Source organism: Lycium ferocissimum, unplaced genomic scaffold (genome assembly GCF_029784015.1).
Source record: "Lycium ferocissimum isolate CSIRO_LF1 unplaced genomic scaffold, AGI_CSIRO_Lferr_CH_V1 ctg285, whole genome shotgun sequence".
Taxonomy (NCBI): Eukaryota; Viridiplantae; Streptophyta; class Magnoliopsida; order Solanales; family Solanaceae; genus Lycium; species Lycium ferocissimum.
In genome coordinates, this window is record NW_026724299.1 from 395,568 (window position 1) to 447,613 (window position 52,046).

The 52,046-nt window shown below is 33.4% G+C and overlaps 3 protein-coding genes and 1 pseudogene across 4 annotated transcripts; 2 read left to right on the forward strand and 2 right to left on the reverse strand.

Moving 5' to 3' along the window:
• The first annotated feature begins 14,914 nt into the window (after positions 1 to 14,914).
• LOC132043767 (AT-hook motif nuclear-localized protein 22-like) lies at positions 14,915 to 16,552 on the forward strand. Its single transcript, XM_059434240.1, has 2 exons — positions 14,915 to 15,317; positions 15,482 to 16,552. Exons 1-2 carry the CDS (start codon positions 15,113 to 15,115, stop codon positions 16,162 to 16,164), a joined length of 888 nt encoding a protein of 295 aa, XP_059290223.1. The 5' UTR covers positions 14,915 to 15,112; the 3' UTR covers positions 16,165 to 16,552.
• On the forward strand, positions 16,172 to 16,267 carry LOC132043817 (U6 spliceosomal RNA; annotated as a pseudogene).
• A 6,640-nt stretch (positions 16,553 to 23,192) lies between the features above and the next one.
• On the reverse strand, positions 23,193 to 37,566 carry LOC132043763 (kinesin-like protein KIN-UB). 2 transcript variants are annotated; one of them, XM_059434233.1, is made up of 19 exons: positions 37,332 to 37,566; positions 35,039 to 35,139; positions 34,834 to 34,956; positions 33,917 to 34,102; positions 33,563 to 33,784; positions 33,240 to 33,396; positions 32,412 to 32,561; positions 30,410 to 30,498; positions 29,955 to 30,158; positions 29,608 to 29,709; positions 27,557 to 27,691; positions 27,338 to 27,469; positions 26,109 to 26,247; positions 25,934 to 26,026; positions 24,993 to 25,118; positions 24,742 to 24,867; positions 24,131 to 24,274; positions 23,769 to 23,897; positions 23,193 to 23,683 (listed from the first exon to the last, which is right to left on the reverse strand). In XM_059434233.1, the coding sequence occupies exons 1-19, from the start codon at positions 37,513 to 37,515 to the stop codon at positions 23,520 to 23,522; spliced, it is 2,706 nt and encodes a 901-aa protein (XP_059290216.1). In that variant the 5' UTR covers positions 37,516 to 37,566; the 3' UTR covers positions 23,193 to 23,519. The 2 variants fall into 2 exon arrangements, with proteins under 2 accessions (XP_059290216.1, XP_059290217.1); XM_059434234.1 differs by having other exon boundaries at positions 37,465 to 37,487.
• A 12,721-nt stretch (positions 37,567 to 50,287) lies between these two features.
• LOC132043779 (zinc finger A20 and AN1 domain-containing stress-associated protein 1) lies at positions 50,288 to 51,043 on the reverse strand. The gene has a single exon (XM_059434250.1). It carries the CDS (start codon positions 50,971 to 50,973, stop codon positions 50,488 to 50,490), a length of 486 nt encoding a protein of 161 aa, XP_059290233.1. The 5' UTR covers positions 50,974 to 51,043; the 3' UTR covers positions 50,288 to 50,487.
• Between the last annotated feature and the right edge of the window lie 1,003 nt (positions 51,044 to 52,046).

Sequence of the window (52,046 nt, forward strand, 5' to 3'; positions counted from 1 at the left end):
TCATGACTTGACACTTCTTGTAGCAGTATTAACCTTTTAGCCACAAAAAATTATTAAAAACAAAAATTGTAGCTAAATAAATATTTTTACTTCGAGTACTAAAAAGTTGTGGCAGTAGTTTCCTCAACAGCTACAACTATTTGGCATGACAAAATGGTATAATCACAAATTTATTATTATGATAAAATTTCATAGATAATCATTGTTCTTAACGAGTAGTTGAAATTTATTGCGGCAATAGTAATATTTTAACCACATTAAACAAATTTTTTTGTGCAGTTGAAGTTACCATAAAATAGTACAACATAATCACAATAATTAGTTGTAATAAATTTTTATAGTGAGATAAAAGAGTTATAGTATGTATCTAGATGTGTTTTGTAAGAGATTTCTACATTCTGATAATATAAATGCTTACATAAACACATTCTTATATGATACCATAAAATCAAATGTTCATCGATACTTGATGAATATTTTACAGACATATCTGTAAGTTTCAAGTATAATTTGAATAAATAGTAATTCTATCTAATAAACTTTGATTAAGTAATTATATCGAATTTATAATACAAACTTCACTAAACCTCATTCAAGTTCATCTCGACTTAGTGCTTCGAGAATTATTATTTGACTCGAACCTATTCAATCGGGATAATTCATTTATCGATCTAGTGTAATTAGCAGGGGCGGAGCTAGCTTATCTATTGCGGGTCCAAACCCAGTAGCTTTGTCCAAATTCTGTATTCGTATTAAAAAATTTATTAAATATGTACAAATTATTAATTTAGAACCCAATAACTTTAAAGACAAGAATTCTGAACGTATAAATTTAAATCCTAGCTCCACCTCTGGTAATTAGGTGTTGATCGTTTTATTTGATTTAATTTCACATGGTCTTATTGTAAGTTTCAAATATAATTTAAATAAATAGTTAGATTATATCTAATTAAATTTAATTGAGTACTTATATTGGATTAAAATAAAACTTCACTAAGGCTCGCTCAAACTTCATTATGAACTAGTGCTTCAAGAATTTTTAGTTAAACTTAGGCCTCTATTATTGAAACAATACCTTTTGCTACGATTTAATGTAATTAGACATTTATGTATAGTTCGATTTAATTTAATTTTACGGAATCTTACTTGTATTTGTAAGTTTTAAATATAATTTATTGTCTAAATATCTTAGCCGAACTCAAGCTTCTTCTTGATCTAGTGCTTCGAGAGTCATGCGTATGCAAACCCGTGCAATTTAATAACAAATCTATCGGGACAATAACTTTATTATTTGCTACTAATTCAATTACTTAATAACTATTGAAAATTTAGTGATAATTAGCTATATTAAGGATTAATAATTAATATAGCTAATATAGAAGTGAATATATATAATAATTTATACCAAATAAGTTAGATGTGGTCATGGTTTGGTTAAAAATTGATCCAAATTAAAAATCGTACCAAATTAATTTTATTTTGGTTTGGTTTTTAATTAAATTATAAAACACGATAATAATTGGTTTGATTTGGTTTTATCAAACAAAATAAATTATATATATATATATACACACACACACACAATATATTAATTTTTATAAATAATTTTGAATACTATGTATACTTTTTCATGAAAATTTTATCTAACTCTAATAGATTAATTGACATTACACAATCGTAATTTCAAACTCAATTATTCAAAGAAACAACTATGACACCTATATCTTTTTGTATTTCTTATAAATCTTATATATGGATTTAAGACATTTTTCTCCATAATCCAAGAAAATTTGTAGCCACCAAAATAAAAGGTTAATAAAGGATTATAAGTTGGAAAAGAATGAATTCTTTTTTAAAGGTAGGAAAAAAAATTCTTTTTTAAAGGTAGGAAAAAAAATGAAAGAGAGAAATACTACTAGGTTTCTTAAAACAGAAAAAATCTAAACAACCGATGGATGTGAATTATATTTGGTTTGGTGGGGTTTGATTTTAATAATTAAAAAAAGACTAAATTAATTTGATTTTGATTTGAACCAAAAACCTACCCAAAACCGAACCATGAACACCTCATGAAATAACTATTAACCTCAAACAATGTTCAATCATTAACAAGTTATGAACTAAAACGGATAAATTTAATTACAATACATCTAATTACAATGTAATTAATAAAAACTCTACCTAACCTTTTTTTATTGGTTTGGATTATTATAACTTAGGAGGGAAGCATGATGACTTCATAGTTTCCCTCTAATGACGAAATTAATATGAAAAACAAAGTTGTCCTTGAATTTGAGAAGAAGACGTGATTGTCAACACAGAGAATAAAAACCAAAAATTCCCTCCAATTTATTCCCCCCCTAAATCACATCTTTCTTTTCCTATTAAAGATATTAGAGAGCCAAACCCTAAAACAATAAGCACTCAAAAGGAAGCAAGAGAAAGAAAAAAAAAAAGAAAAAGGGTGCCGTCATGTTCCCCATCTCAATACCTTGTTTCAACCTTTTTTTCGCAAGCCATAGCTAAGGTAAACTTTATATCCTTTTTTTGTCGCTTGCTTTTCCCCTTATTATTTAAACAAGGTTTCTTTTTGTCTTGTGAGATGCATGAAACATTACGTTCTTATAAATCTTTTTTTACTTCTTCTCTCATTCACAATTTTGATTTAATTTTTTTTACTCTATTATAAAAATGTCATTTACAACAACAAAACTTTGTTCTTGAACTGTATGTCTTTTATTTATTTAATTATAATTCTTATGTATTTTTCAGAAATATTTTTCTTTATGAATAATAATGGCTTGATAAATTACAATACCAAAAGATTGTGATATTTTTATGAGTACTTATCTCAGAGAAAATAGTGATAGGAATAATCCATCAGAAGAGGTGAACGAAATAGTTATGGAAGTACACAAATTTGCGAATACAACAGGTATTCTATATCTTTTATTGATCTTTTTTACTTCTATCGGTATTCTTACTTGACATTATCTATTTGATCTTAGGTTTCAACACCGAGAAAAGAAAAATTAAAAACCATACACGGTGCATCTAATAATTAACTTACAGAAGGAACAAAAGGAAAGAAGTTAAAAGGAAGCTAAGGAATAAATTGAAGAAATGAGGTATGAAACTGATAAAGTTTAATTTTCTATACGAATATTTTATTACATCATTTTCTTATTTATTTTTATTTGTTATTGCAGCTTGTGGAGGAGACAAGGAGTGACGAAAGCATCAAAATCGAAGGGGGCATGAATAATTATTTTTTCTCTTGTAAAAATATCTTGATATGTTTGAATTTCATTAATATTGTTGAATCTTTGTTAAGTTTTTTTTCTTCTAAAATATTATATTTATTACACAATTGAAGATAGTCTGTTACAATTGTCTATTAAATTCAAGTCAAAGATAAATTCTCAGCTACATTTATGGATTGCCGTGGCTAACAATATTTGTACCAAACATTTTCATTAGTAGCTATGAAAATATTGAATTGGTAGCTAAACATACATATATTAGCTACACAAATGAGAACATGATTTCATTTCCATAGAAACTGGAAAAAAATCTTTTGCTACAATTAATTTATCTCTTGTGACAAAAAAGTTATGAAATCTTAGCTATGGGATTTGAATTTGTAGCTAGATATATACTCCTACAATTGCCACGTATGAAGAACATGACGATAATTTTTATTTCCGTAGCAAATGAAGATTTTTTTAGCTAATTCCTATACATTTCATGGTTAAAGGTATGAACGTTTAGCTACAGAATAAAAGTATTTGTGACAAATACGTTAATTCATAGCTATGATTTTTTTAATTCGTAGCTAAATATGAGTACTATTGCCACGAGATTAAGCTATAGAAATAGCCATAAAATTTGAGTTTGGGTGGCAAACAAATTAAATCTTTTGCTACAATAAAACACTTTGTGGCTACAATATGAAGATAACTATAAATTCTATTCGTCGTAGAAAAAGGATAAAATCACTTGCTCTAAGTATGTTTTTTGTGGCAGGAATTTTTACCATCGCAGCTACAACAAAAAAATATTTCGTAGCAATAAGTATAAGTCCTTGGCCACGGACCATGTAAAGTTTGTAGCTAACTTTTAGCTATGCTACATTTTGCTACGAATCTTTACGGAAAGAAATATTGTGTCTAAAGTGTTTAGCCGCGAAAATTTTTATATTTAGCTACGGCGTATCTTCTAGCAATATATGCCTTGTGTTGTAGTGTACGCAGACCTTACCCCTACCTTAGGTAGGGAGGCTGTTTCCGGAAGACCCTCGGCTCAAGAAAAGGCATAGGAAAGGTTAGATACGGGCAAACAATTCAAAACAATTTCAATACATCGTTAATATAAAAAAAAAAAATTACAAAATGATATCTACTGATAAGTCTCCCTAAAATATAGATTTTTAGTCTTGAAAATAAGACATTATCTGTTATAACAGATTAACATGACCTGATAATATTTTTCCTAGCAAATAGATTCTCCCAATTTTTTGAATTGGGGTACATTTGGAGAAAGAGTCCGTGAAACCATTAAAGTGGTTCACTATATTAAATTGAGCGTACAACACATGGATCTTCTTCTTACTAAATAGTTATTTGCTTAGATGTGAGGATTTAATGATACCAAACATATGTCTTGAAACTATAGATCAGTAGACAAGTATTTAGAGTGGATACTTTTTGAGTATAAATCCATAGAGAAGAGCAAATATTCCTGATCTTAATTTAAAGTATGTCATCAACTCAACCACTATTATGGTGTATAAATGGCTTGCTTGGATATTTTTTATCTATGAATTTTATCTTGTTAGGCACGTAAAATGTACATGAGATCTGGAGTTAATACTTCTAGTGGAAACAGGAATCCAACATAATATAATTATAATGACACTTGAAGAAATTAAAAAAAGAAAGATAGTGAAAATCTCGTGAACAAACAAAAATCAACTTTTAGTTGAATATAGTATCTAATTAAGTAATATTAAGACTTGGTTGTGTTAGTTAAACTATTTAGGTCGTTGGGAAATTCATGATCTTATATGTGTTATTAATATAAGCATTTTTCCATTATTTAAGAATCCGTGCACCAATTAGGAATTAATCAAATTGGATATGTGTTTCACATAAAACAAAACTCTGTCTCTATGTCCCTAAAACAGTTTGATATTTATTGTAAGGTAGTAATCAAATTTATGAAAAATTCGGAAACGTACTGTTGCTTTGACTTTTGCGAATTTAATTAAACGAAAAATCATAATATAATTAAAAGATAAAATTTAGACCCTTTGAATTGTTTAAAGGAATGATAAACACTATTGTAAGTATAAAGCAATTAGATAGACAAGGGATAAATTTGGATCTGTCCAGATTCATCCATCGTAATAAATGCATGAGTTTAACTAGACAACTATTAGTCGCGGGGGGGGGGGGGGGAGGGGGGGGGAGAGGAATGTATATTCAAGACAAAAGCAATCGATGGGCTTTTCATAGATTGATAGGTAAACAAAGAACAAATTTAATCAATGTAATCCCTAATAAATACTCCCTCCCATCTTTTTAATATGTTACTTTAGCAAAACAATTTGGTCCAAAATATTTGTCGAAGAGAGTTGCTAAATTGTCACACAAATTTGATCCAAATTTGGCCACACTTATGTAAAAATCACCATAACCTCTATTGTACAATTTTAAATTAAGATAAACTTTGAGAAGAAAAAATAGAAATGACATTAAGTAAATATAAATTATTAAATTTGACCTAAATAGTCATATGAATTTACTCCAGTTGAGCCATTGTGGCTATTGTTCTAGAATATTAGACAAGATTATCTTTTTTCAACTATAACTATTAGATGCGGAGCCAGGATTCGAAGCTTGTGGGTTCGGGATTCTAATTCTTTAAAGTTACTGGATTTTTAATTAATTATTTGTATATATTTGATAAAAATTTTAATACAAATATATGATTTAGACAAAAGCTACTGGGTTCGGCCGAACCCACACCCAAAGGGCTGGCTCCGCCCTTGATATGGCTCCTCCCTTGATAACTATACTCCAAAAAGACACTCATACTCATTAGGAAGGGATAATGACAAATTAATCTAATACTCCTAATTATAATTAATATTATTAAATGATTTTTTGAAGAGTGTATAAGTCAAAATATTGGAGGGTGTAACAACATTTAAATTTAATTTAGGGATCCAACCATATATTTATCAATCTATATATTGCAGGCTATCTCAGAGCTGTTGTGAAATTTGATGGAATTGCCATAACCCGTTTATCGAGATTAATGAAGCATTAATCACTCATTAATTGCCAAAGTGGCATATTCTTGGAGTTCAAGTGTGACAGCGCTGACAATAATTTTATAATTTGTAGATAAGATTGAACCTTGTGGCCTTAACCAAACTAATAAACTATTTTGGCCAAGCTTTTATTTCCTCGCATAAAAATTTATTTTTCAATAAGACTTATTTGAAAAAAAGTGAAATGTTTGGCCAAGCTTTTGAAAGAAAATAAGTATTTTTACAGAGTATAAGAATTTTTCGTAAGTAAAAAAAAATCGTTTTTTTCGAAAGCACTTTTTTTTAAAAGTATTTTGAGAAAAATACAAATAAGACTTTTTAAAGGCTTGGTCAAACACTAATTGCTCAAAAGTGCTTTTATAATTAATCGCCAAACACAAACTCGATTTTTTCATTAAAGCGCTTTTTTAAAAGTACTTTTTAAAAACGTACTTTTTAAAATGTTCGATTTTTGTTTCTACTAAAATGCGCTATAATACTACTAATAATTTATTAAGCTAAGTGATAATTGCATTGATTCCAAACTGATGGCCACCAGTCACATGCATTCAGTTTTGTCGCTTTCTTAATTTTAAAGAATTAACATTTCATTAAACAATTATTATTATCTGTTAATCTCAAAAACCCATAACTAAGTTTTCAGGAAAGATAAGTACACCACAAAGCAGAATTTTAGGTGCCTTTCACATGGACAAGGCTCCATCACTTTTGTTGTTCCTCCTTTACCAACTGGTCCAGCCATCCCACTTGTGAACCTCCAAAGAATGAAGTGTTTAAATATTATGCTGTCATTGTGTAAAAAAATTTATATAATCAGATCAATTATGAGATAATATTATAAGTAGATTTTTATAAGGAAAATATCCAAATTTATCTCTGAATCTTATAAAATGGACCAAATATGCTCTCATTTAACAATTGAGGTCAAATGTTATAAGATTAGTCTAAATATATATGTCCTTGTATACTAACGGTAGGAGCTTTTCAACATATGAAACTTTTTTACAAGTAACAACAACGACAAACAAGTGTGATTTTACAAGTGGGGCCTGAAGAGGATAAAGTGTACGCATACCTTAACCCTACCTAGTAGAGATAGAAAGGTTGTTTCTGGAAGACCCTCGGCTCGAGTGCAGCAAAACATTGTAGTTATGAAAGAGGAAATACGTACGACAAGAATAAAACATAGCAACTAATGAGGAAAACATTACAGAGCATTCAAAAAAATAATAGTAACAACAACGAGATAGTTCGATAACTGAAAAACAATAAAAAAACATACAGTGAAAGATATCAAAAAGCAAGAAACTACATGAAAAAGGTTGTTTTACAAGTGAAAACAATAAGTTGTCCTTGAATTATGTTAAATAGTCCGATTTGCCCTTACTGATTGTCAGTAATTGATAATTACCTGATAAAAATGATAACCAACATACTATAATAGGTTATATTGTCAGCAATGGCGGAGCTAGCCTTGTTCAATGTAGTCAATAGACACCTTTTTGTCAGAAAATTTAGAAACATAAATATGACAATCTTTTTTTACGTATACTATATGTTGAATCACTCTTACTTCTTTGTGCGTTTACTTCTTTATCTTTTGTATCCACTCATTAAAAATTTTAACTCCTGATGTCAGTTAGACATAACTTCAATGAAAAAGAAGAAAAAGGAGAAGTTATGTGGTGCTATTCAAAGTTTCTAAAGTCACTTCTCTACCTTCTTGAAGACCTCAAATGTGCATGTGCATGAGCTTCCTTGTCGTCTTATGGATACAACTTGCCTTTAGGAAGTTTATGCCATAGTATATACTTTCACCTGGTGCTAATACTTTCACCATCTTAAAGAAAAACTGTGTCAATTTAATTTGCAGCTTGCGCTAATACTGAACTGTCAACTATGGTGTGTGCAATGAATGAGTCCACATGACAACAAATTGGAGTCCCGTTGTTCGAGCTATATACGTTGAGCACTGTATATGTTTATGCGAAAATTAAATATAAATAAAATTATATATATATATATATATATATATATATATATATATATATATATATATATATATATATATATATCATATTCACTCTGTCACTCAAAATTTATAGCGTCCAAATTCTAAATCTATGTGTGCATGAGCAAAGGCTTAGTTAACTATATCTCTGGTAAAGTGTTCAATTGAATCTTATTTGCTGAAAAGGTTCACTCTGCAAAAAAGATGAAAACAATATATATGTATATATACCATTGAATTTTCTTAGCATAAATATCTTAGGTGGAAATTAACTATCAAATAGTCAAGTTCAGGGGCTAATTAAGACAACTGAGTTTAGTATGGTCTGAATAAATCATGCCAAGTTTAGGGAGATCTTTAGGTATTCTGCCTATTCTTTTTTGGGCAAAGGTGCAAATATATCCCTCAACTTTGCGATTTGTGGTAGCAGATATACCCATTGTTATAAAAGTGATGTATATATACCCTGTCGTGATAAAATGGTGCAAATATACCCCTACCGTTACAAAATGGTGCAAATATCTGTAACTTCAAATTCCGCCAGTGAGGCATTGGATGAAAGGGACGTTGGGGGTATGGTATCTGTAATCAATTACTAATCCAATTGAGAAGCCACTGGATCTCTTAGAAATGAAGCATTGGATGATGGAATTGGATTATGACTCTGTAAGTTGACATGAGAATCATTCATCAATATAAGCAACAAGATATATGGGGACCAAAAATTACCCAGCGAAGGGTGTGAGCCGACAAAGAGCATCTTTACTTACATAGGTTATCTCCCAAAAGAGGTCATGCGAGGAAAAAACATGGAAAAAAAAAAAAAAAAAATTATATTACCTACTGATTCACTACTAATACACCAAGATTGGGGACCAGCAAGAAGAAAGAATCGAAGCTAAAATAAAATAGGGAATGTGCAAAAAAATCGTTAGTCATGTTGTCTTTAAGCCCAATCAAACAATTGGAGTGAAGGAGGAATGCTCGTGGCCTGGCAGCACCTAATTGTGTCAGCGCTACCTTCGCGTCTTTTCTTTCGACGCTCTGCATGAATGCACGCTCTCTCATATTTAACCACTCAAGCCTCGATACGAAGTAGTTCGGTTGCTAATTATCTAAACTTTTCACCTCGTTGGTAATAGTCGAATCACACGTCGTAATCCCTCTCCATTTTTCCTTCCCCTACCCCCTATGTAATAAAAAATAATTTAAAAAAAAAAAAAAAAAACTCAAGCCTTGTCCATTATGCCTTTGTAGCCTACATATATAGCTCACCCACCTTTGGAGTAAATGAGGCAGGTTCAGAATTTAAATTATCCTGTATATATAGGGTATATTTTCTGTGTTTATGTACATATATAAGTTTTGAATATTGTAAATAAATGCAAAAGGTTAGCTCAAGTGGTTCAGCGTGTTCAAAATTCTCTCTAGCGTCTAAGGATCGATTCCTAGGGACAACATTATTTTTATGTTTATCTTTTATTGTTTTTTCCGAACCCCTTGAGTGAAAATCCTGAATCCGCCAACATTAGTCATTTAACTTACCCCAGTGTTGAAAATGTGAAATTATAATGATGGGATTATAATAATTTAACATTAAATAATGATGAGATTATTTGGTAAATTAGTTTTACCGGTAGATGTTTGGTTCATTGAATTAAAAATGGGATATATAGGGTATATATAATACTATGAATCATATTTTTGGTTTAAACTTGAGTAACTGGGATGAACTTTTATTTTCAGGTTTAACTTTGTCTTTCTTAAAAGGTATTAGAAGAAAACTTTAGGAGAAGGACAAATGTATCGACAAATGTATCATTTTGTTATTTATCCCGAAATTAGTAACGTGATATTGTAACCCACATATAGAAGGTGCTGTAAAAATACTAACACAAGAGTGGTATAAATAATCCCGGAATTATTAATTTCGGAATAAAAAATTGTACATAACATAGGATAAAATAATTAATGTGCAGTTTATCTCGAAAATATAAGCCCTTGTCCACTAACCAAACGACGCATAAGGAGTCGTTTTTTTTTACACTGTAGTTGTGTTAGAATATATTGTAGAGATTGTTAATGCGGTGAACAATAATGCATGAATTGTCAATAAAACTACTCTTAGTTTGATACTTATGTTTGTTCAATTTAAAAAAAAAAAAAAAAGGACAAGCAGATGATCCAATAAATCTAGTTAATGTTTTTGCGACAACTTTTTAGAAGTAAAGAAATCGTACATAATTGACAGTGTTTGAATATGGTGGTTATCTGATTATCTTGTTTTGATAGATGAATTCTTTACCTTAGGTATTGGTGATTATCTAGAATATTAAGAGTTTCTGTCTCTTGTATGGAACCAGTTCCTTTTAAGTTCGCCAATTGACCTCAGTAGTTTATGTTGAATTTATTTATTTGATATATAAAACAATCGAACATTACTTCGTTTCGATTACAATATCAACCTAGAAGCTTCTTTATTATGCATGGTCAAAGTATAATCATAACTCGCTGGTGAAGAGATGAGTGGACTTATCATGTAAGGTAATAGATTTATAGTAACTAATTAAGTGATCGAAACATTATTAGCCAGCTAGCATAATGTCTTTGAATTTTTTTTTGTTCTTTCTATATATAGCAACTGAAGCGTGTTGGAAAAAGAAATTTGTGGACTCTTTCTGGTTTTATAGTATATAACATATGCAACTTGATAGTGATCATAGGCTCTGTTGATGCTTTTAAGCATAAAAGAACATTGATCAATGAAACTAGATCTATTGCCCTCTTAAAGTTTATGTGACAAATAAAGAAAGTATAAACCATGGGTTTTAGAATGGGTTCATGTTATATTCTGGTTGTGTAAAAAAATTTTACATCATCAATGAATTATAACTCGTGACAGCGGGTTATTAATTTTTATCAAAAGATTTACCTTTAATTATCTAATATTCCATAAGTGACTTGATTATACAAAAAGTTTTTACACCGTCAATACACAAAGTCGAATTACAATTTTTCCTCTGTGAGTGGGATGAATGCTACAAGACTAGATGATATGACTAGATATGATTGGGAAAGTAACCAAATGAGTTCAAAACCGGACCATCGATCTGGCCCAATTTTTTTTTTTCTTTTTCTTTTTTGATCTTATACCATCAATATTCGATTATTAAGCTCGACTTATATACCTGGATTCGTTACGTAGGGTTCATTAAATCAAAAGCGTTCCCTATCATGCATTTTCTCTATTGCAGGGTTTGAACTAGGAATATGATTTCAGGACACTATCTTTTTTGTGTCTCTTGAGTCTTGTCATCCTAGCTGGATGTAGGCTTGGAAAATATGATTCGGCAAAATCAAGTAGTTTTGGTGTCGTAGATGTAGATACTCTCTCGGTTTCATGATAAGTGTCACCTTAGCAAAAAAAACATGCATATTAAGAAATCAATAATCCAATGTGAAGTTTACTAAATTACCCCTATATAATAAAAATAAATTATTTTTTCCTTTTGATTAGAGTATGCACAAGTAGTAATACTTTGACATCGTAATCCAACAATACCAAGTTACTATGCGGCTTTTTTCAATCATCATTTAGATGTTACTAACTTGTCATTGTCTAAGGGCAGAGTTGAAAAAAACCAATTACCATTTCGATTTCCCAAGGACACTTATTATGAGATAATTTTTTTTAGCTAAGATGACATATATTATAAAATGGAGGAAGTATATATATTAAAAGTTTACCAGTTATATATTAAAGTGAAACTCCGAACACAATTACTAATTCATGAGGTTGCTTTTTAGAATATAAATTTTAAATTCATATGCATATCATCATGGTCTAGTAACAGAATGATCCTCCATCCCTGCTAAGATCTTTGACTAACTTTGGTGTCCAAATTGAGAAGCAATACGAGGGGGAAAAGGCAAGAGTTCAAGTTCAAAGAATAGACTCATGGGATGCGTTTTTTTTTTTTTTTTTTTGTGTTTTGGGGGGGGGTTGACACGTGTCAGCCTTATAGGAATCTATGTGGACCCCATTATGGACACAAAACTGAGAAAAATTAAAAGAGGTGAAGATAAGAGGGTTGCAGAAGATATGGTGCATGTGGCTCTTGGAAAAATTGAAAACTTGACCAGCTAGCCCATCCAAAAACCAAATATATATTTGCACACGTTCTTCAATCTTACAACAGTCCCCAATTTAATTTCGCCAGCTATTAACATTATTAACTTTGTTCATCTTGTTACTCTCAGTCAATCACTCTCAGTCATCTTCATCTCCATCAGTTATTTACTCCTCCAATTTTATAAGTGTTTGATTGAACACGAAGTTCATTTAAAAAAAGTGAAATTTCTAATCTAACATGTCATAAACATATACTTATTTCATTAAGAATAAAATGAAAATTTTATAATAAAATGTTATCTAAATAAGAAAATAGGGGTGCATCTTGAGGGTTAGGTATGGATTCACCTGAATCCAGTAGATTTGCCCAAATCATGTTTATATATTTACAAAATCTACTAAATTTCTATAAATATTTGACTATGAATCAATTATTATTATAACATTAACTTGAGGATTGTTGTAACTTGTAAGAACTCATGGATCCATCTGTATAACGAAATATGACATTCTTTTTTTAAACAAAGTTAAAAAAACGAAAATATGCCAAACAAATTAAGACAAAAGGAGTAATTTCATTCTCTCCAACGCCTTGCTACAAGGAGAACCAGAGAAAGAAAAAGAATCACTTCCACAATCTCTGTTCTTATGCTTTGTGATTTTACTAAATATTGGAAGAGAAAAAAAAGTGAAATTACAGTAAAAAAAAAAAATACGGAACAAATGGAAAACCAGTTAGCAACAAATATGAAGAGTACATTTCATGAAAAAAGGGGTTTAGGACGATTGTGATTTCAATTGAATTCATTGGCCTCTGCAAGACCCTATTGATTATAATTGTGAATTCGCCAATGATTTGATACTACTGTGTAAGAAGTTGTGAAACAAGTAATATAATATGCTAACGAAAAGGAAAATGAGAAAACCTTAACCAATCAAATATGAGTATATTGAGTATGTGAAGAGAAGAAAATACTTTTTTCCCCCTTTCATGGTCAAAGGAAAAGAAAGAAATTGCATTGATTGAGACAGCCCAAACAAATGATAAAAAAGATTAAATATATGCATGATGGGTGGATGGGTTCTTCCTATGTTAAATATAAAAATAAAAATTCTCATTGATTCCCTTATAAGAGAATACAGAGGACCCATCCACCGCCCAAAGTCACAAAAAAAAAAAAAAAAAAAAAATAACCATATGTTGCCCCAGATGAATCTCTCATTTCTCTAGCTAGGGGTGTACATGGCCGGGTTGGTTCGGATTTTTCAAATACCAAATCAAACCAAATGCGTCGGATTTTAAATTTACAAACCGAATCAATAAAATTGCGTTTTTCAACTTTAGTTATTCAATTTTTTCGGGTTTTTTGGATTTTTCCGAAAAAGTCTTCATACAAAACATATGACTTTTACTTCAAACATTTCTTTAGTCCTAGTATGATATAACTATATAACTAAGGTGTTTCTTAAGAAAATAATACAAAATGTGAGATGGGTGATGACATCATATTAAAATATTCAACAAAAAAGATAATAAAATCTGTTAAAATAAGTATTGCTAATTAATAAGCCATAAAGAAAATGACTTTAATCTACATACTAAGTTATGCTAAAATAAGTACGGCTAATAAGTATTAATTCAATGACAAAGAAAAAAATTAAGCTATGTATTTTTATGTTGTAAACTAATTATGCAAAACTAAAGAATAGATATCTAACATTACTGTCATTCCTAGTGTTAGAATTGAATTTCCTTCGTTAGCATTAGTGTTGAGTTGATTTTGATTTGAACTTTATTTGAGTTACTAACATCCATGTGATAGAAAACTTATTAGCATTCAAAATTCTAAGTTCAAGCTTAAGATAATATGATAAAAGACAAAAAACTATATAAAAATTACATTACAAATAAATATTTTTATGTATAAAATATTTTAAGAATCGAATACACGTAATGTCGGTTCGATTTGGTTCGGTTTGACTTTTTTCAGCTAAAACCAAACCAAACCAATTATGGTCGGGTTTTTTCTTTCAACACCAAACCACTAGTCGAGTTTCTTTCTCGGTTTGACTCAGTTTATCGATTCGATGCGGTTTGTCGGTTTGCTTTTTACAGCCCTATCTCTAGCTATCATCAACTTTTTAGCTAACCCTAACTCAAAGTAGCTATTATCTAAATAGTCTTTTTCAAGAAAAGAAAAAAACAACTATCTCCAAGATTATTCACTTGTTCTCATAACAAGAAGATCATCATAGTATGACGATGAAGAGTTTTTGTGAGAGCAGTGAGAATTGGTGAATTCATTTGAGAATTCTTGGTGGATGACACCAAAAACCCCACTTAAAATTCTCTTTTTATGATGAAGGCTATGAGTACCTTGATCCAATAAACAACACTACCCCTTTCCTCAAAAAAAGCCACAAAGCAGGAAAGAGAAAAAACAAAATAAGACCAACAACCCAAAGTCTACTCCCCTTCTTTTTTTAAGCTTCTCTCTTCCCCACTATCTATCTTTACAACCCTTATTCCTCTCTCCTTACTTAGCTTAGTTTTCTTTTGCTTCCATTTTTTCTTGGCTTCAAGCTAATTTCCATCTCAAGAAAGTAGTAGAATTGAAGTTAAAGAATCTACATGGATCAAGTGAACCATTCACTCCCTCCTCCTTTCCACACTAGAGATTTCAACTTGCATCAATTCCATCAAACCTCAGAAGATGAACAAAGTGGGACAAGTGGTCTCAACATGTCCGGCCAAAAGCGAGATCGCGATGACAACAACAACAATAACAACGAAAATTCAAACGGTGGGGAATCAAAAGACGGATTAGGCATGACAGGTACTGAATTGCCTGACTGACTCGTCTGAAAGTTTAAGTTGCTATAGGGAGTTTATACATATGTTTGTATACTTAATTATGTTTCAAACGAATGTGTAAGCTTCTACAACAAATCTCTCTCTATATATATGTTTTATTTACTTAATTATATCTTCAACAAATAGGAAATTCTGGAGAAGGAGAGATCACTAGAAGACCTAGAGGAAGACCAGCTGGATCCAAGAATAAACCTAAGCCACCAATCATCATAACTAGAGATAGTGCAAATGCTCTTAGAACGCATGTTATGGAAATTGCTGATGGTTGTGATATTATGGAGAGCATATCAAATTTTGCAAGGAGAAGACAAAGGGGGGTTTGTATTATGAGTGGGACTGGTATTGTTACTAATGTTAATTTGAGACAACCAGCTGCACCAGGTGCAATTGTAACATTACATGGTAGATTTGAGATTTTATCCTTAGCCGGATCATTTCTTCCACCACCAGCACCTCCCGCAGCTTCAGGATTGACTATATATTTAGCTGGTGGACAAGGTCAAGTTGTTGGTGGTAGTGTTGTAGGTGCACTTATGGCATCTGGACCAGTTGTGATTATGGCTGCTTCGTTTAGCAATGCTGCTTATGAAAGACTTCCGTTAGAAGAAGATGATCAAAATCTGCTTCCAGTTCCAGGAGGAGGGTCACTAGGATCTCCTTCTGGAAATGTCGGAGGACCAGGACAACAACAACAACAACAACAATTGATGGCAGACCCATCTCTATTTCATGGGATGCCACCGAATCTTCTCAACTCCATTCAATTACCTTCTGAACCCTATTGGGCAACCGGCAGACCTCAATTCTAACTAGCTGGCTCTTTCAACGACATTTGACAAAATTGGAACGATACAGAGAAGATTAACATGGCCCCTGACTAGTTGAAATTCATAAAAGGGGTAATTATTTTCTCTTGATTTACTTGTTTAATTAGCTTAAACTCTTGGTCTCTCTCCTTTCTCATCAAGAACACTTAGAGATGATTTTTAGAAAAAGGGTTTTTCGAGTTGTTGACTATTTGAAGTTTCTTCATACTTCTTTCCTTTCAATTACTTCACACTTTTTGAGTTTAGTTTTTTTGCATTTTCAGCTAGGGTTTTGGATTGTGATAATGAGTTTGATTATGATATGATCATGATGTGGCTATAATTTGAATCAAATGAAGTTAACTTTGTAAATTCAATGTTTTCTTGATGATGTCTATTTTAATTTCATGATGATAAATTCTTGGCACTCCCTATGAAACTGATTACTTCAACTCTTCCCATGATTTTCTTGAAAAAACCCATGATTGTATATATGAGATTCATTTGATTGGAAAAGGACATCATTATTCCATAATCATGATAACATAATTGTAACGATGATATTAACAATGTTTTTCTTGATAATAGTAGTAGTATTAATTATGAGCTTACTACATAGAAGTTAAGTCTTGTTCATTTATGAGGGGTTGGTAGCGAAATATTGACGACAAAATTAGGAGAGGGTACGGGCCGCATTATACTCTAAGTTTGATTCTAGCATTTTCTTTTTTCCCAAAAAAATAGATTTTTTTTTTTTTTTGCCTAACTTCTTCAAGAATAATTAGGGTTTTATGGTATGAAGAAGGAGACATGAATTACATCTGGATTGCACGTGCATCAGTTACTGAACAAAGTTCTTTTTCGAGGCAAAAACAAAGCATAACGTCTAGTGTTATACAGTCTGGTCTACTCTGTACTAAACTCACAGTCTTTGCTGCAATTCTTTCCCTCTTTCATAATTCTAGGAACTTAGGGTTCTGCGATGCATTTAACCTATATTTAATAACGAGTTTTACCTTTTTGCATAGAGCTGGAATCGGGATTTGAAGTTTATACGTTAGGGATGATATTGAACCCAATAATCATTTGAGATTCTAAGTTCGAAATTTTTTATTTCTACATAATTAGTAGATCTCCTAACACATATACAAATGTATTGAAAAATTTCTGGGTTATCGGCTTCGGCCCAACTCGTTTTTAACGACCATCGCTCTTTGTCGGTGTAGGTTATGATAGCGTGTAAGCTATCATATTTCTCAATTTACCATTTCCACATATATAATTTTTATGATGTAAAAAAAAAAGATTTTTACTTTGTCAGTGTATAGAAATTAAACTCAGTTAGGAATGGAGTTGGGAGTTTTAAGTTCTATACATTGAGGGTTTAAATAATCTTTACATAATTAGGTTATTTAAAAGGTAAATGCAAGTATCTCTATGTAATAGTATGATTAGTAACTTAGAGTAAACGATAAATAATATGTTATGCCAGATTAAGCTATGTTGAAAGTGAAACAAAAAGCTGAGATTCTTTGCACCAAAGCAATATATAGCTCCCCACAACACACTCCCCTAGTCACCACATTGCTTGCTTTTAGTGAAACACCCCATGTAGCTATAGTCATGTGTTGTAGTAGAAATATGCATATGCACCCATCTTAAGATATTCAAAGCCTTATCCACTCTCTCTCTCTCTAAAGATACACAACTTAGACTTCTTCAGCCAGCTTTTGCTTTTTATCTCTGTGGAAAGTACTCATTCCATTGAACACGGGGTGTAGTAAAATATGACAGCAAGAGGTAATGTAATATGTTGGTAAAAGAAACTTATTCACATTAATTATAAGTAGTTTAATTTGCACAAACTGAATCATCTGTTTGACTTCTTAAGGAATCGACTATATACTACTACTCCATGTTTTACTGATTGTCGTGGCTTTAGTTTTTTGAACAATAAAACTTGGGTCTTGACCATTCTCATAAATAGCCAATTTTTAGCCTCTCTACTTAGAAAATAATCAATGCCCTAAAGTTTCAGATTAATGGAACTCCAGGATAATATCAAAGATTTTCACTTGTGAAATTTAAAACTCAAGGACGACAATGAGTGCCTTAAAATACAGTGTCAAAAAATGGTCGGTGGGCGCTATTTCTACCCTAAATTCTCCACTTGGATTGTATATTAAAAAACTTGAATTCACTATTCTGAGATGTTCACATTGACTGATCCTCCACGCAAACCTTTGAGGTCAAAAGGCAAAACTTGTTGACCTTGAAATTTTGTTCAAAGGACAAATAGGGTCAAAAGTTCAAGACGATCGAACCTCCAAAGCCTTTTTGTAAATGAATATATCATAAACTATATTTGTTCCGGGATAGACTTATAGAACTGTTACACCCCGTATCTAAGAACTAAGGTTAGACTCATATCATTAGAGTTTTAGTGGGAAAAAAAAATCGAAGGTTTGAACGTTTTAAGGGGTTGATAGGCCTATTAAAGTGTGATAACTTTTTGATTAGTTGGGAATTTGGGAAAGCAATGAAAGTTGTAGTACTCTCTAACGATATAAGGACCAAGCCAACTGACAGATCGGAGCAAGGAGATATCATTGGCTAATAGTAAGGCGTTTAAAAGTCTATAGAATCGGCTAAGTTTTTGATACGTACGCCTTCCGGTCGAATTTCGTGAAAATCCGTTGGGAATTTGAGGAAACTTAAAACACAAAAGTTGTATCCCTTTCGAAATAGCTTTCCAACGGTATATTATTTGAAAGTTATGCCTATTTACCAAACAACGTGCAAAACCGACACACACCGCTTCTGCGGGCGCGTGAGGGCGCGTGAGAGCGCGTGCGACGGCCCCGATCCTTGGGCCGATCGCGCAACTGAGTAGTGCACACGTAATGTTGCGATTCACACATCGCGGGAAATTTCGGGTCAAAAGTTCTTTAAGTTATATTTAACCTTGGATCACGAAAAATTAAAGTGGAGGAACAAGTTCCAAGTACAAGGTAAGTTTTATCATGATAGGTTGAATTCAAGTTCTTAATCTCTTTCTAAGGTAAACCCTTCTAATCCATAGAGTTGTGATTGGAACATTATCGTTGGATGTGGAAACCCTAGAACCCAAATTCCTTCAAAAAAAAACTCTCAATCATTCATAATATTTGAATTGATGAGTTCTTGGGAGAATAGTAAATGGGTTTAGTAAGGAGAATTACACGAACTATAGTAGGGTTTTGGATTGTTGACTTGAGATTGTTAGAATCATATGGGTGATCAGGATGTTAATTACACCGAATTAAGATTGTAGAATCACCTAGAAGTAATAGAATGGGAATTGGGTGAAGAAATCACCATTAATGAAGGTTGTGGAGCTTCATGCCCTGTTTGATAAAATGCTTAGATGATCAAAGCACGAATATTGTTGCTAATATAGAATCTCCACTATAGATTAAAGTCGAAGGGATTGATACGCTCAAAAAGCGGGAATCAAGGTATGTTATCCACGTGTGGGAACATCCTTGTTGAATGTTTCATTCCATGATTACATACCATGTTTTGTGATTCTGGTATATTCGCTGATAAACCCTAGACACTTGAACCACGATGTATATTATATTACAATTCCATTTAATTAGTCTTAATTTACTATTTTGGTGATTGAGACTCGATGCATGTCTATGAAAACCGTGACTTGTATCCCATGGGGTTCTATAACGTAAGATATGAGATATTGTGCTTATTTCCATGAAAACTTGTATATATATTTATATATGTATTTATTTTCATGTACCCGTGTTTATGTCAAGACTCGAAATCATGTCTTCGATTATTTTCATGTTCGGGAGTTGTATTAATGGCTCGAATAGCTTGAAACTACGTATGCCAACGTAGGATAAGGATCGCTCCGCCCGATTAGGGACGATTCCTTCATATTTTCCCCATTGAGGGATTTTGGATCCATTCGCTATCATGTTCAACCCCAAAAGGCACGATAAGCAATGGATCGGCCGAGATGACTCACGTTTCTGCCGTGGTGGTTCGTATGAAATGTTTTATTTGTTTCAGTTTCGATTTCAATCTCATGTTTATATATCACACCGCTACTTCTCTCTACGTGTTTACATACTAGTACATTCAAAGATCGACGTCCCCCGTTTATTGCCTGGGGCTGCGTTTTCACGATGCGTACCGACTTACGGGACGCACACACCTCGCAAAGCCTCGGTACGACTTTGGGTGAGCCCCATTCTTTCGGGTTTAGTCACTTGTTTACTTTATGTCATTGATGCATTAAAGGTATCTTTGGGGGCCTTGTCCCGTAAATACGTTTTATGTTCGGACTCGTACTAGAGGTTTCATGAGACTAGACAAGTCGGTTGGGTCATGTTGGACTTTCGAGTCGATTAGCCATTTTAAGCACGTTTATGGTATTATCCGCGCTTTTGTTTTTAAACAAGTATTTCATAATTACTATATTATGTTTTCTTAAAGCCCATCGTAGACATGATATAGAACAAGTGTTAATTAAGAGTTGATAACTAACTAATTATATGACTACTAATCAAAGAATGACGAGAGGCTATTATAGTTAAGCTGCAAGCATTTCTCTTGTATGATTGCCCCAAACTATCTAGTGGATTTTTTCGGACGTGGTCATCCTTTATCGAGGGCCCTATATAATTTTTTTTTTTTTTTAAAAAAAAGAAGAAGAAGAAGAAGAAGAAGAAGAAGAAGCTACAATAGAGATTGCCAATTGCGTCCATTCATTTAGGTATGCGAATGATTGGATGTAAGTCTATGTTTTGTTGCTTCCTATTTTGCAAGCTTTTTACTCAAGTATGAATTGTGTGTTTCATAGGATTAAGGTATGTACCCATCATAGTGCTTTTGTCGGCTAAATTTACAAGAAATATGTTAGTACTTTTTGGTGGGGAAGGATCGACACAACTGCCTTGGTATAGTGTCTAATGGTCCATCTTTATAATTTCAATCTTGAGACTTTATCAACGATAGCTTAAAAGAGTACACCCCTTAAAATAAAATTCAGACACTCGGTATACTAAAATATTCTCGTTCTATTGAATCGGAAAATATATCTAAAATTTAATAGCTGACTCATTATTACTTTATGCCATAGGTTTGAACTTAATGTGGTATATATATTTTACAGAAATATGGATTTATGCTTTTTCCAAAAATAAAAAGGAAAAAAGAAAGATAGGAAGTGAGCTAGTGGAAGGGGATGAACCTACTGAAATAATTTGAAGTCCTAACTAATTGAGAGTCAACGTGCTAAAGAAAATTAAAAAACGATTCTAGTGTTGCATCAGGTAAGGTCTATAATTGAGCTGTCGCTAGCTATTCAAGAAGCAAATAAGTCCAAAGGCAATTTGCATCACGAAATAGCATTGGTTGGCCTTTTAAGTGCAAGTTGTGCGTGCAACTTGCCTTCTCTATCATGCTTGTGGATATTGTTTCTCAATCAATTGGCTCTCCTCTTTGGATCAAAACGCTTTTTTTGGTAAACTAGCTTGATATATTAACATATATCTACAAAACTACATTAGAGTTTATGGCGTTTGAGCCATTGAGTCGTTCGGAGTTGCGCGTTACATAGCAAAACATTTTTTTCATAGGCAGTTCCTAACCTGTCCGCCCAAAATACAATGTTCACAAACATAGGAGGAACTGCTAAGATTTTTGCCCAGTCAAAAAGCTGGTGCTTCCCACCTTCCTTGGCCAAAAGATCTGCCACCTTGTTCTGCTCCTGGTAGTTATGCCTTAGCACCGGATGTCCCAGCTCTCTCATTAAGCACACATGCTGCTATAATATAACGGGATTGAAGCTATAACCGTATGTCTAGAAGAAAATAGAAGTGCTAAGGCGGTGCAACTTTCATGCAGTTGTTATATGTCCTTTTTTTTTCGCTTTATCTTATTTGGTGAACTAATCGTTCGGGCATTCAACTTTTCTAGCTTCACTAAAATCAAATATTTAAAATTTGATAAATACTCGCTCCTTTTAGTTGGAATGAATCTCGAACCTCGAGACATTGGCTTTTGCTCAACGCCTACAAAAGAAACTGAAATTATCTACGAATTTCGTCGCTTATATGTGTTAAACCGCTCATACCTAATAGAATTTTATAATACTTTAACGCTAATCGATTGCTAAGTAGGATTAGCCACAAATTTTGCTATTTATCTACAAAATTTATCCGACGCTAATTTCTATTAGTTTTATTTTGGATCCAAATGATGCAAGATTCGAATTTCATTATAAGTCTTCTCCTGGAATCAGTGACTAAAAGGCAAGGAGAAATGAGGTCTTGAGCAGTGCATACAACTCTTTTGCTAAATAGGGAGCTAGGACAAACACTACCTCCAAACAGAACGTTCAAATGCAAAACAACAAAATCAATAACTTACAAGTATAAAGAAAGAATTAACGAAGATAAACTTATAAAATATGTGCTTAAGAGGATTAGAACGTTGATAACACAAATACGCAACCGCGTTCGGAGGGCGTCATCGGCCAATTGTGCTGCGGCGACTACGAAAGACGCCCTTGACAAATACAAAAGACAACGTCCTTAGCATAACAATTAATAATGTGGACGAACATTACAGCTCAATCAATTAACACAAATGTATTTTTAGTGGAAACCAAGTGCATAATTCACATAATTGACTACGTAAACAAATTGTCCCATCATGAGTAATATGATAATAAGAAGATAAAAAAAGATGCAGTATTTGTCCTCGGTGAATCAAGCCATTCCCACTACTATAATGTAAACCAAATCAAACATGCACTCAAATTGGCTATGAATTTTATTCTCATACTGAATCCTTACTTGCAATTGGGCTTATATTGGTAAAATACACAATATAAGGCATACTTGCCACAACTTAACTATTAATCCTCCAACGACATGTTCTTTTCACAACAGAAATTCCAAAACATATTTTCATTGACATGCAGCATATACGCATTGGAGAGTCGTAGTATCTAAAGACATACCTTATTTTCAAGAATGCAACATTAAGTGACATGTTGCAAGCTTCAATTGATATATGAATAAACAAATCAAAAGCTTTACATTTATAGTGGTCTTGCTCAGGTGATACCTAGCTCCTAACTCAAGCACATTTACAAGATCAATTGATTCTGTTAGTTGCAAACTTGTTAACCTAAATGGCACTGCATCAACGGGAGTTTAAGATGATTAAAAACCAGTGTCACCTCTTGAAGACAAAACAATTGTTTCTGTGGAAAGAATCAGCTACCTATGTTAATAACTATATCTCCATATCTAAAACCATATTGTCTCAATAACACACACGAATGTTCAACCGTAATCTATCCTCAGGCGTTTCAACTCCGCCTGGAAACTCGGGCTAGAGGTTAGTGTGCGATATGCAAGAGTCCTTATATCGTCTCGTGAACAATCTCTGGATATACGAACGAGCTCCCACAAGGCACCTCCCTTGATCATATCCTTTGCATTTACTTCTGCAATTAGCAGCTTTAAGCATTCATGACACAGCTATCCACAATTTCAAGCAAAATGGAAAAGCTAAATAGAACCATTATTTACCATGTTGTGCTAAATGGCAGAGTGCCAGCTCAATATGACGCCTTATAGGCGAGGCTTCATTATTAGCATTCTGTACAATCCATGGAAGGGTTCCGTCTTCAATAAGGAGAGACTTCCCTGTCTTGCTTCCTGTCACAGTAAGAACATTGGCAGTGCCGGGAAACTAAAGTAGTGAGACTTCTCTTCTCATCAGAACATGCAATACACGAGCCAGGTATATGTGGAGACTAGTACAAGTATGATACTGATTATAATATTGCTAGCAGCACAGAGAAATCTTTTCTGGAGTTTGGTTGGGGGTGCAGGAAGTGAGAGAGGAGAGACAGAGGGGCAGAGAGAAAGCAGGCATGTATACCACTAACCTTGAGTGTATGCTCTTGATTCACATTTTGCAAAATTAGCAATTCCACGAGCAACTTGAGCCAGAACATCAGGATGCCGGCATTTGACCATTCCTAGTAATGCCTTAACACCACCTTCACCTCGTAGCTTTGGTTGCAACTTTTCTGTGAAAGGTTAAAAGACCCATTAGATGTGAGCAACAGAAGGATCCAATTAGCCATGACTAGATTCAAGAGCAAGAGTATGATTTAAGGATGTTTTGTAAAAGATTTTCTCATGGAGCAATATTTATTTCCTTTTTCTTATTGATTCATCCTTTTTCTTGTTTTACTGTTAGTCCTTTCTTTCATTTTTCTTTTTAGTTGAGGGGTAGGGGTAGGGGGGAGAGGAACAGTTCAGGTGAGGTATCATATTAAACAAATTTAAAATGGTGAAGTTTCACTACTATGAGGGAGAAACTAGTGCTCTTATCATTACATATCCACATCAAATGAAACAGTTAGAAGTTGATATTAGAAAGAAGAATATCACCATAAATGTTGATCTTAATTTTTAGTTATCTTCCTCAATTGCTTGAAAACTAAGAAATTTTAACTTGGAATATTCACTTTTTAAGGCAACAAAATAATACCATTTCCACAGAGGTTAGCAATTGCCCCGGCCACCATGCGAAGGGTTTGAGGATCTTCAGCTTTGGCTGCTGTGACTGATAACAAACTGATGCCTCCATGAGACATGATAAGCTCCTGATTTGTCTCTGTTCCATTTGAAAGAATGACATCACTTAGTAGAGAGTGACTTGAGTATGAATAAAAGGACATTAACAGTATACATTAAATATTGACTCGTAACATTTAATCTGTGAGGTGATGCAAAGCTCACCATTCATAGCAAGATTTGCAATTGCACCAGCCGCAACCCTGTGAATGGTCTCATCATTGGACCTTCTAAGAAGAGTTAACAGAGACTTTAGACCACCAGATTTTACAATTCTCTCCTGGTTTGCCTCTGAAATAGATGGAATAAAGAAAAAGTCATCACCATTCATGGACTTAATACCTATGTAGCTTGGACTCTTCAAAAATATCGACAGGTGTGTGTTAGATCCTCCAAAAATAGTGCATTTTTGGAAAATCGGACACGGGTGCAGCAACATTTTTTGAGAGTCCGAGCAACATAGCTTGATACTACATCTTTTGCATTTCTCAATTTTCAACCACTTCATGTAACACAATTTCTGCTTGTTTTTAACTTTCTCTATTATGTTCGTACATTAGGTAGCAGTGTGCTACTCTTTGTAAGGTCTATGATGAAGGGTCTTAATGGATTGAATTGAGTGAACTTTTTAAATTGAGGCGCTTTACAGCAAGAAATAAGGACTAATCCCTCCCACTTTGAACGGTGAGGTGTTAAATAAATAAATAATTGGAGTTGGAGTAGTATGGTAAATGTAACATTCTTTCTTAGAACTGTGACTGTTTAAGAGAGAGCTAAAAAAACGGAAGATAGACTCGGAATTTCAGAACAAGGGAGTACTATATTTTAGATAATGCAAAACAGTTTCACGTGTTTTATCCGGTAAAAAGAGATACTTGCATATCTATTACTAGACTCGTGTAAACAAAGTTGACAAGCTATCATTCATATGACTTTTAACCACATCCCACTTACAATTAGAAAACTAATGAGGTATAGCTACGCTTGATAGGGTATACACATCTCAATCAAGCAGATTGCATCTTTGCCCAACAGACTACAGATTACAAGTAGCAAGAGACATGAACTAAAGATGTAACATTGAAAATGAAATAGCATAGCACTACCTTCGGCCGCCAGGTTTGCGACAACTTTCACTGCATGAATCTGCACATCGGCATCTTCTGATTCAAGTAATGACAATATCTTTTGGAGACCCACTGGTGAAAGCAGTGTAAGTTGTGTTAGGGAGTAGAAGAGTTAGAATAGATAACAACTCCTAGGATAAAGTCCATCTCTCACCTTGTTCAAAGAGTTTTGCCATCGAAGCCTTCTCTCCATCTTCTGAATCTCCAAGGTGCTGTTGCATAAATGGAGGAATTGGAGAATCTAGAGTGCCTGGCAGCTTTACAGTCTCTCCTCTATCAAGATTCCTCCTTGTCTAAGTAAAAAATACAGTCTTAAATTTAAGTGAAGTTAACTCACAAGAAAGCTCATTTAATCAGCAATCATGTTTAAAAGACATGAAAATATTCTGCAGTGCATATATCGACACATGTCCACACCTTGAATCTGCAGGTTTACAGGTACTTGAAAAGCTTACTTTTCAAAAGATGCATGCTTCTGTAAGCTACAACATGAATTTCAGTTTCTACTCTTCAATAGAACCAACTCATGTATAAGATGTATATAGCTGGTACACTAATCAATAATATCAGGGATAAGCCCATTTGACCAATTTTGTTTTACCCAAAAAAATGATTCAAAAGTTCTTTATATGCTAGTGTAGAAGAGGCAAATGGAAAAAAGAAAAAGCATAAAGCCCTCAAGCACTTCTCACAGACCAAGTTGCACAATAATGGGAACTGGTTTCCACAGGACCACAGTCCACAGCAGTAAAGAGATTACATAGGAACCCTTAACATTAAATAAGTATTTCAATTCTGTAATTTCCCTTCAACCAAGTCACAAGATGGTTCCCACAACTAACAGCCGGTTAGCCAAATTCGCAATGGCAACATCTGCTTATTTTGAGAAGCATTTGTCAAAATGGATTGACACAGAATACTTTGGGAGAGTACAATTTGTGTTTAGCCAGACCGCTTGAGAAGCATAATTTTCTTAATATAAAGAAACAATTTTCGCCAATTTTTCTAAAAAGTGATGTATGGAATTACGAGGAAGGACATATAAAGAGTCACTTTTGCATGAAACAGATCAGAGATTTTAAATATACATTATGAAAGACTTCCCCACTTTGTGGGATTACACTGGGTATGTTGTTGTTGAAAGCTATGTTGCTTGGACTCTTCAAAAATGTCAACGGGTGCGTGTCGGATTCTCCAAAAGTAGTGTATTTTTGGAGAATCCGACACGGGTGCGGCATTGAAAGTGAAGAGTCCACGCAACTTAGGTTGAAAGACTATAATAAGTTTGTCAGTTTTATTTAATTAAAATATAAGAAACAGAACAGTCCAAAGATTTCTCCAACAATACTAAGTCAGCTAATTTGAAGATGGATATTGTTTTACCTCATCAGCTTCAAAACTTATTTGCAACAGATGGCTTTGTAGTACTGCAATTTCTTCTTCAAGCTTTGCTTTCTGACGTTCTTCATCTTCTAGCATTTTCCGCAGCTTTAAAATCTCAGAATTTGCAGCAGCCTATGACATCACAAACATCATCAGCAATTTACAAACTGCAATTGATATATATACAACGATCAAAAGACATTTCAGACAAATCATTACCTCTGACCTTTTCCATTGTGCTAGTTGATTTTTAAGATTGTCAATTTCCTCTTCTGCAGCCTTCCGTGAAATAGTTTCATTTTCAAACAACTTCTTAAGCTCAGCAACTTCCATAGAAGCAGAGAGCATTGACGACTGCCAAATGAGGAAAATAAACAGCAAAAGCAGAGTTATATTCCTCATAGAACCAGAAATTGGAACATGAGAGGAAAGCTATTTCACTGTTACTATTCAGCAAAGTTGCAGGAACATTACAAAGGTCCGGAGGAGCATGTCGAATCACAGACAGTTGCTTAGGTGTATGTAGAAGTTCAAAGAGAAGAAAAGAATGTCTATTACACACATGAACTGCAAGGAAAAGACTTATGAGATCATAATTATAACAACCCCTGCTTGAGGACAATTTCAACGGGACACTTGCCCTCGGAAACACAATACTACCACATAATCTTTCAGAATAGAAAGTGACCTTAACTTCATTCTTCTCCTAATAGCACTAACATCGCTTTTCAAGACTAACCTAAAACACATTCAATATACCACATTCTATAGCAGCAGTACTAGAGGCTAGAGCCAATTACATATCCTTGTAGCATAATACCCATTGACCTTCGTTACCCACGTGAATTCTTTGGACCACTGAGAACATCTACTTATAAGCATAATATGTGAATTGGCTTTTACCTTCATTAGCCACATGAATTCGGATCATTGAGAACTTCTGCTTATAAATGCATATATACTAAAAGGCATTTCAGTTATAGCAATTTTTGATCTGGTTTTTCCCTGGTCCCAATTGAACATCAAAGTTGTACTAGTGATTAATAAATGCTAAAGGATAATGTATCTTATAAGAGTAGTATATACAGATGTACTAGTTACTTTCTGGTGCTTATAGCATAAGAAAAGGGGAAAAAAAAAAAAAGATTTGCTGTTAAAGGAAGTAATACCAATCCTATATTCTTATTTTACGAGATTTTTGGGACAGAGATTCTTTTAGTGAAACCAGACATTGTGTTGAAGCAGCTGAACAGGAAGGTGGATGCTAATTCAGGAAAGAGGGCGTCCAATAAGAGTTCTACAATCAATGACTAAAAGATTCATCCTCAGTGCCCAAGAATATTGAATAAAGAAAAAAGGATTTAATAGAAGAAAATCAATTTTTATATGGTTAAGTTATACTACTAGGAACTAAATATTCTTAAACTAAACAAAATGAAGAAATCCTATTATAAGTCCTTCAACCGTTCACATATGCCAACGAAATGAAGCTAAGAAAATATTATGCAACAACTTTGTTTGGGAATAGTCTTTCATATTATAGGCCTTCTTCAGTTCTCTTTATCTTTTCTCTATTATGCCAGGTTATTAAGATGACATAAGCGAGATACACAATAAAGGACCAGTGTACCTCCACTTTGACAAGTTAAACATCAGGCTTCTTTGCAAAATAATATAGCAGGGCTTTTGCAATAAGGTATGGGAAAAGGAGCATCAAGAAATTCTACCACAACGTCATCACACTCATGACTGTTGTATGCCCTCTAAGGAGCATCAAAATGGAGTTCTGGCATATTATTTCTATTAAGTGACTTTAAATTTTACGACTAAGTCGTTCAGAAGGAACCTCACACGTGAATAACTAACACTGTATAGAGTTGTATATACTGAAACAAAATTTCTACGTATTTAACATCAAGACTGATGAATTTGAACTGCCGCAGCTTGTATTTCAACTGTTTCAGAGTGGGTGTTTCAGAAAATACTAGATCAAGATGTTGGATAACAAGTATCAGTTTCATTCTTCCGAAGTCGTTTTTCCACCACTAATGCAAACTTGGTTATCAGGAACGCGAGAAAAAGCACTTTACTGCATGCACTAATCAAAACAACTCTTTATCAAAATCAAATTAAAAAAAAAAGTGTGTCGTCCTATGGTTGACTCCAATCATTAAGCTAATTGGATACGCAACAATATAAAACGCATAACTCATTGGCTGCACCTTTCTGCCCATTGGATGTCTTATTCATGCTATATCTTCTGAACTAACCTTGGCTTTTTCATTTTCATGCTTTTGTTTATTTGCTGCCCATTGCTCCTCTAGCTCGCTTACTGCATCCATATAATCTTTCTGGTACTCCAACCTCTCCCTCTGAAGATGATGGAAGAAAGGGAACAAAAAGAGAAGAAAGACAATGACAGTGAAAATACAGGTCATGGCATATAATCTGGTAATGCAAAATTACACAAATCAAACAAAAAGACGATCATGGAAAATTAGGGTGGGAAGAAATAGATGATGCGTAACTTAACATAAAGTGAAATCGAATTGAACATGAAAGAGAATGTTATATAAGAATTGGATATTGGTGCAAAATTTATGAAGCATGTACGTACCTCCAATGCCTCTGCATAACCTTTTTCGGCCTCAGCAATTCGAATCTGAGCTTCTTGGGCAATCCTCTCAATCTCATCCTTAAATCCCTTCTGCTGCCTTTCATGTTCTGCAATTTGTTTGTCTAGCTGTATTTCAAGCCTTTTGGACAAACTTTTGTAGTCGAACTCTTCCTTAATTTTCAACATATTCTCCACCTTCATAGCCTGTAAGATACAAATTATTTTACTCCAACTCCTAGTTTGGGTGAAAAGCAGAAAAAGGCAAGAGAAGTTTGCTAAAACCCTCTTATCCCTGTGCATAAGTTCTACTCGCATGATAATTCAAAGAGAAACTCAGAGGATAGATCACAACTGAGTTTAGCCAGCCCATGCTGCCTAAAGTATCAATACAAAGGACTAGTAGTTATATCATAAATTCACATTCCTATGGGAGAAGAAATGGAGGTGAGGATTACCCTCTGTCCAAACAATATGGTGCTTGCCGTCTCTCCTCGATGCCGTGGAGATGGACCTATCGTGATAACCAATGAAGTTCTTGCAGTACCTGTGAGTATTCAACAATGCGATGACCTTTCTTAATGTCCCATGACAATGTTCTTTTTTTAAGTACTTAGCATCTCAGGGTGCTAATTTATGATAATTGGTTAAGTAGGATACCACAACAAAATAGAGCCTAATGAGGAACAGTACTGAACCGATGACATGCACAGCAGACTACTTTCATAAGATTCATGTTCAGTGTAAGGTTAAGCAGTTCTATAGCAGGAACTACAATCCAAATGAAAGCATATCATGTAGGATATCGATCTTTTGGCCCAAAAAGATATATTGGATGAAAACATTGCCAACCCAGTAATTCATTGTAGTATCTGGCAGAAAGTATATAAAACTCCTGGTCTTAAAGGATGTGAAATCTTTCAGTAATTAATGCACTTTATTTTGACCATGAACTTAAATTGAGTCAACCAAGTCAGAGAAAAAATCATAATGTCTTCAATAAGGACATAGTTAGAGGAACAATACGACCATCCTAGGCCTAAGTCTGAATTTTTTGCAGTCATCCCCAAATTGAATGTCCTAGTTTACATTAAGAATCACCTTTTTTGTAACCAAAGAATGATTATATGTTAGATATTGTAGATAATTTAATCCAAATAGTTGAAGGACTTCACAGGTGATTTTCCATACCTCTGAAAAATGATGCATGTTATGTAACCCTGCATATTAGGATGTTTCCATGTAACTTGGACTTGAATTAGTGCGGATTATTTTTTGCTTTTTTTTTTTTTAAACGGAAAAGGGCCAAAAATGCCCCTGTACTATCAGAAAAATTCTAAAAATACCCTTCATCCACCTAGTTTTCAAAAAACACCCTCCCTCCACCTATTTTGGCTCACTTATGCCCTTAACACTAACAGCCCTCTCTTTTTTATTTTTTATTTTTGTTATTTATTATGTGGCGCCTTCCTATTGGTCGAAATTAAAACCCACCCCACCGGCTCTTTTCCCTTCGCCCCAACCCAATGACCCCCATGACCCAATTCCTATTAAAAAAATGATGGGCACATGGAACCCAATTCCCATTAGAACAGGGGCATTTTCTGCCCTTTTCCATTGATTCTAAAGCACGAGAGGTGCTTTTCCCAAAATTGAACGAATTTAAATTGCTTGTAGCCAAAGATTTAAAATTGAAATGTCGAAATTTCGTACCAACTTACCGTATTCGTAACAAGAAATAATAACTTTAAATGCTGGAGCATACTCACTAGAATTTCTTTAGGTTGTTGATTCGTCAAATTGCAACTGGATTATTTCATAGTCACAGTTGATTTCATAAAGCTGAGAGTTCTCCAAAACATTCATTTATGAAATTATCCGTGGAGTAACGTTGATGTAGATCTAATGAGAAACCTTCAGAGCAGACACCTAGATCCACCCCTGAGTACAGGGGCATTTTTTACCCTTCTCCGTTTTTTTAATAACCAAAAGTGCATCAAATTCAGTTGCTAAAAAGGTGAATGCAAGCTTCTTCTTTTTTTAATTAACAGATCTCTTGGTAAAGCTAAGGAAAAGTATATTATTCTTCTGTTTCTTTCTTTGTTCATTTGGTTGTTGATTACTGCATTAAAATCAAGTAGCGTGGAATCATACTAAAGGAATCTACATGCAGCTAAAGATAATTTAATGACATGCAAGAATATTCACATGAAAAGTGCTCTAAATAAGCTCAAGTATAAATAGGGATTTGATCATCGTAGACTTAATTTCATTATAGACCTCGTAGTAACATTGGGCCTCCAAGAACTACAATTAACAGAGAAGTGCATGACTCTCACAATTTAATATACCTAATGATGTTTCTTGGCTTTCAAGTGTGGTGGTTAAGATTTTGGACCAAGTTAAGTTATGTTCGCTTAACCCAGATGAGCTTCAAAATATTTATATTAAGTACCTTACCTCCAAATGAATCTCGAAGCAACCTTGTGAGCTTTGAGTCACGAACTGGAACATGAGCACTGTTCTCTGCTAGCGCATTAATACATTTTCCTAGTGCACTCAAGGAGAGATTAATGGACTTAGCTTCCTCCAGCGTATGTGCTTCACTTCCTGTCAAATACGACACAGAACAAAGAACAAATGCTGGTTTAACTTTATCCTGTTTTAAATCTCAACTACTTGCTCCAAAGAAACATTAGGAACATCAACATGGTGCCTTTAGATAAGCCCACCCCACAAGCCTGGGAAACCCAAAAAATAGGTCAGAGTTTTGCCTGCGGTAATCAGTTCCAAAGTGTAGACACATTCTTGCATCATAAAGGTCAAAAGACCATTTCAACTTTTATTTGGAGGAACAGAACACTTCCTAGTTGGAATTCACCAGACGCCGCAAAAGAGGGTTAAAGGGTGAATAGATTCAGATGCATATTCAAATTAAGTGACGTGAGTGTAAAGGATTGGGAAGGGAAACACATATTGAAGTCTCCCCAATTTAATAACTCACTTAACTCTTTGGAATACTTAGCATCAGTTGTGTCAAGTAACATAATTGTTTTAACTGTCATTCAAACATGATATGAATAAAGGGCAGCCCAGTGCACTGAGCTCTCGCTATGCGCGGGGGTCCCGCGAAGGGCCGGACCACAAGGGTCTAAACATGATATGAATAATTACATAAAACTATTAACAAAAACAAAGTTCTCTGTAAGAAGAAAGAAAATACTCCAGTTGTGGATACATAATAAAAGCTACAGAAGGTACATCTGCCCAGAAACTCTGATAGCATACCAGATTTGTCTATGCGCTCTGAACCAGCAAGATCCACAACAACTAGTTTGCTTTTCCTCACAACAGGTGGCTTGAATGCTTTAGCTGTGTGAGAAGTACTCCCGTTTTCAGATGAAATAGCAGAATCTCTTCCCTTGACAGACCTTTCGACATGTACCTGCAACAGAAACAAAGTTCTGTGACATTGAATTTTGTTGATGTCTCCCTGTCCATTGGCATAACTGGAAAGAGGCTCAAGAAAAGTGGTCAAGATACTTTCAGTAATTTCACAACCTAAAAATAAAAATAAAAACTGCGTAATCCACAAGAGAGAATCTTCTAACCATCAGCATAGCATGGCTGCGTGAAGATTCTGTGTTTAATTTAGTGTTAGCAGCAAAACGATGAGCTTCACCCACGCGAAGGAGTTCAAGGAAACTCTTCTGATCTCTGATATCCACTGTAGTAGCCCCAGGTAACGAAACATCTCCCGTTTTGGGATCTTCAACGATTGCTATGTTGTCGTTCACTGGGTCTAGGAGATCCTGAATACTCTCCATATAAAGCTGCATTAACAGGTAACCACCTTGGAGTCAGAAACAAGCATGAAACAACCAATGAGGCAAATGAAACTTGACACAGCTATTATCAGGTATGATAACAAAAGTAATTAAAAATTTCTGTAGAAGGAATAAAACCTGAAAATAAGAGACAGAGACAGAATCTTTCTCCGGTGTTATTTCGGCAAGAATATCCTCCATTGCACGAACCATTATCCCTCGATCAGCAGTGTCCTCTTCTCCAAGTCGTCCAAGAGTGTAAGTTTTTCCTGTGCCAGTCTGCCCGTATGCCATGACTGTTCCATTATAACCATCCAGAACACTCTGCAAGGAGAAAAAAATTCAAGGGAAGCTTGAGCCACTTATCTGAAGAGATAAAGAAAGAATACAACAATATGAAACTAGATCAGTGTAAGAACAAAATGGCCCCTTATTACACACGCGGAAGTGATTATATAACCATGTAAAACTCCAAATTTAACCAGCGAGGAATTGATTAGAATTTACATCTTATGCTTGATTTTCAAGAAGAAAAGAAGATACAACAGAAAAACTTCTACTGAGGTGCACTTTGTTACTCGCCAGATAAATGTCTTGCAAGCTTTAGAAGAAAGCTACTCAGGGAAATTGTTTGTTGCATTTGGCATATAGGTGCTTCGAGAAGTATTTTAAATGCTGCTCACTTTGGCAGCAATCACTTGGGAAAACTGAAAATTGGAGCCTTGGCTTTCAAAACATGCTTTTCTGTGGGATAAAGTGCCAAATCGATAGATTTAGAACTTGAAGAGTTAATTGTATAGGACAGGCATCTAAGCCATTCATTGATAATTTAGGTAATTTGAAAATACATATTTTAACTCTTGTTATCGGCATCAAAGTGAGACAATATATACGGCTCTGAAGTAAGCTTTCCCCGCATTCAAGTCAGATAGTGCTAGTCAGTAGCATATTTTCCTCTAGTTCATTCAAAATGTAAAACCAAGCATGTGCAGAAGATGAACAGTTCGTTCATAATTTATGTATTAAACAAGAATAGGTAGGATTTTGCAGGCAACCTCAACGACAGGCTTGGCCACTACTTCATAAACACGCTTTTGTGAAGCAAATTCCGTTAGCACTTCAGCGAATTCATAGGTGTCTGAATCCCAGTTGTTCCTTCGAAGTTTAAGCCTTTTAAGCTGGAAACGATAAAAGACATGAATTAAAATCAACAATGCTCATTTTACTTTAACAAGAATGTTAGAGGTTTACTTGGAGTACCTCAGGCTGCAACTCCACACAATCAGCAAAATCAGCATCAGCCACCATCTCCTCCGCATTTCGAGGCCGAAGTCTTACTGCAACTCTAACACGTCCTGAAACTGTTACAAAGCAGCAAAATGAGACCTTCCATGATTAATATTCTCAGGACTTCTGGTAATATATAATGCAACACAGATTTCTCCGCTCAGCTTCAGTTCAACAAGGAACCCATTTAGAAGATTTTAAAGCATAATGCAATACAGATTTCTCTGCTCAGCTTCAATTAAACAAGGAACCCATTTAAAAGACTTTAAAGCATAATTCCAATAATATGATCTTTTTTAGTCAAAATGTATAATTTAACTCCGCCTATGTAAGTTTCGCAAGACAAAAGTGGAAGGTTCCTCTAGATTGCCAGCAGCATAGAAATAGTTTTACTTTGATACATCCTCTAAATGCTACCTGAATTAAACTGGGATACAGAGGATTCATATCCTAATTAATTTTAGGATTGAGGTGTAGTTGATTGATTCGCATTCACTTGTGAATGAGAACTTACACTGACGCAGTAAGAAAGCAAGATCTTAGAAGTTTTACTATAGAAAATCAATAAATTAATAATAACACTTCATTTGAATGCTATTGATGTCCTGTCTACACATTACAATCCTGAACACGTAATTGGCTAATGCAGAATATAACCAATATCTGTTACTGAGATTCCAAGCTGTTCAAACAAAATAATTCAGTATTCCAACAATTAGTTCAGTAATCAGCTCTACCTTTTTGTCAGAAACGAAAATATAGTTAATTCGCTTCGCAGTCACATTTTGCAATTGCTTAAACCTCATCATAAATGCTAGCGTTAAATCAACGGCTGATTGTAACTAACTTAAACCATAACTGCTATTTGGAGAAAAATTCATTACTATTACAACTAACAAAACAAGGTCTTTGTTTGCTTACGTTATACAAAAAAAAAAAAACAAGAACAATGAGTTTACGCAAGAGGAATTTCTGTTAAAATTAACTAAAAACCTGAAGGAAATTAATGCTACTTTTACCTTTGCATTCACATAAAATATAACAGCTTCGTTTACCTAACTAAAATAAACACTTACACCTAACAAATCAAGCACTTAGTTTTCTTATATCATCAGCTAAAACACTAAAAGGAAAAATATTACTTTTTGGCAATTCAAAACACATGCTTCCATTGCTTAGACTCATCATAAATTGTACAATAAATTCAAACAGCTGCGTCTAACTAACTTAGGTCAAATCTATTACAACTAACAAAGCAATTTTGTTAGTTATCCCGCATTATGCTTCTAAAAGAAAAAGATTTCCAGATCAATTAATTCCTTAAGGACACTAATACTACTTCAGCTTTGCACACATGTTTCCATTGCTTAAACTCATCACAATTGCTGATAAATCAACCAGCTGTGTCTAACTACTCATCACAATTGCTGATAAATCAACCAGCTGTGTCTAACTAACTTAAATCAAAACTATCACAAGTAACAATCAAGCGCTTTTACCTTGCCTTCGCAGAAAAAAAAAACACTTGATTTTCTCACATATCCACCCAAAAAAGAACCACAAATCAAACAGAGAAATCTTTTCGAGAATTAATTAAATTCGTTAAGGAAACGAGAGCTCATTCAACAACTACTGTAATTAATAAATCAACCGCTTACTTCTCTTACATTATCCGCTAAAAAGCAGAAAACTAGATCAATTTTTCACGAAATTAAGTAAAGTTATTAAGGAAATGAGTTATCTCACATTATCCGTCCAAAAAAAAAACAAAAACAAAAACAAAATCAAACAGAGAAATCATTTCGAGAATTAATTAAATTCCTTAAGGAAATGAGAGTTCATTTAACAGCTACTGCAACTAACAAATCAACCGCTTGCTTCTCTTACATTAACCACTAAAAAGCAGAAAAATAGAGCAATTTTTCACAAAAATTAAGTAAAGTTATCAAGGAAATGAGAGCTCAATTAACAACTACTGCAACTAACAAATCAACCGCTTAGTTATCTAACATTATCCGCTAAAAAGCAGAAAACTAGTTCAATTTTGTCACGAAATAAAGTAAAGTTACTAAGAAAATGATGCCGCATTTGGAATTAAGCGCTTTTTACCTTGCCTTGTCACAAAAAAAAAAAAACATTAAACAGCTACTGCAGCTAACAAATCATTAATCAACCGCTTAATTGTCTTACATTATCCGCTAATAAACAGAAGACTAGTTCAAAAAATTAAGTAAAGCTATTAAGCAAAATTGGAGTTTTGACTCACCAGATGTATCATCCTTAGCGGAATTAGCAGAATTGACAACGGAACCAGTGCTTTTACGTCGAGGACCAGAAGTTTTGGATTTGAAAGAAGAAGAAGACTTGGTGCTTGAATTCATAGAAAGAGGTCTATCTACCTTCATAGCTCCTTTAGGAACTGTACCGTTTCTGTAAGTTGTAGAAGACATTCTCGCATTCCTTCCAGAACCTTCCAAAATTTCAGCTTCTGAGAATGAAGAAATTGAGGTGTGTGTGTTTTTGATGGAAATGGAGGAGTTCAAAAAGTCGTGGGAGTCATGGGGAGTGTGTGAGAGATGGGGTCATGGAGTTTGTGGTGGTGGGTCATGTGCTATTTTCTTTTCTTCAACTTTAATTCTTGTATTTTCAAATTTTCTTACATACCCCTTTTTACCGGCGTATATTTTATTTAGTCTAATAAATAATACTACTACTGCTTATTATAATCTCTGTTTCATCATTAATGTTTACTTGTCGAAGATTAACGGTCTTGTGATTTGAATTGCTGTTGGTTAAGCTTCTATAATTGCAGATTGCCCTCATATGTTTGCCCCGTCTTTCCTGGTATGACTGGCATAAATTGAATATTAGCAGCGAAATCAAATTTTTTGTAAGAAGTAGACATAAAAGATGATATGACGAAGCGAATGGGTTTCAATATATATACACTACAGAGGAGTGTACTGTTGGATAAATACATAGTATAGTAGTACCATCTAAATGTACAAATAAGTCTTCAGCAAAGGAGTGTCAATTGACTCCCCTTGAACGAGGATAGATGCACTACAATTAAATATTGTATCTTTTTAACATTGATAATTAGTAATGTTATTCTCTTGATAATATAGAACTATGCGGATTCTAGCGACAGTTTTATGCATATTAATCCTAATCACTTTATATTCGTCCCAAATGACATAGGCATAACTAGTTAAGTAGCAATTGTCTAATTAAGCAGATTTTATTTTTTCATTTTTAAGCATTCTAAGTTTGAGTTTCTACAAGAGACGCGATATAATACTTTGACTTTTATAAGTAATTTAATAAGCATACGAAAGATTGAGGATTTGAACTTTAAAGATTCAAGTTCTGGATTCTAATACAGTCTCCGTGCTTTATTAAGTTCCAAATATATTACTTGTATTTATCTAATATATTTTTTAACACATATATAAAGTTTCAGTCAGAAATATTGATTTCACAAGAACACGTAAAATATATTCTACATCCGCCCCGTTAAGAAGCTTTTGAATTCTCTAACTGTATTTAGTTTTCAAATTGAGACTCTCAAAATCATTTCACGAGTAATATCATAATTGTGTGGAATTATCATCTCTTGATTGTTAGGATCAAATCCAAGTAAAATAAGCAAAAATTCAAAATTACATACATTGAAAGAATAAAAGCCCGAATATTAATTAATACATATTAAAATACTTCTTTTCTTTAAAAGATACACACCGTTTTGATTCTTTTCTCATCGAAGGAGCAAAAAGTTAGGGAAAAAGTGGTCTAATTGAAGTCTACTGTTAGCAAAGAGTTGAAACTTAAAAGGCGCCAAAATTGCCACTATTTACCTGAAAGACATTTGATTTGATTTGAACCTGCGTACCAATAATTTCAAATTACAAACCCTTTAAATTAAAGCTAAGTCGAGGGCCACTTCCTCCTTTTATAATTGTTACTACAAATATATTTTATTTCTTATGCTCTAATATAAAAATGACCAAAGTGTATTTCATATCTAATGATGATCTATTTCAAAAACGTATGAATTGACTTAATATCTTTTGTGATTATTTTTCCCCAATCATTGTAGTCCGGTGGGGGTCGTTTGGTTCAAAAACAAATTATGCTGGGATTAATTATTCTGAAGTTATTTTTTATTGATTATTTGATATGTTGGACTAAAAGTATCATACATTGGATAATTTCTAAAAAAAAAGAGGTTTCTTCCTTATACCGGGATAACGTATTTCACCCTATGTCAGGTATAAGTTATCCCAACACTATTTTCACTCCTGGTATAACTTATCCCATGATTACTAATCAAACAATGGATAAGAAATTGTTAAATTCTTATCCCAGGATCATGTTTATCCTTCGTACCAAACGACCCCTTAGAGACAACAAAAAAACATAGCAAAGTATGCCCCCTTTGTATATAAATCAACTTATATAACCTCTAATCAAGAATTGCTTTTTAAATAAATTAGGCCACGGGTGCACCCCAAGCCCCCAACCGCAAGGTACAAATTAATTATTTTGTGGTCCACACCTATCTAACACGGATATTATTAACATAGTTAGCATGCATACAAACATCTAGTTAACAGTAACAAGAAGAAGAGAAGAATAATATGTGTCTCCCACCAAAGTCTTTAGCTTATTAATAGGAAACTTTGTACAGTAAGTATTTTACAATTTTTGAAAATAGTGTTCCATATTTTTCATCAAATAGATTTGCTTTTTAACTACGAGTGTATTTACTTATAAAAATTAGGATTAATGGTACGTTTTGTATAGCTCTAAAAATGTTTAATTAATTCGAAGAACAATTCTAATTTTTACATTGAAATTAGCATGTTTTGATTGTCATACTTCAATATTCATCATCCTTTTAATTTAATAATGACGGAGTACAAAAGAACAAGATTTGAATCGCAACAGAGGCGACACTGGGTGAATTGGTCTCATCTACTTAAGTTTTACTAAAAAAAACTATCAATAACAATATTAGTGGGAGATTGCAGAATCTGGTAAATTAGTCTAAAGTGTACACAAACAGATTCTGACACTACAATAAATTTAAGAAGAAAAAAAACTAAATTTCATATAATGTCAAATTGATATGTTGACATGTGGAAACATATACTCAACAGTTCTATACGTAGCTACAAAAAGTTGAAAATCACACCCAAAAAAAAAAGGTACATTCACGAACAATTAAGGAATAAAACATTCCTCTAAAAGATGATCTTTTTGTCTAGCACGGTATTATTTAGTGAACATGGGGGGTGATGGTACAAAGATAGATATACACCATTTGTATGAATTGATTTTAAAGGCAAATGAGTTGTGAAAAGGAACATTATTAATTATGTGTGGTCACAAATAGGTTAGAAGTTCTTTCAGTCCTTATTACTTCCAACCTAATTAATCTAACCACATTATAGCATAATTAAATATGATAACAACTAAAAGAATTTCCCTTTTTCAATTCAAGTGGTTGAATATTACTTTTATTTTGGACCTACTTATATGATGATAGATCAGTGTAACTTATTGAAGCAAGAAAATATAATGTGATGGTGATGCATTACTTTTATGAGGACCTGTTTCTTGCTTCTGCAGATAAACTAGCTAGTAGCTACCCATATTTTAAGGCTACTCGAACGTTGCTTTCCTATAAATTAAAGTGAAAGCAATAAATATGAAGTTGAGGAAGTTGACAAAGCTTTTTATGCATATAAGATTGGATATCTCAGAATTAAGTTTGAGATTAAATTTATACTTTGTTTGATTGTAGGTGTAACTAATCCCATGAAAAATAATATATATCTCAAATGTGGTGTTATTTTATCTCATCTTGGAGATGGGATAAATTAGTCCAAGCATTATAATCTCAGGACTACAAACCTCGGATAACTTTATCCGCGAACCAAACGATCCCTTAAAGTTTAGATGCCTTGTGTACATGAAACTAGTTAACTAGGAGGTTTTTTAACGAGTAAGAGCTGATTTTAGAAGAAAAAAAATTAAAGATAGATATTAATCATAAGTGAAAAATATTTTATTTGCATAGTTTACTCAATCGCAGTGTCTTTTAAGTTGAAGATTTAACTACTCCCCTAGTTAGGTGGGTTTCACTAGGAAAATATTCATTGATATACTAATAAACAACATATATTCATTGATGAACCAATAAGCACAACACAGATTATGGATGTGCGCGCGATCAACCAACTAGCACTAAGAATTTCGAAGTTAAGTTTGCTTGATGAGAATAGTAATAGGATGAATGAACTTTGCCAGTGTGAACTTGTTCACATTTTCGGTCCTAAACTCAGATAAAGGAAGAGTGCTACAGCAGGTTGCATCATTAAACTTGCTTATTCATGATGAATCCTCAAAATATAGTGAGGGACATTGTCGGTAAATATTCATATAATTAACCTCAACTTGTTTGAACCAAGACGTTATTCGAATTTAGTGGTGTACAAATTACAATCTCTAAATTTTTTGTTCTAGTGTTATAAACTGCCTGAAAGCATGAAAAGGTAAATTATTTATCATCTTTTTCAGTTGAAAAGTGGAAACTAGCTAAAGCTCTAAGAAAGCTGAAAACGAGTACTATTGATGGATATTTCACATTGATCATCTATCAACTCATTGGATCATCTTTGTATGTATGGAATCTCCAACTTGAGATAGAAAAGGAGAGGGAAAAAAGTGTTGTTGGTGACAATACCATATATAGTAGGCCCTGAGGGGCTATATCTTTAGTCCGGAGCCAAAATGGCTTCTTTTACATGAATTCTGTAAAATGGCGTACTTTTTTTTTTAAACCCAAATGGGTATTTCGTGCGATGTTGCACGAAATGCAACAAATTTTTATTTTATTTTTTAATTTCGTTTTTAATATAAAAAACGAAATTAAAAAAAAAAAAAATTGTTGCATTTCGTGCAACATTGCACAGAAATGCAACAAATTTTTGTTTTTTTTTTTTAATTTCGTTTTTAATATAAAAAACATCAGCCCTTCTTCTTATTTAACCCCTCCCCCATTAAAATACACCATAACTTGAATTTCAAGCTTTTTGTTCTCCTTCTTTTCTAATTGTTAAATTTTCTCTCTCAATTAGGGCTCGTATATATACTTCAAAACCTAACAATAAATTGTTCGAATTAAGCGAATAGTAGTTAGTATCTCACGTTAATGACAATGGGTTCGTGCCTCTGTGGTGTTTAACAATTAACATCTTCTATACAATGCAACCCATAATTAGTTTGGAATGACAAATACATATATATCTTCAAGGCAAAAGTCCGCCCATAAGGCATAAGTATGCCCCCATCGGCATAAGTTTGATAATTCGTTAACAAATTTATGCCGATGGGGGCATACTTTTAATGGGCAAACTTGTATCTTGGACCGGCATAACTTTGTGAAGGAATTATCAAAGTTATGGGACCGCATAACTAAACATAACTAAAAGTGCGCTCCCTAAATGAGACTTTTAGTTAAACACAACTAAAAGTCCGGATCCAGCATAACTAAATATAACAAAACACCAACTAACACTCAATGCAAACTTTGAACAAAACACCAACTTCAATGCAAAATATGGACAATAAACCAAGTAAACTTGATGCCATATGCAAAATAACTGGACAGTAGCACTAATTGTCAACAAAAACTACCAAGCTACATTGTTTGCTTACATATCCAAGTTTCACCAAAATAGCTAGCTTAAACATAGAAATAACAGAGACTACTTCATTGGAGATTTTCCTTTTCCTTTTCTTGATCTTGTTTGAACTCAAGAGCCTTTGATCTTGTTTGGATTCTATGATTAGCACTTTGCACTTGGAGTTGTCTTTGTGTGTAAGCGCTTTTGTTCCTTTCCACTTCAATCCTTTCTTGGGTTTGTATCCAATATCCTTTGTGACCAAGGTGAATTCATTGCCTTAGATGTGGACACCAACCTTTGCTAGGCATTCCTTTGCAATTTAAATTGGTTAGTGTCATAAAGTGGCTAAAAATAATAACAATGACTTAGATGATTGAGAAACACTTACATTAACACATTTGTATCCAGGACTCGGACACAAATACACCCCGTCCAACAACCCTTGGCCTCTTGTACTTAGTCCTGCCCCCTCCCATAAGGCATAAGTATGCCCCGTCGGCATAAGTTTGATAATTCGTTAACAAATTTATGCCGATGGGGGCATACTTTTAATGGGCAAACTTGTATCTTTGGACCGGCATAACTTTGTGAAGGAATTATCAAAGTTATGCCGGACCCGGCATAACTAAACATAACTAAAAGTCTGCCCCCTCCGGCAGACTTTTAGTTAAACACAACTAAAAGTCTGCCGGATCCGGCATAACTAAATATAACAAAACACCAACTAACATTCAATGCAAACCTGAACAAAACACCAACTTCAATGCAAAATATGGACAATAAACCGTAACCGATACCATATGCAAAATAAGCTGAATGATAGCACTAATTGTCAACAAAAACTACCAAGCTACATTGTTTGCTTACATATCCAAGTTTCACCAAAATAGCTAGCTTAAACATAGAAATAACGAGGCTACTTCATTGGAGATTTTCCTTTTCCTTTTCTTGATCTTGTTTGAACTCAAAGAGCCTTTGATCTTGTTTGGATTCTATGATTAGCACTTTGCACTTGGAGTTGTCTTTGTGTAACTGCTTTTGTTCCTTTCCACTTCAATCCTTTCGCTGGGTTTGTATCCAATATCACCTGTGACCAAGGCTGAATTCATTGCCTTAGATGTGGACACCAACCTGCTGCTAGGCATTCCTTGCTGCAATTTAAATTGGTTAGTGTCATAAAGTGGCTAAAAATAATAACAATGACTTAGATGATTGAGAAACACTTACATTAACACATTTGTATCCAGACTCAGACACAAATACACCCTGTCCAACAACCCTTGGCCTCTTGTACTTAGTCCTGCCCCCTCCCATAAGGCATAAGTATGCCCCCATCGGCATAAGTATGCCCCCATCGGCATAAGTTTGATAATTCGTTAACAAATTTATGCCGATGGGGGCATACTTTTAATAAAACTTGTATCTTGGACCGCATAACTTTGTGAAGGAATTATCAAAGTTATCTTGGGACCTTTATAAATAAACATAACTAAAAGTACGCCCCTCCGGACTTTTAGTTAAACACAACTAAAAGTCTATAGGATCAAGCATAACTAAATATAACAAAACACCAACTAACATTCAATGCAAACACGAACAAAACACCAACTTGATACAAAATATGGACAATAAACCAGTAACCAGTACCAATGCAAAATATGGACAATAAACCAGTAACCAGTACCAATGTTGCACGAAATGCAACAAATTTTGTTTTTTTTTTTTAATTTCGTTTTTTATATTAAAAACGAAATAATAAAAAAAAAACAAAAATTTGTTGCATTTCGTTGGAATGTTGCACGAAATGCAACAATTTTTTTATTTTTTTTTTAATTTCGTTTTTAATATAAAAAACGAAATTAAAAAAAGAAGAAGAAATTTTGTTGCATTTCGTGCAATCTGACGAAATGCAACAAATTTCTTTTTTTTTTTTTTTAATTTCGTTTTTTATATTAAAAACGAAATTAAAAAAAAAAATTGTTGCATTTCGTGCAACATTGCACGAAATACCCATTTGGGTTTAAAAAAAAAAAGACATGCCATTTTGGTGTAATGGCTGTAAAAAGAAGCCATTTTGGCTCCGGACTCCTATATCTTTAGTTCTAATTCTAATTTCCTCCCATCTTCCGCGAACCAGGACTCCTCAAATTTTAAAGTTTCAAACTACATTGACAAGATACAGTGTAACTTTTTTTCTCAACTAGTATTCAGTATCCGCAATGGGGGTCCGACTAAATTTAAATTCGTGTCAGGCAGTCCACATATGGGGCAAAGCGCTCCCTAATAAATGTTATTTCATATTAAAAGCTCGAATCCGAGACCTCTAATTAAGAAAGAAGGAGTACTTATCGCTCCACCACAATCCTTATTCATGATAAGATACAACTTACTATTAGTTCATGAATCAATAATTCGAGCAACGGGAAGTTGTTGGGAACTTGGGATAAAGGAAGCCAGATTCATTCTACTGAGACCAAAATCTGTCGGGCTTGAAAAAAGGACCTCAAATAGCATTAGACAGTTGTAAAGACATCTTTATTGGAAGTGGAAATGTAACAAAATCTTTTAAAAGAATTCTTAGCTCGACATTAGTCATAAATTTATCTTTTGAAAATTCAGCGCACTGCATCGTGTTTTATTTTACTTTAAAAAAATATTCATCTTCTTTTTGAAACTTTTTAACTCATTTGTGCCTATTGAAAAAAGAATCACATAACCTCTTTATTCCATTCAGATAACTTGAATTGTTTTACTCCTAAGTTTTTAGTTATAATGATGGTTTCATGGTTGGAAGAAAAGCCCAAGTCTAATTAGACTAGCAGAAGGGTCTAGCGGCCCATTCATTGGTTACCACTTGGCCCATTTACCACTTACCAATGATTTGCCGGCTGATTTACAAGAAGGGAAAACTATATATATATATATATATATATATATATACATATTTACATATTATATCGGACTCTGTGGGCATCATCATCATCATCACGTGACCAGTTGATCAGGTGGTAGTGAGTATATAACGTCGTCACCTTCCCCATACCCCAAATATATATAATACATAATATACGCATATATAACGCCTGAGGGGTCATAGATACGTACATATATATATATATATATATATATATATATATATATATATTCAATGCATGAATATGATAAGAGTACATCCTGAATCTGTCGGTTTATATATATATATATATATATATATATATATATATATATATATATAGTTTACATACATGTTAAGGAGAAATATTTACGAAACGTGACGATAGTTTTCCTTATTTACAAAACATAATGATATATTACGAAACATGACGGATTTTCATATATTTTTCGTTTTTTTATTTTTTTTCCAGAAAATATATATTTTTAAAAAATATATATATATTTTTTAATTTTAAAAAAAATTATATATGTTTTTAAAAAATTAATTATTTTTTTTTGCTCAAAGGCTTAAAAAATTACCTCAATTTTTTGTGTATGAAACATGTATGAAATGTGTATATGTGAGCGAAAATTTTAATATAATTTTCATACACAAAATTGTGAGCGAAAACTTAAGCCTTGAATATTGTATGAAAGTTGTTACAATGTTGTTGTAGTTGTATCAATTTTCCAGAAACCTAATACGAACTTTATATACGAAAAAAGTGAATGAAATTCTAAGTCTTGAGCCAGATATACACATTTCATATCATTCTCGTGCATAAAATTTAAGCGTAATGTTTAAGCCTTGATCGATATAATTATTTATTGAGCCCGGTGTGGAATCACCATCATTACACATTCATTCTTGGTCTGGCTGCTGGTCTAGCAAGCCTTCCTAGCCGCCTAGAGTGCAGCCTGCTTACACATTTCATACGTTCTTCATACATAAAATTTGAGCGAACTTTTTAAGCCTTGAGCAAGATATACACATTTGATACACAAAAATTTGAGCGATTATTTTAAGTCTTGAATGTTGTATCAAAGTTGTATACAATGTTGTTGTAGTTGTATTAATTTTACAGAAATCTAACATGAACTTTATATACGAAAATATGAGCGAAATTTTAAGACTTGAGCGAGATACAAATTTCATACACAAAATTTTGAGCGGATTTTTTAAGCCTTGGACGAGATATACACATTTCATACATTTTTCATACCGTTTTCATACACTAAATTTTGAGTGAACTTTTTAAGCCTTGAGCGAGATATACACATTTCATACAACTTTCATACATAAATTTTTGAGCGGAAAAAAAAATTTAAATTTTTTTTTAAAAAAAATTATATATATATTTTTAAAAAGCATGTTTTGTATAGGGTTTGTAATGTTATGTTTTGTAAATATAAAACTATCGTCACGTTTCGTAAATATTTCTCCTTAAGATGTATATATACGTAGTTGACCCTTACAAGAATGGCCTTAGGTGGGTTATCTCATTTGTTTTGCACGGATCGGCCTTATTTTGGGGTGGTCTTTCATTTTTGTCCCTCAAATTGGTGGTCTTTAATTTTTGTCATTCGCCTAATACCCCGAGGTTCTGGGTTTGAACCTCAACTCAGTAAAAAAAAAAAAAAAAGGAATTTCGCAAGGCAGAGGTTTGGATTCGCAAGGCAGAACTTTGCCTTCAAAACTCTACTTGAAAACATAATTTTGCACAGGAAGAGTTTGAAAGTCTGCCTTGCAAATTTTTTTAAAAATTTTGACTAAGTGGGAGTTCGAACCCGGAATAAAAAAAATTTAGCGAAAGATAAAAAGTAAAGGCCACCAATTTGAGGGGAAAAATTAAAGATCACCCCCAGCGAAGGCCAATCCTGCAAATTTTGATCTCGCTTGCCCAAGCTTGGTTAGACTAACAAAAGGGTCTGTTGGTTCATTTAACAAGTTTTGACTTTAACCTTAGTAGTTTGTCTATAAGCATGTGAAAGTTAAAAGTTCAAAATCATCCATCTCCAAAATTATTCTTGGGCAATGTGGAAGTGACAAAGTAGCCACAATAAATCAAAACTTGAATTTGAAAGATATTGGTCGAAACAACAAAAACGTGTATTTAATTCTCATTGCGTGCTTTCATTTATTTTTTATTTTTTATGACAGAAGTAACGGTTTAGGCTCCACTTGCGTGTCTATCACGTGCTTTCTACACTATAATTATTTTCTCTTAACGGAGAAAGAGAAACAAGAGCAGAAACGCAAAGTGCCTATTATTTGCTTTCAATATTTCTTTGACGACAGAATAACGGTTTAGGTTCCACTTGTATGTTTATCACGTGCTTTCTGCACTATAATTATTTTCTCTTGACGAGAAAGAGAAATAAAAGGAGAAACTCAAAGTGTTTATTATGTGCTTTCAATTTTTCTTTGATTACAGAATAACGGTTTAGGTTCATCTTGGATGTCTATCACTTCTACATTATAATTGTTTCCTCTTAACGGGAAAGAAATAAAAGGAAAAACTTAAAGTACCTATTATGTGCTTTCGAATTTTCTTTGATGACAGAAATAACAGTTTAGGTTCCTCTTGTATGTCTATTACGTGCTTTCTACACTATAATTATTTTCTCTTAACGGAGAAAGAGAAATAAAAGGAGAAACTCAAAGTGCCTATTACGTGCTTTCCATTTTTCTTTGATGACAGAAATAACGATTTAGGTCCCATTTGTATTTCTATCATGTGCTTTCTACACTATAATTATTTCCTTTTAACGAGGAAAGAAATAAAAGGAGAAACTCAAAGTGCCTATCACGTGCTTTTAATTTATGTGCTTTCTACACTATAATTATTTCCTCTTAATGAGGAAAGAAATAAAAAGAGAAACTCTAAGTGCCTATTATGTGCTTTCGAATTTTCTTTGATGATAGAAATAACTGTTTTGGGCTCCTCTTGCATATCATGTGTTTTTTACACTATAATTATTTTCTCTCAACGAAAGAGAAATAAAAGGAGAAACTTAAAGTGCCTATCACGTGCTTTTAATTTTTCTTTGATGACAAAAATAACGATTTAGGTCCCACTTGTCTGTTTATCACATGCTTTCTACACTATAATTATTTTCTCTAAACGAGGAAAGAAATAAAAGGAGAAACTCAAAAGAAACTATGCGCATTGAAAGGGCACGAGTTGAGATAATTAATATGCTTTCGTAATAAGTTTCTTTACGTGCTTTTCATTGAATTTCATGATTTAAATGTCATTCATAACACTAAAACTTCACCATTGAGGGGTCGTTTGGTAAGAGGGATAGGATGGAATTTGGATTATTAATTGATAGGATTGGAATTAATCCCATGTTTGGTTGGTGGGATAAACTTTTTGATATCTCATCCAATCCATGTAGATGGAATAAAAGGTGGAATTAGTAATACCACATAAAGGATGGGATTAGTAATCCATCTTATCTCACTCAATCCCATCTACATTGGATAACTTATCCTCCTACCAAACGACCCCTGAGTTTCTTCTAAATCGGCAAAAACCCTGCGAAGGAGAATGCGAGTGCTCCCCGGGTGTGATATGATTCTTCATCTACTTGTAAAATATAAGAACTAACTTTTGTCAACAATTCTCATTGTTTAAATTACGACGTGTAATTAAATAAACTGAAAAAAAAAAAAAAGGTGAAATAAATTTCCTTTCAGCCAATTATATACAACAATTGACAAAGTATTAGTCATAATTATTAATAAATAAATATAAAAAAGGCAAGAATAAATGCTTAACATCAATCAAACATTGAGCAATTGGAAGCGAAATAAATAAATTGAATACAATAATCAAGAAGCTTCGTCAAAATAAAATAGTCAAGTAGGTTTTGCTTGTACGTTGATTGCCAATCACTCCATAAAAAAAATCAAAACACCAACATCTATCGTGACTCAATCAGAAACTAGAGCGAGCAATATTAACCATAACTTGATCGTAATAGAGAAATAGGGCACGACAACGAGGGCGAATTTACACTAAACACTAAAATTTGTGTACCGGGTGAATTCATAATTTCTCTAACAAATAAAAATTTTATGCATACATTTTTTAAAATTAGTTAATATTGTCTGTTAGCACCCCCGCTATAAAAGGATGTAATAAGGTCTGAGGATACTTAAGGACCCGTTTAGCTATCAGAATTTTTATTTATTTATTTTTAAAAATTACTTCACTTCATTTCATAATTAATTTTTTTTTCTTTTTTTTAAAAAAATTATTCACTTTATTTCGAAATAACATTTAGCCATGAAGAGATTGTATTTGAAATTCAAATTCAAATAATATTTAGCCATGAAGATATTGTATTTGAAATTCAAAAAATACCTAATATTTTTTTATTTTTTTTTACTTTTGTTTTTCACTTTATTCAAACAACAAATATCTTTGAACACAACTCCACCTCTAATTCCAACTTAAACTCCAATTCTAAAACTCCAAATAAAGTGAAAAATATTTAATTTTCATGGCCGCGACTCACATTTAATACAGATTACACTTAATACGGATTATGAACAAAATTAAATTCTTAAACAATCAATCAATCATTGAGCAACTGGAATCTAAATATATAAATAATAAATAGCAAATGTATTTTACATTCATCATCATAAATCATAAATACCGAAACCAAACCTACCACCCCTCCAGCCTGTTCTCCATAACACCACAAACTTCTAAAACCCCCCAACTAAAAAAAAAGGGAAAAAAGAACTTCTAAACCCGAACTAAATTTTAATTCGACAGCTCAAAACCTATCAATTTTATCAGCCTTAATTACAGGATTAGCCTTAGCAATCTCTTCTTTCCCTTTAGATTTAAAATCAAAGGTACAATCATGTTGCTCTGGGTATCTATGTGTCCCACAAAAAGTACTACCACATCTGCACTTAAACCCCACAACACCCACTTTCTTCCTACACGTCAAACACCGATTCGCCGCCGCCGCCGCCGCCGCCGTCTCAACCACCGTCTCAACCACCGTATCCGCCGCCGCCGGGGAACAACTAACTTTTCCGATGGTCTCAATTTGAGGCCTATTTATAACAAGCTTTTCCATAGCAACTTTAGCCATAGCAGCATGATCTTCTTTAATCTTAACATCTCTGTAACACTTTGAACAAAACCCCATCGTTGCTGCCGTGCCGAAAAATCCACAACCGTTTGAGCATAACGTTGGCTCCGACGGCGGGAAACTTGTACCGTCGTTAAATTTGTTGCCTTCAGAACCCATAATATTTGAGAGGAAAAATGGATTGGTTAATCGAAGCGTGCAAAGAAAGTGATAAATAAGTTGATTATGAAGAACGCAAATTGGAGAGGTGGGTGTATATATAGGAGAGGTGTGGGGTCAATTGGTCAATTCCTTATGACGGTCGGATTAGGTTAAATGACGGTAATACCCTTAAGACGTGGTCAAATTAAGGGTATTATTGGTAATAAAGGATATGGGATACGCTCAGTTCACACGTCCTATTTCTGGTCACAAAAGGAGAACTAGTTGTAATAGGAAAAGGAGTCGAAATTTCTGGTTGTGATGTTGAAAAGACAGTAATACCCTTATGCGCGTATGAAAAATGTTAAAAAAGAGGTTGAACAACTTTGCTTTTTTGGAGTGGAAAGCAAGGACTGAATCGTCATTAAGCATAACCGAGTCCGATGAGAAATGGGCAAAAGCAAATGATTCTTAAACAGTTGATTCTACCAGCTTCTAGAACTAGCAGATTTGGAATTACTTATTACTCCCTTAAGAAAATTTATCAATTGTTAGTTGGGTTACATTTGTTCTGTATTTTTTTTTTTCAAAGAAAACTAGAACTAATTTGCTAATTGCTTAAATATGTTTTGCAAGAGATAGTCGGTGTAGTTAAATGTGGCTTCAACTTAAATAAATGTTTGCTCTTGGTAATTTTATTACTTTTTCTAAGTTATGGAAAAAGAATTGGTTTAATTTCTTGTTAGTTTGACGTAAATTTGTGACCTCGCGGACTTTACTATTTCTTTCTAAAAGGAAAAGGTTTATTTCAAATTAGCAGTATATCGAGGTTTTTGCACGTGTTTTCCTAGAAACTAAAGTTGAAATTTTCAAACTCAAAGAACACCGGATATCAGACTCTACAATTGAAGTAACACATAAATGTAATTCCATGGTACTTTGGTTCGGTTCGGTTATTAGTTGGCTTTTATCAAATTTCATTCAATTATTTGGTTTGATTTCTTCTAGTGGTTTGAACTCAAAAGTTTGAGCGGTTTTTTTTTCGCCCATTTATACTGGTTCATATTCTCAAAAGCGATAAATATAATTGA

Excerpts from the sequence above, each read along its gene's own strand:
- LOC132043779 (XM_059434250.1), bottom strand. The coding sequence starts at position 50,973 with ATGGGTTCTGAAGGCAACAAATTTAACGACGGTACAAGTTTCCCGCCG.
- LOC132043763 (XM_059434233.1), bottom strand. The coding sequence starts at position 37,515 with ATGTCTTCTACAACTTACAGAAACGGTACAGTTCCTAAAGGAGCTATG. Across the intron at positions 26,027-26,108 it reads GGCAAAACTCTTTGAACAAG|TGGGTCTCCAAAAGATATTG; the intron begins GTGAGAGATGGA and ends TGCTTTCACCAG. Across the intron at positions 23,684-23,768 it reads CTGCCATTTAGCACAACATG|AAGTAAATGCAAAGGATATG; the intron begins GTAAATAATGGT and ends TGCTAATTGCAG.
- LOC132043767 (XM_059434240.1), top strand. The coding sequence starts at position 15,113 with ATGGATCAAGTGAACCATTCACTCCCTCCTCCTTTCCACACTAGAGAT. Across the intron at positions 15,318-15,481 it reads AGACGGATTAGGCATGACAG|GAAATTCTGGAGAAGGAGAG; the intron begins GTACTGAATTGC and ends TTCAACAAATAG.